Source organism: Coptis chinensis, chromosome 8 (assembly GCF_015680905.1).
Source record: "Coptis chinensis isolate HL-2020 chromosome 8, ASM1568090v1, whole genome shotgun sequence".
NCBI lineage: Eukaryota > Viridiplantae > Streptophyta > Magnoliopsida > Ranunculales > Ranunculaceae > Coptis > Coptis chinensis.
The window spans coordinates 11,187,634-11,259,722 of record NC_141463.1 but is presented as its reverse complement, the minus strand read 5'-3'; the positions used below and the strand labels follow the sequence as shown (position 1 = coordinate 11,259,722).

The window sequence follows — 72,089 nt, the reverse complement described above, 5'->3', positions numbered from 1 at the left end:
ACTCCCTCAGAGAGGAAGCGCTACCCAGGGATGCTTGAATATCATGCCAAAAATCCCCCCGTCTATGCTCAAAAAGAAAAGGAAGAACCGAACTTGACATATAGAATCAAGGGTTTAAAAACCCATTAAAGCTTATATTCGTTCCTACTCTAATGTGAGGAAGATGATGTGACATCATCACTCATTAAGATTGTTGGGCTTTAACATCTCAATTTCGTTTTGGGCTTTAACATCTCAATCACGTGCAGCACACGAGTAAGGGTAAATGTGTCAATTTTTAAAATATGGACGGATCACTGTCAATTTTGGCCCAATTGCTAATAAACGAAGAATTGGTGACCAACTGCAAATTATGCATTTATAATGTGGCCCAAAAACTAAATACCCCTAAAGATAAAGACAACTATAACTTAAACTGATAAGTAGAAAAGTATACTCCTAGAAAGGTATACTAAAAGCACCAAGCTAACAAAAAAGTCTTAACAACCAGGACGTCCAAGCACATTCCACTAAAGTTGGGATGGAACAGCATAAGGAGGAGCCAACTGATTCAGATGCAGCACTCACCTACGCAGTCCTGGAAATCTCAATAAATGGAATCTCCTCGTCAGGAGTGGGCTGGAAGGAAGAGAAACCAGTGCGCTCAAACACTCCACCATAAGCAGTTCTCAATTTCTCATACATGCATTGACCACCAGTGTTTTCTTATACACATAAGTATATTAAAAGAAAAAATGGCAGTATGAATTATATATACGAAAAGGGCAGATTTGTTGATAAACAGCACTCAAACTGACTTGCTAGTGATAATAGCTGAGAAGAGGCCAAAAGGATTACATAAACGAACAGCAGGGAATATACAGTAAGGAATTGAACATAAATTAATATCACGCATTGCGAAATAAAAGACATATTTAATAATGTCATTCAAAAATGTATAGATGATTACTTATTTAGTTATTTTAAATTTATCAAAATTGTTTCAAATAATATAAATGTCAAAAAGAAGAATAAATAAAAGAGCCACGTATAATACATTGTTAAACAAATATTCTCCCTTCAATAGAATAACAAGCAACCTGCAATTGACCATGTTGAATGCTTGTTGCCTGCATATGCTGGTATTGCACTTGCTATCTAATTAACCACTCCAAAAAAAATTGCCGTTCTGTACCCATGAACTTTCACCTTTTTATCGCTCGCTTTAGGCCATGATTTTTTTTTTTTTTTGAATGATTTAGGCGACGAACTTTATTGAAAGTTTCACTTTGGGCCACTGTTACCATTCTGTTACACAATGTGCCTATGTGGCTAATCAGATAGGCACCACGTCATCACCACGTCAACTTCCGTTAGTACACAGGCATCCATTTGTACACATAGGCATATCCTTTAACGGAACTACACCTTTGGCCCAAAGTGAAACTTTTAATAAAGTTCATGGCCTAAATCATTTGAAAAAAACAGTTCATGGCCTAAAGTGATAAAACAGTGAAAGTTCATGGTACAGAACGGTAATTTAAATCTAACCGCTCCAGTGTATGTACTTCATCCGCCTCCACATCACCACAAGTGGTAGAGGATGGATGCCATCGGGTAGTTACCATCAAGCTGGTAAGAAAGCGTTGTGGACCATTCAATAACGTTGTTGTTTGTAGTATGCTTTCTTAGGCAGTACCAAGCCTTTTCACCTGACGGATATTTAAGACTCATAGCATGTTCACAATCCACAACGGCCATTGACTCAAGACACGTGCATTTCTGCATGATATTTTTTAAACCCGACTTGTAGACAACACAACCACTGAGGTATAAAATCTTTAATTTGGGGAGATTATTGATTATTTCTAATGAGGTTTCCTCATCTAGTACAAAAGCCTTACTCTTTTTCGCATCCAATGTCATCTCCGTTGAGTGTATCCGCAGAAATTCCAGATTCTTGCAATTTATAGCAATCTCTCGAATAGTTTGGATGAAATTTCTAGGACATATAGACAATTGTCTCACCTCCCTCCAACACTGGATTGCCCTTGAAAATCCTTCCGTTGTGATCAGATCGTTGGTGCAAGGTAGATGGAGACACTGGAGCTTTGGTAACCTGTAATATACATAAAGCAATTGAGTCAAAACAATGAATAAACAGAAACCAAAATTAGAGCACAGTGCCACTATGTATGCTACCCACTGATAAACTCACAAAGACTCCACTAATGTATTGTTCCAAGGGGTCTAGTCCATGAACCAAAGTATAACTAAATACAAACCATGCATTTTTTTTTTTTTTTTTGACAAGTGATCTTTATTAAGAGGGTTGTGCATAGCACAAAAGATACAAAAGAAAACAAAAACGTAAAACAGTGAGTGAGGACCTCACTTGTTTACAAAAAATAAAACTACCCTCCCAAGACCCCAGCATCACTCTCCTGTTAAGACATGTGACCAGTCTAAAACAAGGTCTTTGAACCTATAATTCCTTCTTTGATATGTAGTGGACATCCAATGCCACAGTAACCCTTTAACCTCTAGCACAGTACTCCGAACTGCTAATTACCCCTGAATATATGATTGTTTCTTGTTTGCCACAACACCTAAATAGTAGCATACGGTAAAAAATGCCATATCTTGTCCCCAAAGCATCCGTATCTTTTCCTAGGCCATAGTGATAGAAAATCTTGTAACGACTCAACTTGAGCAAGAAGTGGAAAAGCTATTACCCTTGGTTGCGTCAACTCTGCCCACACCACTAAAGCAAAAGAGCAGTGTAGGAAAAGATGACCAATATCCTCATCAAAAGTGTCACACATTGTACATATTGGAGACACTATAATTCCCCTATGTCTAAGTAATCAGCAGTGAGAATGCAACTCAAAACGGCCTCCCAAAAGAAAATTTTCACCTTCAAGGGGTTGGTATTCTTGGTCTCTACCTTTAGCAGTTAGTGTACCATAGAAAGTGCTTACCGAGAATATACCGTCCTTCGTTGAGCGCCACGAACACCTATCTTCCTAGTCAGTTATCACCAATGTTTCCAAAAGCATGGCCAAGTCGGCATATTGCTGCACCTCCCAATCGTTGCTACCTCTCCTTAGAAACAAGTTCCACGCCATTTCATTGTTTACAAATTGTGCATGCTCACGGATCAAGATGCTTGGTAAATATGAGGAAAAAGTTCAGCCAAGGACTTATCGCCGACCCAATTATTCAACCAAAAGAGGCATTTGTTACCACTACCCATTTTGAACTGAATTCCTTTTATGAAAAAGTGGGCAAGACACTAAAGATACCTCTCCACAGGCAACATCCATAGGGTTGGTTTACACTATTAGGCCACCAGCAATGTTGAGCATATCCATACTTCGCGATAATCACTTCACGCCACAGGGAACCCTCTTCTGTTAAGTACCTCCATAACCAACGACCTTTAAGAGCTTGATTCATTGTTACCAAACTTCGGATCTCCAGACCACCTTTCTCCTTCAATGCACAAACCTCTTTCCAGTGGACAAGATGGTACTTCCTGTAATTTTCTATAGAACCCCATATGAAATCCCAAATCCATCGCTCAATCACTTCAGCCACGCTTTTTGGAATTGTGAATAAGGACATTGCACCTTTAGATAGCATTCTACTACGCCATCCTCCTAGACGTCTTTGTACATTCTCAATAACTGGTTCCCACACCCACCTATTCTTGTAATTAGCCCCTAGTGGTAGCCCCAAGTACCGACAGGGTAAAATCCCAATAGAGCAGCCCATTACTTGTGCCAACGAATTCATGTTATCCACCTTACCCACTTCGAATATCGAAGTCTTTGACATGTTGGTTTTCAGCCCAGAAACTGCTTCAAAAATGAGAAGGAAAGCTTTGACTACAAGCAATTGCGGCACTGAAGCTTCAATCAAGAACAAAGTATCATCGGCGAACTGAAGCACTGCTATCTCTGGACCATTAACTGCTGGTTTGAACCCTTTTATGTAGCCCAAAACCATTGCTTTCGTAACCATCTTGGTGAGAGCTTCCATTACTGTATTGAACAAGAATGGCGAGATTGGGTCACCTTGACGCAAACCCCTTTGATTTCTGAAAAATCCGGTTGGTGAGCCATCCACTAGAGCAGAGAAAGAAGTTGAAGTAATGCACCTACGAATCCAATTCCGGTATCTCTCGCTGAACCCTATCCTTTTAAGTAAGTAATCCAGAAAAGACCAGTTTACATGATCATAGGCTTTCGAAATATCAACCTTACATAGGATGCCATTCTCTTTGTTCTTCAGCCTAGTGTCAATGCATTCATTTGCAATCAGTGGCCCATCCAAGATTTGTCTACCACCTATGAAAGTGATTTGTTGGATTGAAATAATAGATGTTAGTACAACACACAGCCTAGTTGCAAGAACCTTGGAAATTACCTTATAGATACCTCCCACCAAGTTTATCGGTCTGAAATCCGTGAGTGAAAGGGTGCCCACCTTCTTAGGTATTAGTGTGATAAAAGTTGTGTTATTTCTTCTATCCAAAGTTGCATGATCCTGAAATTCTTTAACCACCGCCATGATATTGTCTTTCAGAAAATGCCAGCACTTCTTGAAAACACACATCTGAAAACCATAACCATCGGGCCCAGGTGCTTTATCACCCCTAGTTTAGAAATAACTGTCAACACTTCTTCTTCAGTGATTTCTGCTTCCAACCCCCTTGTTTGTTCCTCTAATAACACATTAAACTCCAGTGCATCTAAGTCCGGTCTCACTAATGGGTCTTCCGAGTAGAGAGCTTCATAGTATTCGGCTACGTGCTCTCTAATACAATCTTTGTCGCTGACCTTGCTGCCGTCGATCATTAAGCTATTGATATTGTTGATCTTGTTTCTTGCATTGGCGGTTTTATGGAAGAAACTTGTGTTATTTTCCCCCTCTTTAAAGTACTTCGTTCGAGATTTTTGCCGCCAAGAAATCTCTTCCTTTCTCATCAATACTTGTAGTTCACATCTAAGGTTCGCTCTATGAACCTCCTCATCTGATGACAAAGATGATACTTCCTCTTTATGATCCAACTCATCTATTTCCTTCGATTTGTTTTTTATAAGTTGATCCACTCTCCTAAAGCAATCCCTGTTCCACACCTTCAACTTGTTCTTTAATTCTTTAATCTTGCACCACCAAACAAAACTTGGAGAGCCTTCAAAAGAAAAAGACAGCCACCACTCCTCCATGAGAGTAATCAACGTAGGGTCTTTAAACCACATGAGCTCAAATCTGAAGGGAATAGGGCCTCTTTGTGAGTGAGAGCTGTCCAGAACTATCACCCTATGATCTGAAATAAACTTGGGTTGTGCAAACTCCTTTGCATTCGAAAACTGATTATCCCATTCAATGGATGCAAGAAAACGATCAATGCGACTAATGCGACTAAGACCTCTTCTATCAGACCATATGTAAAGTGCACTATTCAAAGGAAAATCAATTAAGCAGTTCCTTGTAACAAAATCATTGAACAATTGCATAGGCCTTGTGATTCTACATCCTCCAGCTCTTTCATGACTAAAACAGACAAGGTTAAAGTCCCCACCCAGACACCACGGCAATTGAGACCACGCCCTTACATCTTCGAGTTCTTCCATGAAATGATACCTGTTAGTGTCGTCATTAGGACCGTACACACTTGTCAAAAGCCAAGAAAAACCAGTCAACTTCATAGTACATTCCACAGAAAGAGAATATGCCCCGTGTAGTTCATCTACATGTAGAGAACTACAACACTTCCATTACATCTGAGTCCCAAGCAATAACAATGCCCCCTGATAAACCAATAGTAGGCACGTGAATATACTTCCACGGATGTCTCCACAGATTCCCAAGCACTATATTTGAATCCATTCCCAACTTTGTTTCCTGTACAAGGAGAGCTACAGGTTTACTTTCGTTCATAACCCTCCACACATTATTACAAGTTTCAACATTACCAAGACCCCTTACATTCCAAGAAATCAGTTTAATCAACATGATCAACGTCCACTTCCCTTATCTGAACCCCATTGCGTACGCTTGATTCCACACTCAACTGGTTCGCTTCCATAAAATTTTCCTTCGCTAACTCACCGAAAAGTTTTTCCAACCCCATTCTTCCTGTTCGAGAAGAAATACCCAAATTTCTAGCTATAGGGACAACCATAACCTTTATCCGGTCATTGATATCTTCCAAATTCTTGCAATTATATAATCTTCCCGCCAAAACTCCGACATCCATTGAGTGAGCCTGTGAAGTGTTGACCCTATCAACCTGATTTTGATCTTCTTGTTCTCTCCTTAGATCCGAAAATGGACGAAGCACCGGCTGGGATGTTTCTCCTACTTCGAGCACTGGAGTGGAAGGATGAGACTGCATAGGTGGTGACTCCCTCTTGTGTGCCGGTGGGGGAGCAAAAGAAAATTCGCTAAACTGTTGCTGAGAAATCTGATTTACAAACACCACTGGTGGGCCTGGGTCCGACACCCCTCTACTTGGCCTTTGACCCCCTTTCTTGGACTTCTTTCTGTTCTTGCTGGGCCTGCAAAGGCCTTTCCACCTCAAAAACCCATTGGACCAAGGAAAAGGTTCCCACTCAGCATATCTATTGACTACTCTACTGGGTGGATTATGCACCCTTCTTCGAGCCCCATTGGCCTAGCCACTCACAACCGCATTCGTAACTGGTCCCTCTGGCCCATCATTGATAGTTTGTGCTATGTCCAACACAAGAATCGAACTAGTACTCCCACTTTCTAAAATTTCTCTCTGTCCATCTACCATATGAGCGACATCTGTCAGAAGCATAGGGTCACGCTACCCATCTCTAGTGTTATATGGTGTGGGAATAACATTCCCATCACAAACAAATTCAAAATTTGAACTCAAGGAAATTCCCCCTCGTCTCTCTTGTGAGCCTGGTGAATCCACGTGATTGTCATGACGTACTGATGAATCCACGTGATTGCTAGAACATACAGGTGAGACCGCATGGTGGCTTGGACCCGATCAGGACTCCAGAGGTATTCTTTGGTCCACCTGTCCGCCCTCAATCCTGGAAACTGCCATCTCACCGATCCTATTCTGGTCATCCTCTCCGTACAGTTCTTCTTCCCCACTGGGAAATGGCCTTTCTTCACCGCCACTGAGCTCAATCACCACCCAAATAGGAAACACGTACCCCCTCTCCTCCATGTTAAGAATGCGAGGGACACTACCAAATTCCTTCACTTGAACTTTCACCCTTATACAAGAGCTACACCAGTTGAGAAATTCTTCGTCTATTTTCACCATCTGACCGCACTCCTTGGCCAATAATTCAGCTATTCCACAATTTCTCAAGTGTAGGGGAACTCCAAAGAATTTAATGTTCGCCTCCTTTGCTAGCAAGACAGCATTGGGGATTGATCCCACCTCAAGGTTCCATCTACTAAACTGAATTTCACGACCCCAGAACTCCAGTGGTGGCATCTTAGCTAATCTCTCCGCTCCCTGTTCAGTGTTAAAGAAAGCAATTGCTTCTCCCCCTTCCGCAGTTTTAAAATTTGCCGGTTTGCACACATCCATAAGATTCTGTTCTACCCATCTCCAGTCAGGGATGCCTCTTGACGATTTACACAACACAGTAGAGGACCACCAAGAGGCATTCAACACCATTCAGTTAGATCTTATCCTTATGGTAGGTCGTACAGTTTTCCAGGCTCGGTTTGCACCGCTAGTAACCTCCATTGCAGCTTGATCATTCTGTGTTTGTACTAAATAGGGTTTGAAACCCTTCCTTCAATATGTGGTCTGGCGTTTTGGTGCGGGTCGGTGGGTTCCAACAACTTTGTTAATGTCGCTCCCACTTCAGCCCAACCCTCTCTATCTACCCCGGCAGGAAAGCATAAGGTTTTAAGTCTACCTTGCCTGACTCTGGGAATCATCAACAACTTTATGAAGTCACCCCTTCTGTTAGTACACACTGACCCAATCATTTTTATATGACCATCCCAAAAAAGAAACTGGAGTTCCTTTGTTTGGTGATTCCAGAGAGCATTGACAGAGGAAACTGCCAAGCCATCTTGCTCCTTTTAGAGAAGTGGAACACTGAAACACCCCTTTGCCTCCACGCTCCGTCAAACTCACCTCAACACCATCGGAAGAGCTACCACCGCAAAACTCCGTCTTCTGCCACTTCCAGTTCTAGTCATTGCATCAGCTCTTTCTCTTTCTCTTTTTTATCAATGAACTCAAATTACATTCTTCAGTAAACCTGGTCTGTTGGTGCCCTAAGTACTAAATTCTACATATCAAAGATGTTGAAGACATTTTTGTCGAGTACACAGAGGTTTGTGCCACACTTTGAGGAGCCAAAGTAAAAAACATCAGTGCTTATAGGGAGTCATTTCATTTTGCTCCTACCAAAAATGGGTTTGAGTGGTTTGACAACTGTCAAGTCCACATCAGTTATATGTGAGTGGTAGATTATCATTGACCCCAGCTCCTCTACAACCGGTTGGCGGTTGAAAAATTAAACCTCTACAACCACCTTCATCCAATGTCAAAAGCGCAAAAGGTCGTTGACACGAGCAATATTAACAAGATGACCGGAGCAATTGGGTGTAGTGCCGGATCCTAACCCTCGGGTTATTTGGGGCTTCAACTTGGTGCACCTTATAGGTCTGCTATGTGAGGACCTGTCATTGGAAGTTGGAAGGGTGACAAGGTCGTTACCTTTCGAGAGGGCGAAAGTGATTTTTAATAAGAGTCCTTTATCTAGCTTTCCAGTGTGTTTTGTCTCTTTTCCATATGCATAAAAGAGTGGTCAAAAGGGTTGAAAGGATCATTCGCAATTTTTTGTGGGATGAACCAAGCAGAACCATTAGGTACCATCTAATTAACAGGACAATTGTATGTTTATCTAAGAGAAATGGGGGGCTGAGGTTGGGTTACAGAAGATCCAAGAGTTTAACTTGGCCTTAATGGGCAAGTGGCTCGAGGGATTTAGGGAGGAGCTTGATATGTTATGGAAGCAACTAGAAAAGTGGTCAAATCTGGATTCTGCGAGACCAACCTAGGCTGCTACAGACTACAGTGGTCTAAGTTTGGGACCTTATGGGTCTCCTAGCAGGGTTTCAGAGTGAGATCAGGTATGGACTAGGAGAGGGGACTAGAGTCATTTTGGGAGGATAAATGCGTAGAGGAGAGACCACTTTTCTAAGACTTCTTGAGACTGCCATATTAGTTTTCAAAAGTTGCCCTATTAGCAAATTCATGTGGTTAAAAAATGAAAATTTTGGTCAGGATATTGTAGGTTTGTCCACCCTCTGCTAAGTAGAGGCGGTTGTTGCTAAGTGAGACTCGATAGAAATGATTGCCTTTGGGTAATAGGCAAGGATGGGAGGTTTCTAGCCAAATCTTTTAATTTTTCCATGTGTCCTCATCTCCCCGTTAGTCCCCCAAGGTGACTCAAATTGCCTAGCACTTTAACTTGGTCAGTAAAAGTACATTGTCATGTCTATTTATCAGTTTATGTGCAACTTATAATATAATTTTGATCATAGATAACCTTATTAAGAGGATTAAAATAATCTTGATCAGTTTATGTCCAACTTATAATATACTTGGAGACTTTCTATCCGGATTTAGCATGAACTTGCATGAAAACCATTTAGCAGCTTGTTCAAGTATAGCCTCCTTGCTTTGAAATCAATAAACTTCTACCCTCTGGAAGCTTGATGTATTAAGTAGTCGGAAGTTTAATTTGGTATGAAAGCTTTGGTTATAATAGGTCTTGTGTTTGAGTCTATCTAGCAAATTGTTTTACTGAGAGTAAGTATTGGATATTTTTATGACTTCCATGTAAATGTTTCGCCCACCTATATTAGATAAAGTGTGTTTTTACTGATGTGGAGTGTTGAGATTGTTCCTCCGCTCATGCTTTTTGGTGTAATTGTAGATTTAACACAAGCAAAGAAAAATGTATTCTTAAAATGAAATAAAAGACTAGAGATAGCGAAGATACCTTTGGGCAACATAATAAAGATGATCGTCTGAAAGATAGAGATGTTCAGGGAAATCCAAACGGGTTATGTGTTCAAATTTGTCATCCAACCCATCAATAAGCATCTTCAGCAATTTCATCAATTGATAACCTTCATCATTACCTATATCTTTTAATCGTGCTAAGCTGAGACAATCTTTCCGTCTACAAAACAGCTTAAGACTAGACATTGATCGCCATGATCGACAAACAGAATAAGTGGTTTGAAACAAACACTTGCGCTCCAGTTTACTGAATATCATTAGCATGATGTCTTCGGGTAAGTCCTCCCATCCAACTTTTCTTTCTTTCTTCAAACTCTTCCTCATGCTCACCTTTTATTTGGCTTTCACACTACGGAGACAAACCGTATAACTTAAGAGGGGTGACTTCGGATCGGATAAAGTGCTGTCCAATTTTTTTCGGATTCCAAATCCCGATCCAATTATTTTTGGGGCAATTTTTTTATCCTAATTCGGAAAGTTTGGAAAATCGGAATTTTTTTTTGAAATTTCGAAAATTTACTGAAGTAAATCGGAAATTTAAATTATATGGATCCTCTTCAGGATAACTATTTTTTATCTAATACATTCGTTTCACTAGAAATTACCCGTCACTATTCCCCTTGAGGCGTTTAATTTCATTCAATTACTAAAGTAAAAACAATATACATGCATTTCAGACTAAATCTTGTGGTCCGTTCAAGTCAGGTATGTGACATGTAAAGAATTATAAATTCCTAATAATTCAGTTATTTGTTGCACTATTTCCTAATAATTTGGTTATCTAGATCATAAATAAATAGGATTTGTTTCCTACTGAAACTCTAAAATTCGACTTTGTTAAAACACATATCTCAACGCAATATATTTGATCTCAGTCACAAATTACCTTATCTCATATTAAATCTTAACCACCACTTAACAATAGAATACCTTAAGATCAATCTCTTATATTATGTTAGATTGATTTAGCAATTATTTTGAAATTAAATGTATTAAATCAGTAAACAACTTAGACCTTTTAGCATGTTCATTCAGCAAGTTTTTTCTTCATGTTAATGCATTAATTTAATAAATATGAAGATGGAAGAAATTGAGACATGTACTAGAATGACAATATTGATTTCTTGAAGTTGTGAGAGATAATGTTCTACTTCTCTAGGGTTTTTATTGGTTTGTAAACTATCTACAGTTTTAATTTAGTAACTATATGAAATAGACCATTATATGTTAAAAATTTGAAATTAATCGGAAATCGGATTGGATCGGATTTTGAAAACACATCCAATTCCGATCCAATTATTTTTCGGAAAAATAGGATATTGGAATTTTGGATATCGGAACACAAATATATTGCCAAATTCGAAAAAATAATGGATCGGAATTCGGAAAATTTGGTTTTTCGGGAAAAAAAATGGCATCCCTACAGAAGACTAGTGTTAAGTCAAGCATATGCAATCAAGGAACTAAATTTTCGGAAAATTTCATGAAAATTTCATGAAATTTTTTATTTTCGGTGGGCACTAAAACATTTCGGACCATACATTTTCTGTTTGCAAGTTTTTGAAGGTTTTTTGCGAAAATTTCATTTTTTTTTCGATTTCATTCATTTGATACATTGATATGCAGTTTTTCATGAAATTTAGAGAAAATTTCAAAATTGTAGCAAGTGCAATAATATTTTAAATATAATAGAGGATAGTTTTGTCAATTTAGCATTTAGTATTTACTACTTACTAAGCATTAAAGCCCTAATCTTTCTCAAACATTTACTTAGCCATCCAAATATTTGAGAGACTTGTCACTTCACCTTGGTAAGTTTGTATTCTCCCTCCGATCCCTCCATTTTGATTTCCTTTTGTCTTCTAAATATTTGATTATTGAAATATGTAATATATGTGTATTTGAGAGGATTGTTAATTTTGAGATTGGGAGTTGCTTATTTTGGTTATTTTTGGTGTATAGACATTTAAATTTGAAAGTATAGTTGGTGCCCATATTTTTTATTTTTGTTAATGTATTCACATATTTTCTCTTACTTTTAGCGAAAATTTCTCAAAAGTTTCTATATTTTCATTTTCTGTGGTCACCAAAATAGTGACCGAAAACAAAATTTAATTCCTTGCCTGCAATACATGACACCAACACCACTTTAATTACATAATCATCTGGATTTTGTAGGACCAAAGTAGAGTTTAAAGGAAAAAAAAAAAAAAAAAGAATAGTTGTTCTTGAAGACCTTATAGACAAACTTCAAACAAAAAGTTACACAACAAATAGGTTGAAGCTATTACCAGACTGACTATAGAACATGCCTACGGTTATTTGAAATGTAAGAGCATCTCTAAGTGGTGGTAGTATACTCTTCAAATTTGAAGAAGAAATTTGGAGAAACTGGTCGCAAATTTTGACCAACTCTAACTGGTCTCAAATATCATCCGCAAATGAGATTGTAGACCCTACCATGCACGCCATTGGTACTGGCGCGCGCTAGTACTATTGTCGTGCGACATTACCACTGTATCCCCCAAGTTGAAAAAAAAAACTCATGCGACATTCCTATTGTCGCACCAAATTGAAAAAGTAAAAAAAAAAATAACTCGCGTGACATTAGTAGTGGCGTGCGCCAGTACCACTGGCACGTGGTTCTGGTCAAAGTCAAAAAAAAAATTCGGTGACATTTGCAATGGCGCGCGACATTACCAATGTCGCTCTGCATCCGCATCCGCATCCAAATTGCCAAATTTACGAACAAGAATGTGAACGAACAGGTGATACGACCAAATATACTACCACCTAGAGTTAGAATTCTGGGAAATTCTGAATTTTTTCTTCAAATTTGAAGATTTTGACTGGTGATACTACCACCTAGAGATGCTCTAAGGATGTGACTCCTATTTGTTTTTTCTATACCATAAAAAGATCCTTTTGTTGTACCTATATATTACGATATATCGTTTTTCAAGCTAACCAGCACCAATATATTATGATATATGTCATGGTAAGAGAAACTCATTTTACCAGTTTAAAATTGCGATTTTTAACTGGTAAATTCAAAATTTTGTCAAAAGCCGAATATATATGAAATTCCGGATAAGAGACATAGTTTTGTTACGGGAAATTTGTATCTGGAAACCTTTAAATTAATGGAAACCATGTCATTATCACCATTGGCGAAGAACCAAAAAGAAAAGAAAGACAAGAAAGAAGAATAGAAGATAAGCATACATCAAATTACACTGAAAATAGCCAAGGATCCAAACATAAAAGAAGAAGACTCCGATCCTCACTTTGTTTGCTTCCATAGTGTTCTATTCTGAACAGTAAACAGAAACAAAACACTTAAAATTATCTCTGTTTTCCTTGAAAACTAGAGCCGCTTCTATTCTCTTTTTTTCTTTTTCCCCTTTTTCATACATTCCTCTTCCCTTAATACATGTACAAGAGATTTCCTTACTTACTAGCCTTACACTTGTCCAACTACTATGACATCTCAATCTATTAAAAAATACTATCTTACCCTTATATAACTAAAGTAATTACTGGCATGTCCTTATAATAGGACATGACAATGCCGTCTCCTTTAAGAATCCTTGTCCTCAAGGATTAAAGTGAGGATAGTGTGTGGTGATGTTCGACCAATATTCCCAGGTAGCATCATCTGGAGAGGTATGGGACCATTGGATGAGAACTTGAGCTACACTTTGGTTGTTCTTTGGGATGAGTTTGCGAGATAGGATGGCTATGGGCTCCATTTTGAATTGTCTTGTCTGGTCGACGAGAGAGAGCTGAGGAGATGGCACTACAATGGAACCTAGCTTCTTCTCGAGTTGAGATACATGGAAAACTGGATGGATTCTTGAGTCTGGTGGTAAGTGGAGTTTGTAAGCAACTTCGCCAACTCTTGCTGACACCTGAAAAGGACCATAAAACTTGGCTGAAAGCTTCAAATTCCTAGGAATCAAGATGGAAGTTCGCCTATAGGGTTGGAGCTTCAAATAGACCCAATCACCAACCAAAAATGATCCCTCAGTTCTTTTTTTGTCTGCAAAATGCTTCATATGTTCCTGAGCTTTAGTTAAACCATCTTTAATCATGTCCACCATGGTTTGCCTCTATTTGAGGCAGTCTTCTACAGCTGCCACATAAGTGGTGATTGTGCTGGGGATGGCTAGGTGAGGTGGAGTGTATCCATATAAAGCTGTGAAGGGTGACATCTTGAGGCTGGTGTGAAAGTTAGTGTTGAACCACCATTCAGCTAGAGAGAGCCACCTTACCCAATGTTGTGGTGTGTGTCCGGTCATGCATATCAAATATGCTTCCTAGCAGGCATTCATGCGTTCAGTTTGTCCATAAATTTGAGGGTGGTAAGCTGTGCTGAGATGTAGTTCAGTTCCCAATGCCTTGAACAAATTTTGCCAAAAAGAGCTGATGAAGACTTTGTCTCTGTCAGAAATAATGGTTTGGGGAAGGCCATGTAGTTTGTAAATATGATCCATGAAGACTATAGCCACTAAAGAAGCAATATAAGGATGATTGAGAGCCAAGAAAAAGCTATATTTGGTGAATCTGTCCACTACAACTAAAATAACATCTTTCCCTGTAGATTTTGGTAAACCTTCAATGAAGTCCATACGAATGTGTTGCCAAACATGCTCTGGAATTGGCAATGGCTGAAGCAGTCCTGCAGGAAAGTTATGTTCTCCCTCGCACCTCTGACAGACATCACAAGTAGTTACAAATTGAAGTACATCTTTCTTCATACCTGGCCAATAGAAGTAGGTCTTGGCTCTGAGATAAGTTCCTTGAATATGAGAATGACCACCTATAGTAAAAGAATGGATTGTTGCTAACAACTTGGACCGTAAGGCAGTGTTATTACTGTTTCGGCAGTAAACTGCTTCAACACAACGAAAGCAATGGTAAAGAACACACTAAGAAACAGAGGAATTTGATGTTGGGGGAGATGAAACTGAACCAAATAATGGCTGCCTACGTACCCAAGATCTATTCTCTAGGGATCAAGTTTCCACGTAGTTCCTTATGAAAAATAATGTGGTATTTATATAGGTAGAGTATAGAGTCCTTGTAGCTCAAGTAATCTTGTTGCTTGAGTAATTGTGATAGAATATAACTGTCAACTGATAATTATCTTTTTGATAAGAAATGAATCTGGACATAAATCAATGTATATTAGTGGCAAGCCATGTGGCTAAGGTTCAGCCTTAGACACATGAGTTAATGGGCCTGTACATTGATCCATGATATTGCGAATTGGAATTTAGCCCTGTCAATTAAACGAATAAAGTGGAGACTCCCACCATTGAACGTTTGCCACGTATGTGGGGGTCGAAACAATTACCAATATAAAGTTTACCCTTGTATCAGAGTACGCCTGCATCATAAGAGTAAAGTGGGAAACTTGTTGGTGCTATCATGATTTGAGAGATGAGTTGTTGGAGGGTCTCATCTTGAGCATAACTGAGGGACACTTTTGTCATCCATTGTGGTTGTACCATAGTCATAAGATGACATTATCCTTGTTCTTTCACTACTTTTGAAAGTGCATCAGCTGCGGTGTTTTCCTTCCCTTTTTGTACCTTATTTTATAATCAAAGCCCAATAGTTTGGTAAGCCACCTCTGTTGTGAGAGAGTTGTAATTCTTTGCTCCATAAAGAATTTGATACTCTGCTGGTCTGTGTGTACTATAAAGTGGTGCCCTTGTAGATAGGATCTCGATCTTGTTACTGCCATGCCAATTGCAAGGAGTTATTTTCCATAGGTAGAAAAACCTAGTGCTTTAAGACCTAATGCCTTATTGAAGAAAGCAATAGGACGACCTCCTTGCATTAAAACAGCCCCAATTCCTCGTGCACATGCATCAGTCTCCACTATGAAGGGTTGCTGGAAATCAGGGAGTGCTAGAACAGGTGTTGAAGTCATTGCTCTTTTCAGTTCATCAAATGCCTTTTCAGCTGCGGAGGACCATTTAAAACTATTCTTCAATTCTTTAGCATATTAGTGAGAGGTCAACTGATGTTGCCATATCCTTGGATATACCTTTTGTAGTAGTCTATTAAACCTAGGAAGCCTTTCAACCCTTTGATTGTTTTAGGTTTTGGCCAATTGATCATGGCATCGATCTTGGCTGGATCAGCTGCTACTCTTTCAGGTGTGATTAAGTGACCTAAATACTCTAATTGAGATTGTGCAAAAGTGCATTTAGAAGCCTTTGCATAGAGTGTATGTTGCCTCAATGTGTCTAAAACTTGTCTCAAATGGAGTAAATGCTCATCCAAACTGGTATTATATACTAGTATGTCATCAAAGAACACTAATACATGCTTCCTTAGAAAAGGATTGAAAATTTCATTCATTAGAGCTTGGAATGTAGCTGGAGCATTAGTTAGTCCAAAGGGCATCACCTTAAATTCTGAATGCTGTCTTGTAGATGTTTTCTGGATGTATCAAAATCTGGTGATAACCTAATCGAAGGTCTATTTTGGAAAAAATGCAAGCCACATGTAACTCATCTATAACTAGCATGGGAAACTTATCATTCAATGTCATATCATTGAGCTTCCTATAATCCACACAGAAACGCCATGTCCCATCCTTTTTCTTAACTAATAACACAAGTGAAGCAAATGGGCTATGACTGGGTTGAATCAATCCAAATTGTAGCATTTCTTTCATTAATGATTCTAGAACCACCTTTTGAATGTATGGATGCTTGGGCGGTCTTTGGTTGGTGGGTTCACCATCATTTTTGAGTGGGATATGGTGGTCTAATGTTCTGGAAGGAGGAATACCTGGAGGTTCTTGAAATACATCAGCAAATGCTTGGAGTAAAGGAACTACCTTAGCTGGAATTTCAGGCTTGATGGCAGTAGCTGTGATAATATTTGAACCACAAGAGCATGAGTGTTCTTTTTCAGAAATTTTGATAAGGCCTTTGCTGTAATCATCTTTAGAGAAGCAACCTTTGGGCCTCCTCGTAGTACTATCTTCTGGCTTCCCCTCTTAACAGTTAGTTGGAGCTTCTGAAGGTTAAGTATCACATCTCCACACTACTTCAGCCAGTCACCACCTAAGACCATGTCACACTCTCCCAATGGTAGCATTCTAATGTCATCTTCGAAAAAATGTCCTTGCATCTCCCATTTCAATTTATTGCATATAACTTTACTAATAGTCTTCTTACCTTTTTATTATCACTTATTCAATTAATAGATGAAATAACTAAAAATTCGGAGAAACTTTTGTCCGTTGGTCAAAATAAACAAATTTTGAAGGAAGAAACCCCTTCGATTTATAATTTTATAATTATAAATCTTTGAAAAAAAAATTTTTGAGCCCAGTCACGAGGTCTGAATAGTAGGTATGAATCATAGTTCAAGCATTTCTTGTTTCTTGTCTATTCCATATATTCCGTGCTCCAGATACAAAAATAAATATCCGACGAGGCAGAACCCATCTCTCTCAAGATGACAGACCTATTCTCTGTACTATCAATAGGATCAATTATAACAAGTCACACACTAAACAACTATAACTAACATGTGAGTTGTTGGTTCAATCTTGCATCCAGCCTGTCTAGCCACTTTTGAGTCCAGGAAATTGTGTGTGTTGTCATCGGTGTCTATTAACATAGTAATGGGTATCTTTTTTTATCAAACCTTGGATTCGTATGGTATTCTGCCCCACATTCCCTGTTAATGCATGGAGTGAAATCTCCATATCAGTTTCTACTTGCTGTAATATCTGTTCTTCCTCCCAGTCTTCTTCCATAGGTTCATGTTCCTCTTCTGTCCCAACCAACATATACAAGTGTTGAGTTGTACACTTGTGTCCAGGTTTGTAAGTTTCCTTACAGTCAAAGTCTCTTTTCTCTTCTGATTCTCATTTGTGCTGGCGTGAGTCATTTAATGGGTGGTAAGGTGGTGTTTGCACTATTAGAGTTACTTAGGGTGGTATTCGAGGTTTTGATGGTGTTTGTGAATTTTGGAATGGGATTGGAGGTTGTGGGTTGTTTAGTCTGGTAGGATGGAGTGGAAAAATATGATGTGGTGTTGGTGTAGTTTTTTTGTATAGGTTTTGTTGCTTTCACAACTTGGGCATCCAATGCCACTTCCTGCATCTTTGCGAGGTACAATGCATTACTCAAATTGGTAGGTTTAAACATTTGATCGAACGGAAGCTTTCAATTCACCTTTCAACCCACTAAGAAAACTAATAACAAAATATTCCTCGGTGAGTTGCTTGTTCTTATTTACCATGAGGGCTTGAAGTTCTTCAAACTGTTCAAAGTACTCATCGACACTACCTACTTGAACCAGTTTGTTAAAACTCCCTACATAGTTCTCTTGGCCCACTAATTCGAATCTATCACATATTACTTCGACTAACTGATTCAAATCTAATAACTCCTTCCCTTCTTGATAAGTGAGAAACCAAGAATCTACTCAGCCTTCGAAATACAATGAAGCTACACTAATTTTCTTAACATCATCCATTGGGTGGAGTTGAAAAAACTTACATTTTCTTGCCTAGACCCTAGGGTTAGTCCCATCAAAATGAGGAAAATCTAACCTTGGGTTCTTAAGAAGCTTACCATGGTCATTAATGTCGATTGGAAATCATTGACGGGAGTGGATTGTGGAGTGTTCCACTTCTGTGAATGTTTCCAATGGAATTTGTGAGCTTGAAGGCAAACCCACCTACTGTTGGCGTATTATTCCCTTTGTCATTAAATACCTTAAAGAGTTGTTCAAATTTGTTGTCCATTTTCTTTTCTGAAAGTTCAAATCTTGCATCCCACTTATTCTCTGAGACCTCTCTTGCTTGTATTTCCTTTATTAACCTGTCATTCAACTGGTTCATCAACCCTTGCATATCATTCACTTGTTGTTTGGTCTCTCTAGCCATTTTTCCTACTTCAGCCACCGCCATGCTTACTAGAAACGTAGGCTCTGAATACCAATTGTTCTATTTTGAACAGTAAACAGAAACAAAACACTTAAAATTATCTCTGTTTTCCTTGAAAACTAGAGAAGCTTCTATTCTATTTTTTATTTTCCCCCTTTTCATACATTCCTCTTCCCTTAATACATGAGATTTCCTTACTTACTAGCCTTACACTTGTCCAACTACTACAACATCTCAATCTATTAAAAATACTATCCTACCCTTATATAACTAAAGTAATTATTGGCATGTCCTTATAATAGGACATGATGACACATAGTTGCTTGGTGAACTTAGAAGGTTTTAACTTTTCAGCCTTATGTTTTGCTAGTGAGGTGGTAGAATCTTATGGTGGTGTACTAGAGTGACTAGACAACTAGGTTTGGACAATACACGTGGAAACCAAGAGGTGAAAGCATGTTTTCAATTTGGAAAGAAACTGAAGGACCTCAACTTAGTCAACTACGTTTTGTGAACTCCCTTTGGCACTGATATTTGTTTGGAATATCGATATATATAATATATATAAAAAATACCATTTTACAAAATCTCATCTTGCCAATACATGATCTATTATATCTACCGAAAAAATCAGAATTTGGACAATCCGATATATTAGCCTGACACGAAATTTTGTACTATGGTTGTACCTCTTTAAAACCACTATCAAGTAGTATTTGCATTTCAACATTCCCTGAGATTCTAAAAGAGACCCTTGCCTACAAGTCTACAACACATACTAGCTAACATGGAGACAGAGAGTGACAGATCATCTTGTTATATGCAAATCACCATAACCGATGCTGATAACATTGTAAATCAAGCTTTAATTATGACAACACATAAGATTCATTATTTTTATCAACTTTTTGGATTTTGATAAAAATGGTTATAAAGGTTAGCCCTCCAGGTGTAGGAGGGCTTCCGAAAACAACTACCACATTTTGGTATTGCTGCAGAAAGCTTAAAGAGCTTCAAAGTACAGTGCAATTGAAAAGATAAAAAAAAAAAAATTATAATTAATAAAACAATGTAAAATTTGTTGAAACTTTTATACAATGAAAGTTTTTTTGTTTATTACAGTGCAAAGATCAGAACTTGTAGACTGTGTAATGAAAATATCTCAATTACAACGAAAGAGAATAAACTTTTCGTAGTTACACACTTATATGTTGGTGTTGAAGCATTATGGTGCTAAAGAGTGTTGAAGCCCGTGCGAGGAACCAGACGGAAAGAAATAGGCTGGGAGCTAGGAGAGGAAGACCGTTAATTTCGGTTTCTCTCTCTCTATATATATATATATATATATATATATATATATAGAGAGAGAGAGAGAGAGAGAGAGAGAGAGAGAGAGAGAGAGAGAGAGAGAGAGAGAGAGAGAGAGAGAGAGAGAGAGAGAGAGAGAGAGGTGTTTAATTGGATCCTATTTATTTGTTTGCCAATAAATATTTGTTAGTGAAAAAATGTTTTTTGAAAAAATAAACACGTTTGGTCTCAATTTTTGTAGAAAGTAGTTTTTCACCCAAAAAATATTTATTGGTACAAAAAACATGTTTTATGATAAATAGCAAAAACTTGTTTTTCAAGTTAAAAAATAATTTTTTCTTCTCAATTTCTCATCGTGCGCCCAAAGGAAAATAGATTGTCCGGGTGCCATTAGTGAAAAATGCCGAGATATGTCAAGATATTTCGAGAACTAGTTTGATAAAAAATTTTAAGAAAAAAAATCTCAACCAAACATATTTATTCAAAATTTATTTTTAGAATAAATATTTTTTCAAAAAAATACTTTTTGAGAGAAATTGATTTTTTGAAAAAATGAGATCCAAAGTCCAAACACCCATTAATACTTTTGGGAGTACGTAGTTTCTTTTTTGGGTTTCTTTCTTCGGTAACTAACCAACAACAAGTCCCTCAAACAAAGACTTTTCTCAATCCGTATCCTGTATATGAGTTGTGCGCTAAAGGGCCATATATAGCACCCCAAACACTAAATCACCATTCCATACTAAAGGGTAGTATGTATTAAATTTGGCTAGTGTGATAAACTCAGCCAAATTTGTGACCTTGTCTAACAACTGCCAAAACTATGTTCCGAGAGACGGGTGGCGTAAATTCTAAATTCTATCTATTGTGTGTTAAAATTTCAATGACACCAGAAATTGTATTGTTTGTGCTTTAACTTTCAACTTAAGTATAGAAACTATTGGACGGACATCACACTTTCTGCCGTCCATATCAATTTGGCACTTCAAATTTAAAATCTCGATTAGAACTATTTTTTAGTTTTCACATGACAAATTTGACTTGGCTAGCTAAAACTGCCAAAAAGCTTATGTGGCACCCTTTTAGCAACCCCCCATTAAACTTTGCTATATATATATATATATATATATATAGAGAGAGAGAGAGAGAGAGAGAGAGAGAGAGAGAGAGAGAGAGAGAGAGAGAGAGAGAGAGAGGTGTTTAATTGGATCCTATTTATTTGTTTGCCAATAAATATTTGTTAGTGAAAAAATGTTTTTTGAAAAAATAAACACGTTTGGTCTCAATTTTTGTAGAAAGTAGTTTTTCACCCAAAAAATATTTATTGGTACAAAAAACATGTTTTATGATAAATAGCAAAAACTTGTTTTTCAAGTTAAAAATAATTTTTTCTTCTCAATTTCTCATCGTGCCCAAAAGGAAAATAGATTGTCCGGGTGCCATTAGTGAAAAATGCCGAGATATGTCAAGATATTTCGAGAACTAGTTTGATAAAAAATTTAAGAAAAAAAATCTCAACCAAACATATTTATTCAAAATTTATTTTTAGAATAAATATTTTTTCAAAAAAAAAAATACTTTTGAGAGAAATTGATTTTTTGAAAAATGAGATCCAAAGTCCAAACACCCATTAATACTTTTGGGAGTACGTAGTTTCTTTTTTGGGTTTCTTTCTTCGGTAACTAACCAACAACAAGTCCCTCAAACAAAGACTTTTCTCAATCCGTATCCTGTATATGAGTTGTGCGCTAAAGGGCCATATATAGCACCCCAAACACTAAATCACCATTCCATACTAAAGGGTAGTATGTATTAAATTTGGCTAGTGTGATAAACTCAGCCAAATTTGTGACCTTGTCTAACAACTGCCAAAACTATGTTCCGAGAGATGGGTGGCAGAAATTCTATTGTCTGTGTGTTAAATTTCGACGGACACCAGAAATTGTATTGTTTGTGCTTTAACTTTCAACTTAAGTATAGAAACTATTGGACGGACATCACACTTTCTGCCGTCCATATCAATTTGGCACTTCAAATTTAAAATCTCGATTAGAACTATTTTTTAGTTTTCACATGACAAATTTGACTTGGCTGGCTAAAACTGCCAAAAAGCTTATGTGGCACCCTTTTAGCAACCCCCCATTAAACTTTGCTATGATGTGTAAGAAACTAAATATGATAAGGACCTTAGATTGTTTAACTTTGATGAGATGCCTTATATCTCTTCTGGGCTTGTCCCATCTGCCATGCATGGACTCAAAAAGATTAAAAAATATATGTGGAGATGGGTGCAATATGGAATATTGAGATGGTGCTTTAGTTAATTTCTGGACTGATCACTGGGTGAAAGTGTTGGATAAACCATGGGTCCTTTCACCCAGTGATCTTGAGCTTAAGGTGGATGAATTTATCAATCATGATTGCTCTTGGGATTGTGTTAGACTCTCTTCTCTAGTTCCTAGCCTAGTTATTAACTCTATCGAGAGAGAGCAAGAGCTAGCTATAGACCATCATCTTTCTAATAAAATTGATGTGGGATCGAGTTTCTAATGGTTGTTTATCTGTAAAGTTTGCCTACACCTTATTTCTTTTGAGAATAATCATGGCCAATATAATGCTCCAACCAATACCACGACAAAGATTTCATGGTAATCGGGAAGCTCAAGATACCAACTAGAGTTAGTTAATTTGTACCTCTGGAATACTACAAATAACTTAGGGGGTGTTTGTTTTTTGCTACTTATAAGTACCTATATTTATATAGTGTTTGTCACTTACAAGTTTTTGTAAGTCAAGTTTTCCCACTTAGACTTTTAGCACTCATAAGTAACAAACATATACCAAATAAATGGTCTACCACTTATAAGTAGCTAAAAAACAAACACCTAAAAATACATGGTCAACCACTTACAACGAGAATAAATAGTAAACACTTACAAGTAATGAAAAACAAACACCCCCTTACTCTCTACTAGGAGTGCCTTATTGGTGTTTTTTTCATTTTGATGCTCGTGTATAGCAACCCCAATTTTTAAATAACGTAAATAATATTATTCAAATTGAAACTAATTATTTTGAAGTCTAGCATGTTACAAATTTTGTTTTTTCTATAGTGGAACATTGATATTCTTATTGTTGTTGATTTTATGATATATATTATTGGAATTTATTGTTAGAAATTTTGTGGGTATTTGAGAATCATTTTGGGAGTAAAAACATTGTTAAAATATACCCATTCATATAGGTATGGACTTAATTTGGGTGTTTTTAGACCCATTTGAGGCCCATAGGTTAACCAAAACAGACTTAAAATTTTGAAGTAAACAAACCTGCAAATTTCCTCTGTAAAAATCTTTTCATTAAAAAACAAAGCTATAGCCTCCATTAAAAATAAGAATATTTTTCATTGAAAGAAAGAAAAGAGGAATAAGAAAAAGGATTGGAGAAAATGAAGCATTGATATTCATTTACTAGCATTCAATCCAAAATGAGTAGACATATTTTTATCAAAAAAATATATAAATCGTTTTTATGTGATTTTTATCTTGTCTGCTTCATAAAAGTCCCATATTTAATTATGAACGTTTGCTATTTGTTTTGAAATTTTAATTGTCATTTGGAACGATGATATGCTTGCAGAATTCTGCACAAGTACAGACTTGTGACTTGAATTCGACTAATTAGATGATGTAACTAGTTTTCCGACAGAACTAAATAATTTTATTTCTCTAAATCATCTTTCATTTCCAATTAGCCTTGACTGATTCCAGTTTATATTCTATTTGATGTGAAATTTACAAGAAAGTATGTCAGAAAATTGAATAGTAGAGTTTAAGTTGTTGGGTCTATTCCATCACATAGTTTAGGGTATATACTAATCAAATTAGTGTTTAGGAATTTTTGTATTGAAATGGATTTTCTGTCTAATTTTCAGAATGGTATAATTGATTCAAAACTTTGATTATATGAATTCTCTAGAATTTTTAGAATGGACAAATGTCAAACTATCCTAACCAATTTCTCATGCATAGAACAATATATGTAACTTATTAGCGTAGGTTTTACTTGTACAAGAAAAATGTAATGATCATTCAATTGGTATCGTATTAATATTTCAAATAAATGTGTATTGATTGGATGAGTAATTATTTTATTTGTCTAAAGAGTTCTATTACATGTATTGGAATAAGGGTTGCATGCATAATTGTTTGATGAATATTGTATATATAGAGCGTATATTGGTAGCTAAAGATTTTAGTTTCTTCTTGTGATCTTGTAGACATAATAGTAGAATTAATATTATTTTGTATTACATGGAATGCATTGCGTGTCTTTTAGTTTAACTAATGCGTTATTCATGATTGAAACTTTTGATATCTATGATTTATATAATTTATAATGAGGTGAGTTGATCTAGTTATTGTATTTGAAATCTTTAGTAATGATTATATTTCTTGAGACGATGTTTATTTTATAATGAAAATATTATAATAAATGATAACTTTTGGGTGTTAAGAAGTGTTGTAAAAAGTGTTGTGAAAATTTAATGTGTCGCCCACATCTTTAGATCTCTCCATGTCTCTTTGATGAAAAGAAAAGAAATAAAATGTTTATGACTAAGAGCATCATCAACGCGTTGCTATTTTTTATTTTCAATGTGACAGTTGACAATGTTTATAGCAATTTTAATCACCAACGCGTTGTCAAATTATCGTTTCTATTATAAGAATTGTCAAAACTGGAGTCAAATTGGTTAAGAAAATAGAAATGGTGTGCACGGGAAAACTTGACCCGTCCCAAGAGTGGGACGGGACTACTTTAGCCGTCCAAATTTTTTTTGTTTTTTTTTATTAAAAAATTCAAACAGTTCGATTTTGTACCTTTGGGCTTTATTAACATTGGGCTTTTTCACTGTTGGGCCTGAACGATTTTAGAAGATTTACAAAAATTATACTGTTGGGCTTTTGTACCGTTGGGTTGGGCCTGAACGATTTGAGAAGATTTGCAAAAATTGTACCGTGTCGCTTTTGTACCGTTGGGCCTGAACATGTATTTGGGTGGTATTAGATTATGTTTTAGCGTACTAATTTATTTAAATTTTATGTTGTAATCTATTTTTATTGTTTACGTGTATGTTTTTCTTTAAATAAAATTGTATTTTGTTTTAATGAAAGTATATTTTCTTGAAAAAATGTGTTTGTTTATAAGTTGAAATTAAAAACAAATCAACTCAACTAGAAATGAAAAACATTACAACTTAATTTGAAATAAAAACACAAAACATCTTATAAAATTCTACGGACTTAAAAACACATGCAAAACAATTAAAGACAATACACTAGGGAATTAAACAAAATACAAATATTACATTGAAGGATTGCATTGATCGCACAAGCCACACCTAGGGCAGAAATCTACTGCTTTCTTGCAAAATGACATACAGTATGTCAACCTTTTTGAATGATAGATGTTGATATTTGAGGGACAATCATCAACATCACACTTTAGAAGTTTGTCTTCCAATGTTCCATCATCATTGATAGTTATGACCACTATCATCATGCCGCAGCATTCGGGTTTGGGCATTTGATGTTAATGTATGGACATGAAGTAGCGTAATGACCAACTTCCTTACACCACTGACAAATCTCAAGTGTAGAAATGTGGACAATATTTGATCCGCCCATATTGGTAGTTGAAGTTGAGAAAGATTAGAGAATGAAAATGACTTTGAATATATATGCAAAGGCCCAACGGATAGAAATATATCCGTTGGGAATAAATGCCAACGGATATAAATTGATCCCCCCTTGGGAATAATGCCAACGGATATAAATTGATTGGAAGAATAATAAATTGAGGCCCATGGGCTTATTAGTCACGTTCACATGGGCTTGATTGTTCACATGAGAATTTCTTTGTCTACATAATAAAAAGCATGTATAGATTCTAAGTAATAATTAACGTAATGTCTTGAATTTAAATTAACGTAATGTAATAATTAATTTAATGCATAAAAAAATTGGACATAGCCTCCTTTGTTTAATCAACATAATTCATATACCTAAACCTCGTTAAGATTCTCAAAACCTGTTCAAAACCCTAAAAATAACAACAACCAACAACCAACAACAAAAACAATGACATAACTAAATTATTACAAAATAGTGCAATATAACACTATGGAGCACTGCCCTGACTGCTCTGGCCACTCCCTCTCCGTTTTCGCCCTCTCTTATTAGGAGCACTGTTTTGTTGCATGATATCAGTAGCAATTCTCTGAAACATCAACACAATGCAATTAAAATATAAAATTGAATATATATTAAAAAAAATGAAAATGTAAAACATATAATAAAATTACCAAGGCTTCCAATTCGCTTGTCATCTCACCATCCCACGCCAAATAAGCTTTTGCTCTTTTTGCTTTCGCTCTTCGCCTAAATAGCCATAATACTTGTTGAGTGTGCTCAATTAAACTAGCTCGAAGCCCCCGGGTTGATTTGCCTTTCATCCGTTTCCTGATTGTGTCAATATTGTATATAAGTTAAATATACATAGTGTGTTTAAATTAACATAATGAAATATAAATATACCTCATTAAACTGTTGTAGATCGTACAAGCACCGGACGCTCCAAGTGAAATGTGGTCTCCATTCCCCGAGAACTAACAACGCTGTATGACCATGGGTCATATGGATCACTAGGTGGGGTGTATAACCATGATATACTCCGGATGTTCTTGTGGAACTTGCGTGTTAAGGAATTGGACGCCTCGCCCTAAAACTCGACTAGTTGGCGACATCCATGTTTGCACCTCTATACATGGACCCGCAGATAGGCTTCCCCTAGAAACTTTCCGCCAATAAGTCTCATAATCAAGACTGGAGTTCACATCAACATAATCTGTAAAACACGCCCACGCGACTCTCAACGCGATACCGCTCAATCAAATTCTCTCAAACATCCATGGCACGATATATCGTGGGTGGGGGAGCAGGAATATATGTATATCCAATGGTTTGCATAGTCACCCTATCTCCAAGGAACCAAGCACGTATATCAGGGGCTTGCAATATGAATCTTTTTAACGACATTAGAGTACTATGCTGACAGATATGCATATTCTCAAATTGAGAACCTTGCCACGGACTCCAAACAATAGATTTCATACTTTTCGTCTCTATTTGGATCCTAGCAGCTTGAAGATCATTATGGACCTCATCTTTTAATCTAGCATTACCAAAAACAGCCCATCCCTGAGGGCGAGGCCATAAGTCCTTAACCCAATCCTCTTTCAGTATAGGGTTTAAGCAAGCCAAATACTCATACCACCAATACTGAAATAATCAAATGAAAGTGTATCTAATTAATTTAAATTATATAATATTTAACTAACAAAATAAAAACTTATATCTTAAAAGTTAAATCCTATTGAATTACCTGTAGTATCCAAGTAATTCCGTTGCATTGCTTCCCCATTTGATTTGTTTGTATAAACAAATCAAGCCCTGTATATAAATGTGCCATGAAAGCACCTCCCCAATCAAAATCTTCCAAGCTATCAAGGTCTACCAAAGATGCTAACCAACCAGCCCGAACCCCAGATTTTCCTGTTGTAAAACCAACTTGGCCCAAAAAATATAACAAAAATATCCTGATAAACTCATCCTCCTCCGCAGAGTTTGGGTCCAAATATAGGGCGTCAACTTCATGTTCTAAACAATATTCAATACTCAATCGGTGCATGAATTTTTCTCTGATGTACAGGTTCAAAATGTATCTGACATCCATATTCTCTGAAACAAGTCTACCTTCAACATCAAACAACGAAGGCGGCGAAGAGTCTTCAACCTTTCAAAATCATCTTCGATACTTGAATCAAACAAAACTGGCTTCTTCTCGCCCACACTTAAACCCGTTAGCATTGTAAAGTCAAGTGGTGTGATACCAATCTCACCACATGGAAGGTGAAAAGTGTGCGTGGTGTGCCACCATCGTTCCGCCAATGCAAATATCAGTGGACGATCGGTTCAATGCTTTCGTATTACCGATATCAATGGACCAAAAGGTGTTCCCAAAATTCGAGCTCTTCGTGCTCCATTTCCTCCCCTCTTTCCACTAGATGACTCCGGAAGTCTTTAATACTTCGGCATTATGCGATCTCCATCTCGTCGAACTCATTTTCTATCGTTGAGGCATTTAATCAAACAGTTAGTATATCGTTAAATTTTAAAACACGATTTTAAATCAAAATCAATTGAACAACGTTCATAAACTCATACTTACTCCGTCGGTGTTATATAAACACGAAACATGCATGTCCGGATCGGAGCCAATGTCGGATGATCAACAATACTCAATCTCGTGGAAAATTGAAATCATTTTCCGATGCGAAGTTCACTCTCATTTTCCGGAGGATTTGAACTCCCCGAGCCACGCCAAAATAGTCTTCTTCGTCCCAAATTTCGGCGACGTTGATCCATTGCAAAAACGTAAAAACAAATTTGGTTGAAAATCGAATTTTTATTGGGTGATTGAAGGTTTGGATTTTGAGATGTTGGTGAAGTTCTTGCGGGCAAATGTTACCGGAACATTGTTCGCGTTTTCAAATAAAATGGGCTAATAGAGTGCACGGACAACTACTCCCATTTCAAAAAAAAATTTTGGAGTGGGGCGGGACAACTTGACCCGCTTCAAATTTTTAACAAAATTTAACCAACCCGCATTGTTTCAACCCTTCGTTTTAGAAATTTTTGATTCCTAAAAATGATGATGTGTCACAACGAAATTTAAAAACGCGTTGATGATGCTCTAATGATGTCATGTGAAAAGCCGCCTTAAAGAGGAACTAAGACATTCGCCTTGCAGGTTGGCTGTATTCCTTGGGTGTACGAGAATGTAGGTTTGGATTCATTGAATGTGGCGGGAATAACCCAAGGTATTTATTAAATGTGCCATGAATAACCTGTTAGTGTTATGATGGGTATTCCTTGAATGTGGCGAGAATAACCCAAGATATTCATTGAATGTGCCATGAATGACCTGTTAGTGTTATGATGGGTATTCCATGAATATGGTGGGAATGACCCAAGGTATTCATTGAATGTGCCATGAATGACCTGTTAGTGTTATGATGGGTGATAAGCATCCAAAATTGTAATATAAAACCCCGTAGAGACATAGCATTTTGGTTAATTATGTGTTTAGTAATCATGAAATAATCATATTTTTGTGCTTTTGCAGGTTTGAGCAATCAACGTAAAAATGAGAATAAAACCAGTATTTAAGCACGGAATAGTGTGTCTACGTGAAGCATTCCGATTTAGCCCATGCAAAGCTCAATGAAGCCTGACTAAAACCCAGGGACTCAAACATGATGGTTCCAGGTTAGAACAGGATCAACGTGCCAGAAAATATTAAACTTCTGGAGCCCATATCTTCTTAACCTGGACTTCAAATCCGGCAAGCGAACCATCAGAACGATCAGTGCGACAAGCTCTATCTCCAGCCAGATTTTGCATAAATCGACTTGCGAACCCGCCACTGGACAGAGCATGTGGGTCCACTATGCGGGCCTATAATATTTGGTTCTCTATCAAGTCACGCTCTCATAATTTGCTTCCTTATTAATTATGGAAGACTTTTGTGCCAAAATGCACAAAAGTCTTGATAGGTGGCATACAAATTAGTTGGTGCAAAAAGTCTTGGTTTGGTTTGAAATCAGACTTAATTATGATACAAAAAAAAATCAAACATGAATTAAATGGGACAGTTGGTATTCACGTGAAGGAAAGGAAAAAAAGAGCACTCTCATTTGCATAAATAGAGAGAGTCTTCAAGGCACAAACAATTTTTGCATCCGGAAGTTGGTTTAGTTTTTTATTTGCTCCACAGTTAGAAAAGTTATAATTTCTAGTTTTAAGTTTAATTTGTAATAAATCTTGTATTAATTTTCACATAACTTTATAATAAAAATACTTTCTTGTATAATTAGGATTTTCTTTGTTATTGTCTTTTCTTTCCAATCAATTTAATTTGCTGTAATTTATAGAATCTAAGGATCATGAGCTAAAACCCTCCCTAGTGGAGGGTTAATGACGCTCATGTCAAGATCAAACTCCGGTTTAGGAGTCCTGGATCATGGCTTAGGACTTAGGTTATATTTAGCATCCTGTCACAAAATGACAGTGATTGTCCAAGATTGGAGCCTGGACCTTGAGATGAGCTCGCGTGCATGACCTAGGTGACACTTGGGCTAGTCGCGCGTGCGAGTCTCTGGTGAATCCAGGTTCTAAAATTTGAGCGGCTGATGTAGAATAGAAAAGGAGTGGGTTGAAAAAATATTTCAGAGATGAATATTAGTTTAATTCCTTATGCTAACAAGATGGGCTTAGAGATGGGTTCGTGTTGTTAGGGATCGACGTCTCAACGTGTTTTGGGTTTGTCTATGAAACCAAAATAGGTTAGAGACAACATGATTTAGGCTTCTTAGTTATGGGAATGATTTAACATGAGTCAAACCAACTCTCCACCTTTTTTTTCTCTCAATTCATTTTGTGTTAAGAAAATCGGTTTTTTTTTAAGTTTTAGTAATTTAAATTCCAAACACCGTAGAGTAGTTTGATTAATCAACCACAAATCTTTCTCATAAATTCCCTAGGCAGCAATTCTAGTGAAGTAAGTACATACCAACAAGTGTTCTAGACTTTAGGTGTGGAACGATTCCCTTACTCGAAGTGTATTCCAATGTACACGTGAGTTAGGTAATTTATTGATTCGTGTCTTAGCATGTATATAATTTAAACTTGTGTACACACGAAAGAAATGAACATAAATGGGTATTCCTGGAATGTGGCGGGAATGACCCAAGGTATTAATTGAATGTGCCATGAATGACCTGTTATTGTTATGTAGGTCTGGATTCCTTGAATGTATAAGAATGACCTGTTATTTTTGTGATGCTCAAAAGAGGCTTTGTTTATGCATATGGAAAGCCCAGAGATGGTTGTCACTCACAAATTACGAGTTTACAAGATGGAAATATGTTTCCTGGAGGTGATATCCCCGCTTGGGACATATGTCTAGTAGTAGTACTCGGTGTGAGAGTGGCACACGGGTATGTGTGATTTAGCAAATGTGTGAAGTGCAAATCGTGGAGTAGGAACTAAAGGTTCGATAGTGTCAATTAATAAATAAGCCAATGAAATAATTAATAAGCAAAGTAAATTATTGATTTGATGTATGAGTGAGTTATTGCATATGAGTATTTATGTATTATGATGTACATGATTTCTTACAAGAAATGTATACGTGGTTTATGTGAGTAGATACTCACAAGGGATAAATGTACTCTCTAGTTGTGATATATTTCCTCGTTCTCATAAGTAAATAAGTGGTTTTTAAGTAAAATATTTGCTTTATGTATGAGCTAGTTGTTGGATATGATTGGTTGTATATTATGATATGATGCATATAATTTCTTACTGAAGGAATGTACGTGAATGTGGTTAGCGTGATATGATGGATATGGTGGTGTGACATGAGTGTTAATATTGGCCATATATTATGCCAGATTATGTATACCAATGATAGCTGCAGTGAGAGTGAAATAAATGTATACTTTAAATGATTTCGTTTAGAAAATCTAACTTTGTTTTGCAGGAGGGTAGAATTATTAACTTTTTATGCAGAGACGTTGTCCTACCCTAACACATAAGTGGTTATAGGTAAGATTTTAATTAAATTAATTTACTAGATATTAGGATTGAAATCTTACTTGGGAAGAAACTACACACCATTTTGGAAAATGGAACTATTTTGTCTTCCAAGTTGAAATGGTTGGTAATATTTTATTTATTTATTAGAAAATTGAATGTAGTACTTTATATTTTATTTTAGTCTTACTCATACCAGTAAATTTAATTTGCTGACCCATGTTTGTTTTCTTTTGCAACGTGGGAACATAGATGGTAGAATGCAGTGGATGAAGACGCTTGATTTGGATTTGCTCTTGAAGCCTAACTGGTTTAAGTTTTCTAAAGTGTAAAGTTTTGATTTGAAACAGATGCAATAGAGTTGGTTAGTAATTCTTGAATTCGTGAATGAAGAGTTGTTATTTTAATCTAGTATGATCTTAGATTTTTAATGTCGTGTTTGACAAGAGGTTATTAGGGGTTCGTTTCATCATGGGTTTTTAGATTATTGAATAGGGTAACGATTGAGGTAATTATATCTTGGATAATTCCCTATTTTAAATTTTTTGGAAATTTGGGGTGTGACATCGTGCTTTTAGATGCACTTCTAAAGTTGCCAATGGTAAGTCATACAAACTATGTATGTGGGCAAAAGAGTTTGGCTCAATGGAGTTTTGTAATCATTATTCTTCATTCATAGAGCAATTTTAGTTGAAGTTCAGTTTAATGAAAAAAATGAAAAGAAAAGGAAAAAGGGTTCTCCAATATCATTAAAAAGGTGTAGTGTTTCTTTCCTTAATTATAACTCAACATACCATATGGATGATTACTTGGGTAGCATGAAACCACCAAATATGTTATATATACCTAGGGGTGCCATTTTTTATTCGAAAAATCCAAATTTTTATTTTAGAAATCTAATCCACTATCTATATCTATCTAGAACACGCTCACAAAAATTCAGCTCATTCAAAGAAGTCTAACCTTAGAACATGCTTACAAAACTTTTGGATCGTCGATGAAAAGTTCAAAAATGAACACTAATTTTTACATGGTTAGACATATCCAAATATTATAATTTTTTGTAAGAATGATATTAATGGTGGGGAGACAAAATTATAATTTTTTGTGAGAATGATATTAATGGTGAGGAGACATCCTCCATTTGTTTAATTCTCCTCTCTTTTAGACAAAATTATAAGCATCTCCCTCAAGTCCGAAAAATCGATTGAAATTTCAAAAATCGAAATATGTTTTTACAATGTATCAATATCAAATTCTTACGTCTCTCATAACCCAAACACCTTATCAATAACAAAACCCACGAAAAAAAAAATCTTAGATTTCTAAATGTTTTGATTGGTTAAGAGAAGGTCTGATTTCCTCTCTCCCTCTCTCTATTTCGAGCAAACTTCTTTTGTCACTAAGGTATGCTTTTTATAGAACATACTATTTAATCTTCCTATTTCAGTTTTTAGTTTATTTGATTAATTTCATCTTCTTTTCATGGGGTTTTTTTAGAAGTGGTATTTATCAACTTATTGCTACAAAGGGGAGTTGAACAACATATTACGACAGATAACCTTTCTCAGTCATGGTAGTCCTTAGTTTATTGTTTTACTCTTATATGGCTTTTTTTAATCATGTTCTCATGGATGTGACATGCTTCTGCTTTTTTAATGATTGCTCTTTAATATGTCTTCCTTCAATCATGGCAGTCCTTCATGATGACCACATGGAACACTATTTTCCATTGAATGCAATGTGCGTAACCTATTGGTATTTTTTTTACTAAATTTAAATATGTTATGGGACTTTTGCACATAAAGTATTTCTTGAATGCAAGCTCAAATAAGTTTATACCTATCTGCCCTCCATGAAAATTTAAATAAGAGGGAATCTAAATTTTAGAGTAGGCTGAACATCTTATGATATTCTGTGTCCTTGACATGCCTCATTGATCGTATGCTTATGCAACAAATTGGTTCAATGAATCAATACCTTCGCTTGGTTGGTTTAAAAAAAAAAAATTGGATGTAAATTCTTAATTGATTTCAATATGATTAGTTTGAGTGTGGTCCATTTGTGATTATATATTACTTGATCTGCTTAAAGAGCTAGATATGATTCATCTTTCAACGTCAAACTTTGTTCTTTGAGAAAATCAAACTTTGATAATCATAGAGTTTGGGTGAACAGACAATGGATTTCCAATTGAAGATGAGACCTCTGTGGAATTCATACTTAACCTGGTATGCCTCTTTTCCTTATATCAATCTATTTACTACAATGTTGATTCTTTACAGTTTATGGTGGTAGATTAATATGGGTTAGTTATTTACTAATTGCAGGTTTACAAAAATTGATCCAGAAAGAATATAAATATAATTGTCAGTAAATTCCCTAGGGGTTTTTTGGGTTCTTTTGTCAATTATAGTTGATTGTTTCAGTAGGTTATTTATCTATTGATTGTCTTTCATTTCACTGTGAGAACTAATTGGTACTCTAACCTACAAATCAACTGTGTGTTTATGTGCAATGAAACACATTGATTTGAATCCTGACGATCGTAAGTTTGCTCAATCTATCAAGTAATTGTAGCAAGCTTTTTGGCTAATCACTTACATCGTTTTATTGTATGAGTACCCAGCCTTACGTTAGACAAAAGATTATATGTGGACAATTATACATATAACTATGTAAGCTGTTTTGTGCACACTTTCCAATTCTGAAATCAATCAATCCTTTACTTACTTCATAATTTGGCTAAAAATGCAATCAATAGCGATGATATGTGATGGTGAGAAGAGCAAGCAGGTGATTGTCTTATTATTATTATTTTTTATGTAGTTGTAGTTCAATTTTAAATGGATAAAAGTTGGATGTATCCGACTCTAAGAAGATGCAGTCGTAAGTATATACTTGGTTGTGAGAAATTTATCGAGTTTGCTTGGAATAATCGAATTAAGGAACTTAGTGGTGAGATTTACTGCCCATGTGTAGGATGCCTTAATCTATTGTTATTGCCCAAACATATAGTGGAACATCATATAAAGAATCGTGGTATACTACGGAGTTATGTCCGTTGGACAAAGCATGGGGAGAGTGTGGAGGTGAATACCGAGTCTAATCAGGGTGATGATATGCATAAAATGTTGCAAGATGCATTAGGATTTCAGAACATGGTTGGTATAGACAATGACATACCACCTTGTTCGAATACAAATGAGTCTAGTTCCAGTGACACTCGAACGGATGAGCCAAATGAAGAAGCATATAAGTTTTACAAGTTGTTGAAGGAAACAGATACACCCTTGTACCCTAGCTGTACTAAGAGTTCAAAATTGTCTTTTCTAGTACAATTGCTTCATGTAAAGTGTCTTAACGGCTGGACTAATCATTCATTCGATATGTTGCTTGAGGTATTAAATGATTCACATCCAAATGACATCAATATGCTAAAGAATCATTATGAATCAAAAAAACAACAACGGTGAAAGTTGGCTTGGGACATTGCTGAATTTAGAGAAGAAATCAAAGGATAACCTGAAGGTAAGACAAGATTTGGTGTTAATGGGTATGCAAAAGTCACTTCATCCGATAGCTAAAGAGGGTAACAAATACTATATCCCCCCTGCACCCTTTACCTTGTCCTTGATTGAGAAGAGGAAGCTTTGTCAATTCTTGAAAGGTATTAAAGTTCTCGATAATTTTTCATCAAATATATCGCGCCGTGTTCAGGTGAAATAATGCAAAATACCTGGCCTAAAAAGCCATGATTGGCATGTTCTAGTGCAACAACTACTTCCAGTTGCAATACGTGCAATCTTACCTAAGGAAGTTACATTAGTTCTTGTGGAGCTCTCTAATTTCTACAAGCAGTTGTGTTCAAAAGTATTATGGGTTGTAGAGTTGGAACGTCTTGAGTACCAAATTGCTGTCACACTATGCAAAATGGAAATGATATTTCCTCCATCATTTTTTGATGTTATGGTGCACTTGCCTATTCATTTAGCTGGTCAAGCTAAGCTCGCTGGACCAGTGTACTATAGATGGATGTACTCAATCGAAAGGTCAATAAGTAAAGATAATAGTAATGGTTACTTTTGTTTGTATTTTGTTAAAATTTGAACTTAAATTTTGTCATCTTTTATATTTATTCAGGTACTTGTACACCTTGAAGAAGTATGTTCGTAAACCAGAGGGATCCATTGCCGAAGGGTATCTTGTTGATGAATGCTTGACTTTCTGCTCAAGATACTTAGATGATGGGATGGAGACTAAGTTCAACCGGACGGGGAGGAATGGAGAGTTCCGAGTTGTTGGATTGGATGGACAGTTTTCTATTTTTTCAGGATACAGTCGTGCTTTAGGGAAGGGAACGTTTAGGACTCTAACAGACGATGAGTGGGAACAAGTTTGTTTGTATGTGCTAATCAATTGTGAGGAAGTGGTACCATTTGTTGAGTAAGTCTACTTTATTAAAATTATGCCTTAGTTAAAAGAAATATTATTTAGGGTTAGTTAGACTTACCCCCCCCCCCCCCATTACTAGTTGCAATTAGTGTTACCCCCATTTTCAAAAATATTAGTGATACCCCCCATTTGTAAGATCCAAAGGTCAACATTCTTATTTATAAGCCTATGTCATAAATGCAATAATGTTTTGTACAGGAAGCACAAAACAAGTGATTAGGGATGAGCTCGGGCGGCGGGCAAGTGCTAGGAATTTGGACCGTATTCATAATGAACGGTTTGGTAAATGGTTTGAAAACCACATAAGTGTTAATTGTATCCCGTTAGATTATGTATATCAGTTTATGTACTCTATTTATTTTTTCCAAAGTAATTTTGTAGATAACATCTCAATTATTCTCTATTCTTGCAATTTGGATCCTACTAATTGTTTTCTAGTTTTTTCAATGGTATGGTGGATATGATTTCACAGTTTAGTACCATTCCTCAAGAAGGATTCTACTTGTTTTATTTATATTTACGTTTGTTTTTTCTTATTTAAAGATATTTGTTCTACTTGGAATTTAGCTGCAGGTTCCTAGAGCATTGGTAATTAGTCTGTCCAACACAAAGAACAAGGAAAAAATAGGAAGATGTTAGTAAACCCCCCTCCCCCGCCCTTTTATTAGGATTTAGAGGATTATAGCCTCATTTCGCCAGCTGTTCTAGCTCAATCCATCTCTCCTAGTCTTGCACCACCTGTCACAAGTAGTGGAAAGCCACAAGTAGCAGGTAGTGGCAATTGTTTATTTACTCAGTTGAAGAAGCCATTTCTAAGTTAATGGAGGAAGGGGCAGAAGCAACTACTGGGACCCTTGTGCCCCAGACTACACTGCCTACTTTCCCAAACCCCCACCCACCTCCCCAAGTAGATGATTTAACAAGAATATGTGTTCCCATTGGAAAGAATGCTTCACACTTCCCTTTTTGGGACTACAACAAACATCTCAGCGTGTTCCTTAACTAGATGACTTGATCACATTTTAGTTTAACAATGGCGTCATTGTGGGAGATTACTTTTCTGAAAGTGGAATAGTCTTGTTGACATATGGACTTCGGTTTCAATATCTTCCCTCTTCTTCCTTGTTTTTCTTCCTCTCTCCTATTTCAAATTTCTAGTATTTTCTTCTCGCCCCACTTACGTGACTCTGCATCGCAGTATACAATAAGCTAATTTTACCTTCTTCTTTTTTCAAGTATGTAGTACATTGAGTCGGAATCAGATATTTTAAATATGTATATATATAGGGGTTAATAAAATGTCCTATGCATATAGCCATTTGATCTTGAAGCAAGAACTAACTGAGAAATGAAGCAATTTTCTACCTAATGAGGGAGTTAACCACCAAGAAGAGGTAAGAGGCCTAATATTTCACAGTAATTAGAAGGCAGTTTTCTACCTAATGAGTGAGTGCTTCTAGTGAGTTTTGTGCTTGGTATGACACAACTGAAGCAAGACAATATGTGGATATTAGTTTCCATGTAGTTCCAAGTAACTTTAGTGTCAGGTAGTTTTCAGAAGATTTTTTTGTTCTCCTGCCATATTCCTGCTAATGCCTGGCTAGTACACCTCCTTATGTTCCTCAACAATACTCATGTACAACAATTTCTATTCTACTTTAGATGAGTGTTCTGAGGTCTGAGCCTCAAACCTTGTAATAAAAGTCAAATATTCTGCCATGTTGTTTGTTGCAAAAGAAGCCATTTTTTTTTATTGGAGCTACTTGCTACTGATTGCTTATGTTTACTGAAGTTCAACATTCTTTTAATTCAAAGTCAAATTTGCATAGGTATTAATTAGATTTGCATAGGTATTAAGAGGCAAGCATAGGAGAAAGATGAGCAAAGGCGACATGAAATAGATGAGATGAAGAGGCAGTTGGATGCACAAGATGCGCACATGGAAGCACGACTTATGCAAAAGGTGGCTAATTTTGCCCAGATGGTATCACGTAGGTATGTAAACATGCTTAGTTTCTTGTCTATGGACAATCATTTTTCTTTATAATCTAAGCCGGTCTCTTAGAGTCTGTAGTTATTTTCACCTTGTTAAAAAACCTTCTTGGATGCATATTGTTAAGCCATTGAGTCAAAAATATTTGTTTAAGTAGTTAGCTTAGATTTCATGGTAACTTGGTTAGTTCTGGAAGTGGTTTTGAGCTTAAGATCAAGTACTTGCAACTTTTATTCCAAATAGTGTTTAAGTAGTTACTTAGAATTCAAGTCAGGAACCCGATATACACTGTTTTCAATAAACTTTCCTTTTTGTACCCTAAGAATGTAGTTCAGTAGATTGACCAAATTGTTGATATCAAATAGAGGTCAGAGTGGCAGACCACTTGACAATTGTGATGCCAACTAGATAAAATTCCCGATGTGAATACTAATAAAACTACATACTCAAACTTTTTTTTTTCTAAAGGATAATTTGTATAAATAGCAAAAGAATGGGTTACAAGTTGTTACAGTACAAGTGAAGTAGCTTATGAGAATGGAGGAACTACTGTGCGAATATCCTCGGTACATTTCACGTCATGAATCTATAGTAGTTAAGATGCTCAATACTCCTTATATATTAACTTTTTTGCTTGCCACATGTGCTGATTTCCCTTTGTTAAGAAAAATACCATGATCCTAGAATCAGTTTGCACCCTGATCTTTTTGATGTCGTGCCTTAGTGCCTTGCTGAGTCCCTGCTCCACTGCTTGCATCTCAATAAGCTCTATAGATTTCTTGCTGGCCTTTCCATGACTTGTTGCAACCACTTCTTCTTCCTCATTGTGAATGACTACTGCCCATCCACCCAACATCCCTTGAAGAATACCATCTGTGTTGAGATTACTTACACCCACTTCTGCCTTGTTCTAACTACATAATTTTTTATGCTTCCTCTTGAACTGATCATCAACATTCTAAGTATCTATGAACTATTATGCTTCTGCTCCTCTCTCCATCTGGTAACCACCTCCAGCCACGATAACTCTCCTTGCCAATTAGTTGCCATCCTTCTGTTAATTCCTAACTTTTGTAGTAACATAAAAGCTTTGTTAAAGTCCCTCATAGTCCATCAGCAGAGGCTTATCATTTAACTAGTTGAGGGTGAATAAAGAGACTTGATTTAGTCCCTTCTTCCTTGTTGCTCGACCTGATCTTATCATTCCTTTCATGCGGTGATTTTTTACTACCTGCTGATCCTTCTTCTGTTATTTCTGAACTAGATTGCAAGTGCGTGAACCTGTTGTCTCCTTTTTGCAGTACTTGTATTCTCCTGTAGGTTACTGTCTGTTTTTCATTGGAGCATTTCTGAACTTTATTAGCCATCTCTTCCTTGCTCTTTGTACTGCTCTCTGGGTCATTTGTTGTCCCTTTTTCTTCCTTGCGTTCTGGTGACATATTCCTTACATTCCTAGCACATTGGTCAGGTGAGAAATTGGATTTTCTCTAGGTGGAAGAGACTGTAATCCATTGCACTTTGTTTTTTATTTGATCCCAAGTTGCTTTGCATTGCCAGTTTGGAAAGCTTGTGCGGCTGCCCTTGAATCTGTTTGAACCCATAGCTTGGTCCAACCCATTTGTACCGCCTGCATGATACTCTCCATAATTGCCTGACTTTTAGTCACATAGCATGTAGTGATCCCCAAGCCCCCAATCAGAGTGCCTTTGATTTCACCACTCGAGTCTCTGAAAATTGCTCCCTACCCAGCCGGTCCTGGGTTTTCCTCTGATGGCACTATTAGTATTTACTTTCATTATATTCTCGGGGAGTAACTAGAAGCATTCTCTTGATCTTTTTTCTATATAAATCACCTTTTTGTTTTTCATTTATCGAAGTCGCATGCAAAAAGAAACGAGGGCACCCATATACCACAGTATAAGCCATGAGTATTTCTGCTGGGTCAATGCCGCTCAAAGCTATTGCCATTTTGTAGACAAATCCCTACTAAGGATGTTTTGAAGGTGTTGTAACTTGAATTTAGAAAGAATTGTAGACTCTATGAAAGGTAGTCAATCAACAGTTGAACTTATTTAAAGTTTTCTTAAGAAGATGTTAAAAAGAATGAAGTTTTTAATGCAATGTTAAAAACTGGTAGTTTTTAGTTCCCTGCAATATAGTTTTAATTTGATTTACTGTGATTATGTGTGTAGTATCTTGTTTTCAACTACTTAAAGTAGAATAACTGATGGTGGGTTCAAGGCCGATTATTGGGTATTGTCAACTATGTCATAATCTATGTGTTTGCTACATTATACTATTATCCATCGGTATTATTCAATTTATGATAATGGAATTGCATCTACTCTATTTTGTCTAGAATCTAGAATTCTAGATATGCTACAAGTAGTGATCGGTCTTGACTTGTTCTTTTTTCCTTTGGGCATGTGAGAAAAAAAGGGCGGGGAGTGGTTATCATCCTTGGTCTTTCGGGTCTTAGGTATGAAATAGCTAGAGAACTTATAGTGAACATTTTGGTTAATAGAGTTGACACTAATGAGGCATATGTTAAGCTTGGTAGATGACTAGGCACTGTTGGAGGGATAAGCCTTTAATTATTGTCTTCGGTTTATGTCTTTCTTGTTATTTCTAAACAGAGAAAATAAAAAGAAGTTAGTGGTGGTCTAGGACATAATTCCATAATGCAGTTGACATACTATTTTATGAACAGTCAGTCACCTATTCTTATTGGAGTGATGTTTAGAACTTGAAAAAGAAAATCTTAGAGATACTTGATATAAGGAGCCATAGTTGATATAAGGAGCCATACTTGATGTAAGGAGCCATAGCCATAGAGACATCTTCTTCTCATTTGTCTAGGAACCATGACATTACTAGTAACCATGTTGTGTTTTCTTCTATTATCAAGTCTGTTGAGTCAGATTTTCTGATTTTTTGATACTTTTGTTAACGGCCATGCATGATTGTTTAACTTGCAATCTTAAAGAAAAATCTTGGTGAGGTCATTAGTATGGCTGAGTTTATTAGGGAAAAGAATGACTCTCTTGCAGATAAAATTAATATTTTAGATAGTGAGCATTCTAGTGTTCTGGAGAAGTATAACTCTATCTTGGTGTTCGAAGACAAGACTACGTTTTCACTACGACTTAGCATTTAATTGCTTTGGTGTAAGAGCTTTGGTCAGCTTGGCTCGATACAAGTTTACGAGTTGAGAGACTGTCCTAACACCATTTATTCTCATTGTCTTTTTTTTTTTTTTTTTTATCGATGAGCAGAATTTGTTATCAGAATCTAAACTAAATTTGTTGTACAGATCGATGAGCGGAATCTGAACAAACTTTACATCTAGTTTACTGTTCCTATGTTGCTCTCTTTCATCTTCATAAGTCCCACTAAACCCTAACCACCTGCTAGGTTTTAAATTGCAAGTATTGTTTTAACTTTTAATCCAAGGTGTGTTATGAACTTTTAAAAGTCATTTCATGATACCCAGATGACATGAGTTCTTGCAAATTCTAAACTTGTGTTAATTGTTATTTGTTTACACAGAAAATAAATGCACATTGATGGCTTCTTGTACATGTATGATCGATTCCGAACTTCATGGTTTTTGCGATTTTGGTGCTGATAGGTGGAATATGGTACCACCACGCATGCGTACTGCTAGATTTTGAACTTCCATCACAAGGATTTTTGTGTAGATATTTTGATACTTTAGTTTGTGTGATACCCAAATACTCCAAAGATGGATTGTTGTTTATTTTATTTTGGTAGTGATTGGAATTGGTTTATGTAGCTTCCATGTGAAATGAAATTTTAGTATAGATTCTCATTCATAGCTCTATGTGGGTTTAGTACACAAATTATTATTATTATTATTATTATTATAACACTTTTTGCCGCGGCCATTTGCTGTAAAAAAAAAATCAAAAGTAATGTCTTGCCGCAGCCATTTGCTGCAAAAATAAAACCAAAATTAATGTCTTGCCACGGGCATTTGCTGCAAAAAAGAACCAAAAGTAATGTTTGGAGAAACATTTATTGCACAAAGTCTATATTATAGTATACAACATTTAATTTGATTAGAAATGAAAGGTATCGATTATTTGGGTTATCTTTACTAACTTATCTTTGCTCATTTACAAGTGATATTACAAAATAAATGGCGTAGTAGAAATTCTACTAACTAAAATTTTGTTTTAGTTGTAACGTGCATGTATCTGTGGTAGTGATAACCTTTTGCCATACTACTATTAAAGTGTGTATTCCCATGCATGCATAAGTATGTAATTAAACAATTTTTTATTAGTACGACATAGTTTCATCTTATAAGAATGCATTCCTAGTCTTTTTGGTGAGTTTGGTTTTTTGTATTCAAAGTTGGTTGTTTCAGTTTCTATAATCTATGATGACGTTTAATTTGGCTGGATAAAACAGTAGGAAGCACCGGTGCTTTCTGTGCACGAGCTGTAGCAACAGTGATATATAATATTTTATATCATAATCTACTACTTATTATATTTAGCTATTTCTTGACCAATTTCGTTTGTGCGATCGCCCCCGGCTTTTAAATTTTGACATGCACTGAAGAATATGTGGATCACATTAGCAATTTTTATACAGATTTTGACTTAATGATATTATATGTATTCAAATATTAGAAGTTTTGTCTTTTTGTGTTTGCTAGGATGTTATGTGTAGGATTGCTAAACCATGGTAGTGGTAAGTGGTGCTTCAGAAATGTTGACGCTTGATAACAATGACATTGTTATCTCATGTGCAATTTCTATATCCTTTTATGATAATTCTTCGGACCTTGCTCGATCTCAATTTAATTTAGGTTATTAGAATTCTTTTCCTTTTCCTTGCTCATGAAAGTAATTTAATTTTAGTTCAAGTCAGCTGATTGAATTCGATTTCTTTCCTTGCTCCTTACAAATGTTTTAATCACATCGTTGTGTCCCACAATAGTTTAAGATAATCTTACGAAACAATGTTACTTAAGCTTGGTGAGTACATTTTTTAAGGAATGTAAACTGAAATTGGGCATGTATGTGGTGTAGGGCTTCTTCGATAAGTCACTTTTTTAGACTGGAATTTGATGGCAGTAGTGGATAGAACTTAAGAGTGTCTTTGAAATTGGTTTGGAAGTTTGTATCCGTAAAGAATTTGGTTTTACATTTTCTAATAGGAAATTTTCTAAGGTGCGAGTGTACCTAGGTGTTGTCTTCTCAGGTATTAGCCTAGGCAACCATAAGCAAACCTTAGGCTGTAAGGTGATAGGGGTGAGCCTAGAGGCCATAGTTAGCAATTCGGTGAATTATTCATTCACGAATAATTCGTGAATTATTCGTTTAATTCGGAAAACATTTAAAAAGGTCGTATTTTTCAATGATACAGAATAATTCGTTAATTCGGTCAGAAATCATTAATTCGCGAATTATTTGTATTTTCACTATAACTCTAGTGAGTATGCAGTCAAATTTTTTCGTATTTTTTTTAATTTTTAGTTTCGTATTATACTCGAATTATTTACGAACCCGAACATTTGCCGTTTCCATTTTTTTTAATCCGAATTGAAAAAACGAATTTTTATTGAAGCTCGAATTTTATTCGAATATTTTCCGTATCAAATTTTTGCCTCATTATGAATTGCTAACTATGCTAGAGGCTAAGTGGTCCTAGAATTGTTTTGGCTAGCTATGTAACCCATTTCTTAGTTATATATCTAAATGAGATACTTATCAAGTTTTGGCTTTGCACTAATATTTTTTGTTGATTTTCTTTCAAATTTGTAATTGATCTTTGAAAGCATAGCGGCTATCCATAATATTTAAGTTCTATATTATTATTCTTCGGTATAACAAGGTAATGATGTTTTCGATTTAAGAGTACTCAAAACGATGTAGATACATCAATTTTTTAAAAGTAAGTTTTACTCAATGTATTCTGAAAGACTTAATTTGTACGTGTTTAGCGTTCTTTAGACGTGTGAATGAGGCGACTATGGCATAGCTATACCTTCAACTTCACACTCTATATCACATTAATTTGTTTCAGATAAACTAACTGCCACATTATTTTAAGTTACATCCATAATAAATTTAAATATGAAAATACAATTAGTGTGTACATGTAATAGTACACTAAAATTCTTAACAAGTCTATTACTCCTCTCCCTTGATGTGTGTGCAACCGAAGTCCCTCCCCCTACCGTCTTCTTATAAGAAAATAATAGTATGATCTCCAAAGTTTAAGAAAGTAAGGATATACTCAAGTAATATCATTGCTTTAATAAATAGCATATCAGAACATTATTGAGATTATATACTGCGGTGATTTTCAATATTGTGTCCCCTGCATGTTCATCTAGCTTAGCATATCTATAACATTGAAGTCATTCCTCGAGAACTAAATCCTTGGTTCGCTTTATTTATTTTTTAAACGCATGAGAGACTGATGGCAAACCTGCGGGTTCTTTTGTCAGTGATTCTGCGCAGTACGAATTTGTGGAGAAACTGTATGTTAGCACAGCTCAAGACCTTTCCTTCGTTAAATTATTATGAGATACAAATTATTAGAGTAAAACCATATAGCCTTTTCCTTCGAACTATTATATATATATATATATATATATATATATATATATATATATATATATATATATATATATATATATATATATTCTGGAATGAATGGCAAATGTTATGCTTCTTGTAAGGATAATTGTATAGGTATAGTTATTGGTTAACTTAGAAAAATTTCTTTTAATGCTTATGCTGATTGCTCTGTCAAAACTCATCGTATTGTCATATTTGAAGTAATTTTTTATCGAATGATTCCAACAATGAGGACTAATTTTAATTGCGAGGGCTTCACTTTCCTTTTTCTATTCCTTTGAAAATCAAAATTCTCAATTGAGTGTTGAACATGCATGAGTGTATTGTTGCTACAAACCAACTCAAATTAGTGATTTAATTTGTGATATAATATGGTGTTCTAGAAAACGACTTAGGTGGTTCCTAGCCGACTCGCCTAGGCCTAAGACGGTTCAAAAAATGGTGGGTCTATGGGGACAATGAGTCGGGCAAGACAGACTAATTGGCTTTTAGGCAAACTAATCTTTCTCCCTATCTCTCTTCTTATTGCAATGGATTGCAACCGTTTTGTTTTTCATGTAATTGATTGCAACCCTTTTTCTTTTCGCATTGATCCTCTCCAACGTTGTATGCTGCTGAGAACGCTACATGATTGTTATCTTTTCAAAACAGGTTGTTAAAAAAAATGATTTCTTCATGAACATGTTGGTTTCCCTTTGAGTGATGCTTCTTGGGACAAGGTATATAATTTCTAACATAATCATATTATTTTTGGAAATTATCAGTTATTAGTTTTGCTCAATTTTTTGTTATGTTTTATTTGAGAATAAACTTACATGAACTGATATGGAAGTTAATTGCGATGGGAGCTTATAACTTAGTGTTGGCCCTTTGGCGCTTTTTTTGTGTGATATTGAGGTTTGTATACTATGTTTGCAGGATCAATTGGGAATGTTATACATTGGATTGGGCAATAGGTAGGTCTATTATATGGGAGCCGAAGTCAGTCGGTACTTATCCCAAACACTAGAAGGGTGCAACAAAAATTACCTAAAAAGGTAAAATTTCAGCGTGATTATATATATTCATCATATCCATAATTTTATTTTGTATAATTATATGAGTTATGAAAGGATTGGGGTTTTAATCATGATTGATAGTGATTTATGAATGAGTCATTAAGGTTTTGTTTTCTAGGATTTGAACTCTCTTTTGTTACAATTAGGGGTAGTTGCACTTTTCACAATCTTTAACAAACATTGTTTTTTGTAATTATTAATATTTTTCTACTTTATTCAATTTTGTGGCATCATAGTTACTATGAAGAGAAGTGATAGGTGGATTGTGTATGGTGAACAAAGGACTGTAGTTATTATATTCCCCCAAAGGTGCTAGCTCTACTTTCTTCACTACCATATTTCTTTAATTCATAAATTTGTATCTACTAAATTATTCATGTTAGAATCTAATGGATGGGAAATTATATACAAATGGGTGTGTACCCTCTATGATAATATTGGATTGAAGTTCAAATGATCAGCATAACTTCCGATTGATCTTCTCAGGCTAATTGGGTGTAGCATGCCAAACATCAAAAGCTTTTGGTTCACCTCTACATGTCCAATGGTAGCATTGTTTCCCGTATTAAAGGTAAAGAGCCATACAAAATTATGTCTCTATTGTAGATAATATCCTGAAGTTTTGCTTATAGGAACCCTTAGTGTTATTCCTCTTATAGGAGAGCTAGACTTTGTAACCTTCAGCAATTACTTCGTCATTGGTTAGTGTTTTTTTTTTCTTTCAAAAAATGGGTTGGTAGGTGATGAGTGGTCTACTGAATATGCCATTTGCTAGACTTTCTTTCTTGATGTAATCAATCAAATAGGAAGAACATATTTTGATTTTTTATATATGACATCCTTTCATATGTAACTGATTATTACTTTAGTCTCAAAATAATAAAGGGATCTTGAAATGATGTACCCACATTGCAATTAACAGATTGCATAAAATCAGTGTCATATATTGTGGAGTTCAGTTCAAGGTGTAGTGCAGTGCATATTTAATGTAAAATTGTATGGCAAGTCTAGTACCAGAAGGAGTTAAAAGCATATATGGAGGCATTATCCAGTGATGAGAACTTGAGATTTTCGTTTGTTCATTGCAATGTGGGTAGGACTGGAAGGGTATGACTTGGTTAAGCATGGATATGTGTATCACACCTCATTCAGAAAATCAATGGCTTTAAAGCTTTTAATATGGGTAACTGTTAGGTAGCTATCCACCCCTTCCCCCCCCTCCTTTTATGTTTATATATAGTGTTGCAGTTTGACATACAAACAAATACATGCTATAAATTGGAACCTCGATAAATTGACACACTTGGGACCAGACAAGAGCTATCAGTTAAGTGGGGTTATCGAGAAACTGATATTAGCTTATGAAAACATAAACTTTTAAAAAATTGAGTGTTATCTTTGCATTGTACGTGTCTAAGAAAAAGGAAGTCGTGCCATAGATAGATATTCATGTATTGCTTCTACGTTCTGCAAAGAAAATTATTACACATACAAACATGAGATTTATGAGTCCTTGATAATTATCATGTGTTTGGTTTCTCTACTTATTTTGATGACTTATCATGATGGTTGTTTTGAAGTGAATTTCAAAACATGCGTAGTTAATTTTTGCAGAGTTGGTAGAGAAGGGTAATTTAAGCACCTTGCCACTAATTTGGTCATTGGAAAAGAATACCTTAGATTTTGATCTACTTACGAACAACAAAGACAGGGTTGATATAAAAAAATGGTTGTGGGCTGTCCTTCCCAATTACCAAAAAAGGTATATGCTGAATTACTAATGCTTCCCTACTGTAAATGTTTGGTGCAAAGTAGTAGATGCATGCTTACAACATTTTTGTCTGTTGAATATAAAGAGGGTGGAACCAAATGGAGATGTTGTGATTTGTTGAGGCATGCACACAAGATCGTTAGCCATAGTTTAAAACAATCTAATGCTATTAATTACGATCCAGAGACCATACATTTGTCATGGGTTATGGAACTTTGAGACTGCAGTGGCTGGAACTCAATGGCTATATGCCTTTATTATACAATGGGAGATAATGGTTAGATCATAAGTGAGGGCCACATCAACAAATTTTTACACAATATAAAAGCGAGGACAATATCTTCAATTATTACGTATAAATTCCTAATGCTCTATTCTTGAAGCTTTGGCAAGTTTTTCTTGTCATTTGTTATCGGCCATATAGCCCATAACCATTTTTTGTTATCATTGATATTGGTTGAGTTCTCAAATTCACTTAGTGTTAAAGCAAAGAAGGTTGGAATGGAAGTTGATCATGAGGTACAGATGGAACAACCCACGATCTCTTTATAAATGATCCATTGCCTCTTTCTTTTCTGCTTTATATACTGATGTAGCTCTGGATTGATTTTCATTTTACAATTTTGTCTCTACGTGGAACAGCCGATGATATTCAATTTCAAGGGAGGACACATGTACGATCTTTCACTCACCTCCATTAGAGTTGTTGACATAGAAACAGTTAGTGCTAATTTTTTTTTCCTCCCACCTATTCTATTCATTTTCTTATATTTATATTCTATTAGACCAATCAATTAATACAAATTTTGGTTTCTTTCAATATACTTGAAGTGGGCATCAGTATAGTTAATGAACATATCACTTCCATTCATGTCGGGGACTTTAAAAGAAACAATATTCCATATATTTGCACTGCATAAGTTACTAAGTGTGTGTTTTTTGTGACCAGCACAACCAATTTCCCAACACAATGTACAAAGTGAACTATTCTTTAAAATTTTTAGTGGACAAGAAGGTTCCAAGTTTTGCCTCTTAATAAGAAACTTCCATAAAAAACATAGTAATAGATGTAGAATATAGTCTTTAGTAATGTATTTCTTCTTAGATTCAGGTATTATTTGTAATTTGTAGTTTGGATGGATTGTTGAAATTTTAGGATTTTATATTGTGAATTATTGAATCAGTATTTTGAGAAATAAAGTATTAGAGTTATTGTAAGTTTTCGAATTTGGTGATGATAATTAAAGATTGAAGTTTATTAGTCTAAAGATCGAGTAACACTATTTGTAAGAGAGTTTGGTTTATGTATTGGAACTTGCTATAGTTGAGCTCCTTATTTGGATGCAGTAAAGTACCACCAAATATGTGGGAACAATTATTCATCTCTCACTGTTGGTTTAAGAGGTATACAATTTTTTTTAATCAAATAAGAGGTATACAGCTGAAAAGTTAATATTAATTATATATATTTTTTAGGGGTAAAGGGGCTATGATTCACTATTTAGCATGTTTGGAGACCTTAGATCATGAGAAGAAGATGTTAATATGCAAGTACCATACGATTCTAATGCAAGAATTTGGCAACAAGGAGATACCCATCATGAAAAACAAATGGCTAAAAGATATGGGATCACCTAACTATGTGTAAAGGTTATGTTTTGTTTAACCTTACTGGAGTAGGCAATTTGGGGGAGATGGGTTGATTGATTGGGTTTGTCCGAGTTCGTTTGGATGAACTGCCTATGTATCAAGTTCTCTCTGCTGGGGGGAGACTTGAATCAGGTCAGACGTAGTTCCTCCTCTTCTTTATATAGGCAAAGGTGAATGCGCCTCCTCCTTTCTCGCATCAGGTCAAGTTCTGGACTTGATGACATTTAATGAGCCATGAAGGCATCCTGTAATGGAGTAATAGCGTGCGCAGCTGAAGCTTCGGTCTTGATGATGCCAACTGCAACACACGTTACTAGTCATTGGGATGTTGGCTAGATTTAGTGTTCTGGAGGCTTGACGTTCTGGAGAAGAGCGTTCGGGGTGCTGATGAGGTCGCTTGACTTGTATGAATAGATCATCAATGACCTAGACGTGTGGGCTAGGTGCGATCATCCTGGTGTGCTTGACGCGTACTTAATATTTATTGTAAGTGTGTATTACTCCCTCACACAGCCCCATCTCAGCAAGTCGTTAAGTACCGGATAGCGATCTGGTGAGAGAATTAAGATGGCATGTGGTACGGATGATTTGAAAGGTTGCAACTAAACCACCTCGTTTTGTAGGGAGACGTGGCACATTAGGGTTTAATAAAATGATTGCGCTGCTTTGGAAAACGAACCGGTGGATTGTGATTTACGCCTGGAGAACTGAAGCGTTTCTCATTTGCACCATTTGAAATCGAAAGGCACAAGTTAGTTTTTGCCATTTTCTCTTTGCATTTTTCATTTCTTTGCTGGTTATTTTTGTTGGGTTCGCTAGGCTTTAGCTGTAATTGTTTGTTGTTGGTAAGTTATGTAAGAAGAGGAAGTATGTCTGATTTAGATGATACTCAATTTGAGGAGATTTGAGATGTTTCATTGAGTGAGGAGGTAGAGGATGTTGGTTCTAATTCTGTGGTTGCGGTGGCGAGCAGTTCTGGTGATAGGGTTGCATCATCCTCTAGTGGTTTGCCTCCTATAGTAGTAGATAAGTAAGCTCTGAGAAGCTTTGGTGATTTGAGACATGCGTACGATATTCGTGTGAGCGACCTGGAAATTCACGAACTGGGAGAGGACGCTGACGGTTTTGTAATGCGTTCATTCCCCGGGATTATGGGGTAGTTATCTGTGAGGGGCAACTGAGAGCGGGGTTGAGGTTATCGTTGTCTAGGCTGACGTGTAATTTTTTGAATTTCTATGAGAAAGCACCGTGCCAACTTGTTGGAAACACATGGCATTTGCTTAAAGTTTTTGACCTTTTAAATGAAAGTGGTGAGTACCATATTGAGGTCGCTAATGTTGCTGAGCACTTTATTGTGAAGCGATCTAGAGCTAACAACTTTAGCTTACAGACTTTGACTGGGAAGTCAAGCGTTCTTGATGGGGTTAGTAATGAACCCTGGGAAAAAAGGCTATTGTTGATGGTTGGGAATTATTGTGCTTCTGGGTTTAGTGTCCAGACCAGGGTTTGTAACTTTTTTGGTACGTACTAGGTTCTTTGTTGTATCATGCCTCTGTGTTTTATATTGAGAATTATGTGATTTAATGAACTGACCTTTGAACTGTTTATGTTGCAGAGGTCGCTATTACCAGAAGGAAAGAACGTGGTATGATAGAGAGGTTTGCTTGTCTTACACGTGCTGAAAAGTAGAAAAAGCTACCTGAAGTAGCAAGATACTTTGTGGAAAGGGGAGGATGAGGGATTAGAGCGAAGAGGAAGCAAAAAAAGAAAAGATCAAGAGGCCAGGACGTAACCAGATCATCGAGTGACTTTAGCATAGAGCGTGAAGACAATGGTATCATCAGTATGGAGGCAAGGAACAGGAGTCGGTCTGTGCAGGTGCGACCTGGTGGTGGTAGTGGGTCGGTGAAGCGACCTGAAGTGGGTAGGTCTGGGGCAATCCCAAGGGGGAGAGGATAGGATAACTCCCCTTTCGATCTGGAGAACATCTCCTTTACTCCTTGTGAATGGAAGAGTTCATTGAAGAGGAAAGCTAATGAGCCTGACACGAGAGCTGCGAAGGTCGCCAAAGTGGCTGAGCACGTTCTTGGTAGCAGTTCTGGGGTTGCTAGTTGTGACCACAGTGGTGAGAAGACAGCTCGTGTCTCCAAATCTAGCGCCTAGGTCGATTTCAGCATTCTAGGTCTTGGGGTCGCTGAAATTGGGTCGACCACCGGTGTAGGGGGCGCTTTTGGTGGTAAGGGGAAAGAGAAGGCTACAGGGAAGGAGGTTGGAAAGGATCGTCCTAGTGTAGGTAAGGATGATCTGGAGTGCAACCTTGTCTATGTGAGTGAGAGGACTGGGCGGAAGACGACTGTGAAGAGGTCAGATTGTAGCTATAAATCCGCACCTATAGCGTCCTGCTTGCTAGAAGGGATGATGCTGGACGGAGACAGGAAGGACTTAGACTCAAAGGATCTGACAGAGAATCTAAGAGCTATGAACCTGGCTCACTGTTTGGTAAGTGCCAAATTTTTACAACTTGATTGCTTCTATTCGTCTGTATACATTGTATTTGGTTGTGTGATATTTTGTAAATGGGTGCAGGTTATAATGGGCTACCAGAAGCTGAAGACGGCGGCCTAGATTGTGGAGATGGAGAAAGGCGAGCTCAAAAGGTTGAAAGATAAGCTAGCAAACGTTAGGGATGTGTAGCAAGCGGAGCAGAAAGAGTTGAACGATTTGAAAGCTCAACTTGTTTTGGTGACTTTGGAGTGAACGGTCGCTATGAACGAGTTGAGCGACCTAAAGGGGAAACTGGCCACGGTCAACAAATTTGCTATGAAGGCGAAGGAGGCATACGATTCGATGTGCATCGACTTGGAAGAGCTGGACCAGAAGCATGAGCAGCTCAAGGAGGAGCATGCTAGCATGGTTGTAGGTGGGAGGGAGGTCTCCTAGACCTTAGATGCCGATGCCGCTCTTGCCATGGTGCCTGTTACTGCTGCTTCTATTGCTGACCCTCCTGTTGGTGACGAGTTGGGAATGAACCCTATAGTCCCACCTACTGCGATCTCATCTGATCCTGTCTCCTCTACAAAACTGGACTCGCTTCAGGTTGACACATTTGAGCATGTTGTTTAAGAAAGTTGTATGAGTAACAGTCGTTTGATTGGCCTTGAGCCTGATACATTAGAACTGGTTTCCTAGGCTTGCCTGGGCAGTTCACCTTATTGTTTTTGTTGTGGAGCTAGATATATTAAGAGCTGATAACCTAGGGCGACCTAGGCAGTTCGCCTTTATTATATGCTTTAAGTTTGGTACTTGGATGAACTGGTTTCCCGAAATGTTCTAGGCCGTTCGGTATGATTTTACTATCGTGCTAACCAAGCTGGTTTTCTGGGCTATCTAGGCAGCTCGGTTAGTATAGTGATAAGAGCCCAAAACTGTAGTTTTAACCCTTTTAACAATATCGCTTTTGACCAATTATGTGATTAATAAATAAGAGTTAGTACTGTTATCGTGTTCTTATGTATTTAAGGTATTGGAGTCAAATATGTGCAGAAATGCGCCCCTTTTGCGAGATAAAGGAGCAAGGGTTGGTTGCTAAGAAGTTCTATGATGAAAGGCCAAGATTCAAGGAGAAAAAGCCTTTTTAAAGCCCGGCCAAAGCTGAAAAGTCAAAGTCAACTCGGACAGAAACAATGCACAAAAGTCAGCAGAACTTCCAAATTGGGCCTACCTTATGTCAAAACGACCGGCTTGGAAAGAGCTTTCCAATGGTCTACCTCTTAACCTGATCAGAGGAGGTGAAGTGGACAAAAAGGCTATTGAAGTCAAATCTAGCTGAAAAGCCCTTTGTGGACTAAAATACTGAGGTTTTGGGCTCGATTTTTCCGACCCAAAACAGGCTCCTCAGCCCATGCACGATTTTGTGGATCTGGTCTCCTCCATATGAAGAGAAAAGGCTTAGCTCTTAAGGAAATTATAGATCTAGATCAAAGAGGATAGTTTTTAATTTAGTTTTTTACTTAGCAATTATCCAATAACTTAGTTTAGATCTAGTTTTTTTTTACTTAGCAAGGATCCAATAAGTTAGTTTAGATCTAGTTTTTTTTTCATGATATAGAATTAGTTTTAGAAAAGAAGGAATATTATTTTTTGAATCAGATTTAGTTTTATAATAAATTATTAGTTTTTCATTTCAATTTAGTTTATTGATTCAATTCTTATTTAGTTTTAGTTGTCTTAAATTCATAATTAGTTTGTCTTAATTTGATAATTAGTTAATCATCATCTTAGTTCTAAATTAGTTTTAAATCTTGTCTTAATTCATTTTGAATCTTAGAATATTGTTAAATTAGATTTATAAAGTTTAATAATTTATTCAATAATGAGTTGTGCCAGTTGTTCTCATTTTAGAAATAATAGTATAATAACTCAAGGCTAAAACCTCCATTAGAGGGGTTTGAAGAAGCCTTGATGAAAACTTGATTGTTGTTAATGTAGAATAGTTCGTAATATTCTATTTCATTCTAGAAAATAATTAGTTCACCATGAGAATGGGTTTGATTGCTTCACATGCTAGTTGTTAGTTGCTAGAGATTACCATGAACAATTAGGGATTAGAAACACCCAATTGTTATGCGAAAGCATTACAATTCGGATTACAACATTTCTTCGTTAACTTATTAAGTCGAATCAAGGTGGAATCAAATTCCCCTAATTTATTATCATATTGTCAATTTAGTATTTCCGTAGTTTCATTTATTGCATCTTGATTAGTTGATTCACCATCGTAGTATAATTTTTATCGTTACTCTCATTGACTTTGCGATAGAACTGATAATCTTAGTTAACGTGAATTCTAAAGAACTAGGAGTGGAACGAATTCTCATTACTCCAACTATAATGCAATAGCATTGAGAGTGTAGAGAACTTTGATAATATAAGCATGAAAATAGTTCTAGTTTTACTTACGTTGAGTTTCATCGCTTGTGCGTAGGTAAAACTATCGTTTTATATTTTATCAAATGGCGCCGCTGCCATCTTAGTTCCGTTTAGAATTGTTTTCATTAGTATTGTTAGTCTTTCCAAAGTCCCATTAAACCCACCCACCCTTGTTTTGTTCTAACAGTGATTGTTTGGTTCATAAACTAAAAAAAATTCCTGGAAAAAGCCTGAGCGCGACCTGCGCCCATACAAGGCAAAGTTCGAGCGCCACCTGCGCTGAAACGCCTATAACTCGAGCTAGGAAGGAGCGTGACCTGTGCCCATCCAAGGCAAAGTTCGAGCACCCCCTGCACTGAAACGCCTGGAACTCGAGTTCCACCTGAGCGCGACTTGCGCCCGATCTAGGCTATTTCTGAGCGCGACCCGCGCCCTCTTCTGAACAGCCCGAATTTCACTGGTTAGTACAAACTTCCATTTCTTCAAGTTATTCAGTGTTTCTAACTTGTTAAATACACTGAGCTTGCGTATACAAGACGCTATTCATAAGCGAAGCAAGGAGGCATTCAGGTACTTCTTTCTTCCACTCCTTGAATCTTCTGTCAGAGGAGTTCTTATACTAGCATATCAGGATTGTTTTGAGTGTTGTCATGTTTCTTTAAGTTTGGACTTAGCCTTGCATGAGATTAATGTCAGGTCGAAGAAAAACACCTAACGTAATCAAACGTCCACGTCAACAAACACGCCTATCTAGTATACCTCTCACTACACCTCTAGCTAGTATACCACCCACTACACCTGATATAATGGCTGAAGAAAGAGAGTCTCCTCTCTCTGACTTTTACAAAGCCTTGAACGATAGCCCAAAATCTCGCATCGTTCTTGTAAACCCATTGGGGGATTTCCGAATCCCTCCAAATATATTTAATTTGTTACTCGTTTTTCATGGGTTAGACAATGAAAAACCTTATCAGCATATGCGTAGGATTGAACAAGTCCTTACCACATTCCATCATCCTACGGTAGGTGCGGAATAAATTAAACTGAGGGTGTTTCCTTTCACTCTAGCCGACAAGGCGGCGTCTTGGTTAACTGCCCAAGCGCCAAATTCTGTGGACTCATGGGCCAAACTTGTTCAACTATATATGGAATCTTTTTACCCACCACTGAAGACAGATGAAATGCTTTCTAAGATTCATTTTTTTTGACAGAATCCTCATGAATCCTTTTCAGAGGCTTGGAATCGTTTCACTGACCTTCTTATAGAGTGTCCACACCATAACCTCGCCAAAGACACGTTAGTTCGTGCCTTTTTAGAAGGACTTTTACACCACCATAAAGAAGTCCTTGATATAATGAATGGGGGTAGTTTCCTCAGTAAAGGAGCCTCAGAGGCTTATAAATTTTTAGAAGATCAAATAAAGCGTAATAATAATTGGGGGTAGTGACGATATCCCCCGCTCCGCTAGTTCTTCTTCAACAGTTAAGGCTACCAGTATGTTTGAGGTTAAATCTGATCCTGAGCTTAAAAGTCCAATTGAATCCCTCACTAAAAAGGTAGAAGATATTTCTGTCCAACAAAAGCCTACCCCTATCATGAATGTCAACTCTATTCCATGTAATTTCTGTTTGAGTCCGGCGCATCCCGACTCCTATTGTCCTTTAGTATATGAACATCCATCCGTACAACCGGACAATGTTTGTTCCATTAATAGCGAACCTAACGCCCCTTGGAGACAAAATCCTAACTTCAGTTGGTGAAATAATCAACAAGTTAGACCTCCAGGGTATAATAATCAAAATGTCAGGCCAGCAAACAATTACAACCAAGTTCCACCACGGGAAGGACAAGGATAAGGGAATTATAATAATTATAACAATAATAATTATAATGCTAATAGAGGTATCGTTCCGGTTAATCATAACTATCACAACCCACCTGTTAATAATCAACGTGACATAGTTCCTGTCACACAACCTGTAGCAAACACTCCTCTACAACTGGATCGTTTTGACACCTTTATGCAAACCTAACAACAGATTTTACAAGCCATCCAACTTTTCTTACAACAGTTAGCCCAAGAGAAAGTACAACCAAAAGGTGTGTTTCCAGGTCAAGCGATACCTAATCCTAAAACAACAAACACAGCCTTTGAGGTAAACAGTAATACTAGTAATGAAAATAGAAATGTAGGTGAGCTAAATGCCATCACCACTCTCCGTTCTGGCAAAGTGGTTGATAATGCAGTAACACCTGATATTTTACTAGATACCGAAGTAGTAACTAATGATCCTACCCCAGTAGAGGTACCAGTTAAACCACAACCTAAGAAACAAAAAGCCAAGGTTAAACATCCTGTTGATCCATATGCTAAATATAGAGAGAAACCACTGTTTCCCCAAAGATTAGCCATGTTAACCAAGGATACGAACTTCGATGAGATTAGGGAAGTTTTCAAAAATCTAACGATAAACCTATCCTTTCTTGAAGCGATTAAAAAGCTACCACACCATGCTAAGTTTCTCAAAGAGTTATGCACTACTAGGCGTAAAACCAGTATACCAAGAGACACCTTTTTAACTGAACAGTTCCCAACTCTATCTAAAAATAATGGAATCGTTAAGTACAAGGACCCTGGTCGTCCTACTGTACAATGCACCTTAGGAAATTCCCACACGACGACCACATTATTAGACCTGGGGGCAAGTGTTAACTTACTCCTTTATTATTTATATAAACAAATAGGTCTACAGGAGATGCAACCTACTAAAATGATGTTACAATTAGCGAATCGGTCTATTAAGTATCCTAAGGGTGTGGTTGAAAACGTGCTTGTTAAGGTTTAGGATTTCTACTATCCTGCTAATTTTGTTATCCTCGATACTGAAGTCGCTAACGACTCTATTCCTATTATTTTAGGGGGCCCCTTCTTGGCTACTGCCAACGCGCTCATAAACTGCCGCGATGGTTCGATGTCCTTGTCCTTTGGCCATCTTTCTGTTGAGGTAAATGTTTTTAAAACGATTCAACAGTACCCAGATATGACTGTTGATGGAGAGGTTAGCATGATCGAGAGCTTCGCTCAAGATTATTTTGATAACACGTTTCCTGATTATCAAATACCCAAAATTCCTTCCTTTGGTAGTTCTCACTCCGACGTTTTCGTCCCTACACTAGTCGATACCCATCTTATGGACAAAGACGAAAATCACAATTTTGACTCCCTTGATGAGATTGATGACTTTCTCAGAGATGCAGGGGTATACCATAATCATGTGGATGCGACCACTCTAGATGAGGAATTCGACGAGTTTCTTAGAGTCTGTGACGATCCACCCTCTCAAGAACTACCTAGCGTACCACCCACCTCGAGTCCCCGCCCTCCACATTTTCAAAGGAACCTTGAGTTTGCATTTGACCCTCTTGTTTCTTCTGTGCTTCATGATTTTCTAAACTCTCCTGTTAAGAAAATACTACCTAAAGAGCCACCTGACACTTTCATTTTCAGTTGTGTGATTATACCAACCCATTCCACTACTGAATTTTATGATAAACCTACGTTATCATTTCTTCCATTCCTCACTTCTAAAATTCATCCATATCCACCATATCTTCCACAACCATCCATTTTTTCATACTCATTCACATGGCCACCCTTTCGTTGGTGGAAAAAGAGGACTTCGCATGCTAGGTTAGGTTCTAGATCCATCAGTATTCACTCTCATTCTGTTAGGCCACATTTTGGGAAATCATGGTGCTTGATTGTGTTTGTGTGTGTTTCCTGTGATCATTATTTATGGAACGATCCACAACTATTTCGGTTGTTGATAATATGGTAAACTGCATGTTCATTATATACATATATTTTAGATGAAGTCTGGAGTATCTGACTATAACAACTCATTCTATTCTTCGGTGTACTCCATTCCACTCTCATATATTGGTAAGTGCACCATTAAGGTAACCGGGCCCTCCCTATGAAGTGTGTGGCTATAAGTACCGGATCTTAAGTCCACGTTTAACGTAATTCATGCTTTCCACTCTTGCATGCTTTCTCGGGTTTTTGAGTCATGTTTCTCTATGGAGTGATTTACATTTTTATTGCTTTATTGTTTTCCTTTATATTAAATCTAATTCATAAAAAGTAAAAAAGTTTAAAACTATAAAAATAGTAATCTAGCAAGTCTCGGGAATTTGACTTTAAAAGACCCACGTTTTAAAATAAATTTTCAAAAACCTATTTTCAAAAATTTGTTTGGGGGTGGGGTGTTTGGTTTTTCCATTCTTCATCACTCAACTTCCTATTCTTATCCCTTCCTCATCTCGTAGTTAGATTTCTTATTGTTTGTTGTTTTAATATCGTTTTTATTGTTTTTAGTAGATTGGATATTGAGTTGTTAAATTTAGTAGTTAAATTTGAATTCTGCAGTTAATTGTTATTTGAATTTCTATTTGAATTTAATTTGGTTTTTAAATGAATCCCACCTTCCCGAATTGTTTGGGGGTTGTATTATTGTTTTTTGCATTGTTTTTATCTTATCCACCATTTTTTCTAAGGCATTGTGCCGATCTTTCTACGAAAAAAATTTCGAGCGAAAATTTTCGTCAGCTTCATTATTTTTTCTAAGGCATTGTGCCGATCTTTTTACGAAAAATTTTCCGAGCGAAAATTTTTGTCAGCGTCATTATTTTTTCTATGGCATTGTGCCGATCTTTCTCCGAAAAAATTGCCGAGCGAAATTTTTTGACAGCTTCATTATTTTTTCTAAGGCATTAAGCCGAACTTTCTGAGCGAAACTTTCCGAGGCTCGTACAACTGTCGTTTCTCCATGCGGCAAAAATTCGCAATAGTTAACTTTCTAAGCGAAAACTTTATTCATCTTCTTTATTATTATTTATTATTATTTTTTTCTTTCTACGGCATTTTGATCTTTCCGTTCGAAACTTTTCATCAATATCTTTTGCTCGTAATTCTGCCGTTTCAACCTGCGACGAAAATACCAATCTTTTTGTTAGTCTTTCAGACTTAACCAAAATTTGAAACTAACTGGAAAAAAAAATACTGACATACCTGTTTCATGCTGTCGAAGTTTTTTGCCACCGCTTTGTCATATTCTCCAAACTTTTCTCCGTCTTCTTCGGCAGCCCAAAATAACTCAATAATTGCGCAATTTCTTTGCTTAACGGAATTGCATTCCCGCAACTTAATTGTGAGTAAGCCATTACTACTTCATCTTCTTCGACTTTCGTTTCAAATTCATACACTTCGTCCATCTCTAATCTCTCGAGTACTAGTATTTTCCGTAGTTCTTTAAGTGACCATCGTCGTGGCGTCGTGTGTTCGTTGTATTTGTCACCTTCTTTCCACCTCACCATATCTACGATCGTCATCCAGTTTTTTCTTCTCGATTATCTTTCTCCCGTTTAATATGGTCGTTTCTACCTACAAAAAAAAAAAAAAACGGGTAAGATAGTTCAAAAACCGGGTTCACTGGGCCAAATTAAAGAAGCGTAGGTATGGTGCCCCTCCTTTACTAGCAGTGCACGGTATCGTGTTTTGTTGGAATCAGTTCGAATAAAGGCGCCATCATCGCCTTCACCACAGCCGCTCATGAAGGACTTCGCTCCGAACACCAACAGTTTTCCTTTTTGTCCTATCCACATGTTTCATGCTAATAAATTCCTAAGGACACCATTCAACAGTTCAAGACCATGCATAAAATCAAATTACACAACGCAAAAAAACAAAGACAGCAGCATACCGCGCCAAGGTTGCTTACCACCAACGTCGGAACCCAAGGTGAGGTCTCGTGCAAAAAGGACAGATATTCGTAGGCTTTTTCTCACATTCATTCAAGCTCAAAGTTGAGCACTTCTGGTACGGACGTGGTGCTGTGTTTACGAACCCTCGTGAACAAAGATGAGAACGAGAGCGACGTACCTGTTAATCGACGCGAAGTAGGATCACAGAATTTGACGCAGCTGTGCTGGAGTCTTGGCCACGTTATGTTTGATGAGAATCACTGTTTTTCATGAATTGGGATATGCGGGAGCTGCACCAATACTTATATAAGGTTTTCGAGTAAGTTTTCCATGGCTGGTGGAATTCTTCTCCAACTCCAACTTCATCTCTACTCTCAATTCTTATCTACTCCATATTCTTATCTCATCCGAACACTTTGAGTCCGATTAATGTTTAACTTCATTTTATTACTATTATTACTATATTTGCCCCTACGTATAATTTCATCGGTCTAATCCTAGTATCGCTATTCCGGTGGCATGCGTCGTCGAACTCAACTTTCGTATATTGTCACGTAATGCGTTCGGTACAGTTTTCGGCAATCAATTTCTTTCGAAATTTTTTCTGTGCATTTTTCAGCCATTTTTTTTTTAACTACAATGCGCTCCGTATACGTTAATTTGACATTATTTCGTTTCCGATAATTCACGAATTTTTTCCGATTGTCCATTTTCCTATCGTTTACGTTCACACGACACTTTGTTATACAATCCGCTTACTCTTTTCTTATTCCAAGTTTTTCTTGATTTTTCTTCTCTTCTTTACCATGTGAACTTTGTTCGCATGACAAAGAGGGGGCGGTGTTTCGACCCCCACCTACGTGGCAAACGTCCATTAGTAGGGGTCTCTATTTTATTCATTTAATCAACAGGGCTAAAGCCCAATTTGCAATACCATGGATCAATGTACAGGCCTATTAACTCATATGTCTAAGGCTGAACCTTAGCCATATGGCTTGCCACTAATGTACATTGATTTATGTCTAGATTCATTTCTTATCAAAGAGATAATTATCAGTTGAGAGTTATAGTCTATCACAATTACTCAAGCTACAAGATTACTTGAGCTACAAGAACTCTCTACTCTACCTATATAAATACCAAACTATTTTTCATAAGGAACTACGTGGAAACTTGATCCCTAGATAATAGATCTTGGGTACATAGGCAGCCATTATCTTGGTTTAGTTTCATCTCCCCTAATATCAAATTCCTCTGTTTCTTAGTGTGTTCTTTACCATTGCTTTCGTTGTGTTGAAGCAGTTTACTGCCGAAACAACGGGTACGGCTGAGACACGGCAGTGTTTCTCCAGAGACACAACATTTTCAGTTAAAATATGGAGTGTCCGAGAAGGGTACGACTTTCATTTTGAAATACCCGCGCAACACAGGTCCCCTGGCCTTAAATAAATTAGTATTATGTGTTTATTTGTTCATAGGATACAAAAAGTGTAAATCCACAGCACATTCTTTCATATTTATTTGAATGAAAGTGCTTTGAATCAAGTCTTTCATATTTTATATGTTCACTATCCCAAGTAGTGGATACATGGGGCATTTTCTTTTCATTATTTCTTATGAATATTATCCTTAACCTACAACAGCTTTTAAGTATGAATGGGAGAGGTCACACACAGAAAACGTTCTTGGTAGATCCCTGGGAAGAGCTGCAGCTACTGGAGAAGGGGTACCTTTTGCGACAGAGGCACTTCAGAAGGCAAGACTATCTAAACTTTTATGAGTGCTAAGTTTTGTAGCTGTTTCTTGGTTCGGATCATACAAAATACACCTTTTCCATATTTCACAATAAGCTCACCATTCTTTGAAACATGCAAATGCCTCGGAGGACCACTCAAAATGAGAAGACTTTGTGGGAAAATTGATTTCGTAACAGTATCTTTCATAGAAAACATTTTTGCCCACGAGTTTGTATCACCATAAGTCTTCATAACCCAAACTTCAAAACCACAATTTTGGCAAGCACCCCTACAGTCAACAAAGCTTTTTTACCCACTTCATCAGGTCTAGAAAACCGTCGAAATGCTTTTTCCTCAACATCAAAAGCATTAACTTGGTATGGTGATTGATCTTCAACACTTGAGACCCAATGAATAGCTCCATTTAGAAAAATCCCATTGCCGCTAGAAACTGTAAGGGTTACATAGAAACTTTAGTCTTTCTAGCTTACTAAATGAAAATTTGAATTAAGGCTTGCTTCATCTTAATTTTAGTAAGCAAAGCATTAGTTGAGTTCCAATTTTAATCTGCATTTAACATGTCGTGGTGTCTGACCGCTCAAGTCTTATGAATTATGCAACACAGAAAATATTGGGCGTTTGATTTGTTAAGTAGCTGCACTAAGCCAAATGAACACATGCGGCTTAACTGATTTTAGTTGTTGCTTGGTTTATTTGGTTGTTTATGATGATAGATATAACTAATCAGGTTAGTATCTGCAAGCAGAGGTGATGCATGGTAGTTTCGAGGGAGACGTGCTAGAGTTTTTTTATTAAAGGAGACAGGGTTGTATATACGAATGTGTTAAAAATGATCGACAGCGTAACGTTCAATAACTAATTAAATATCCATTTCTTTTTCTTCAAGTTATTTAGATTTATTTGAAGTTATCGTAGCGTATCTCATGTGTGAATAATTGGTGATATGGTTGTTTTCGAAATTTTCTATTGAAATTACAATTTCATAATTTTGTTAGTTTCTGAATTTGTATTATTATATGCTGATTTGTTGAATTCCTTTTTTTTCTCTTTATTTTCATGTGCCTTCTTTTTGTGATTAGTTTTAATGTTAGTATTCCTTGGTCAGTATGCATTTGTATGCCTAGATCAGTATGCATATATGCTATGAAGATAGATACGAGAAACAGTGAGGATATTCATTATATGCTTGGTGCTTTGAAGACTCTCCTACTCTGAAAGTAGACAAAGCTAATAATAACAGTTGTTGTTGAAGGATGTGGTGGACCGGTTTCTGTTGGGAAAAATCGACAAAGGAAGTTCAAATTTTTCTAGGGAACGGTATTGCAATGCGTCCATTGATTCTTTGGAGTTATTGCTTTGGTGGAAATGCCGTACTATGTCTATATATCTAACTCAATACAGAAATAATTTTTTTTTTCCAAAGTCCCTCGACCTCATGCTTGGGACTCCCAAATCCCAGTGGTAATGGTGTGTTATGAATTGTGACAAAGAATTCTCACTTTGTAAACTTATTTTTGAAACACTGTTGGTTTTGTAATCAACTGTATGGAGACATTTTTGCTTGTAATCCATTGAAAATAGTTGCTTCTTGACAAAGGAGATCCATAAATTTACTAGCTTTGGGCTTCTTAAGTTCACTTATGTGTCTTCTGCAGGCATTTTTTTAGCTGACACCTCTTTTTATGTGATTGCATTCAGATATGTCCTGGATGGAGTCCCAAGGATGAGAGAGAGACCAATTGGCGACTTGGTTGTGGGTTTGAAGCAGCTTGGTGCAAATGTTGATTGTTTTCTGGGCACTAATTGTCCTCATGTTCGTGTAAATGGAAATGGAGGCCTTCCTTGGGAAAGGTGAACTTTTCCTAATTAATTTGGTTTGTTTGGAAGTCAACCGCAGGATTTATCATCTCTTAGAACATAGTGGGCTGTCGATTTGTAGTTATCTCCTTTAGTGTATGTAATTATTATGTGCCTGTCAAAAGAATGAAAAGAAAAATAAATGAAAAAATAAAACTATTTCTTAGGTTTCATTATGATCAGGTGAAACACATTGAACCTAATTTAATGGCTCAATTTGTTCAACTGGATTGTTCCTTTAGTTTATTTAGGTATTGGTGACTGATGTTCTTGATTTGGGTTTCATACCAGCATCTAAAGTTGCTCAGTTGCTTTATAAGCTTGACAAGGTTTGCACATTCAAGAATGTACCTCACATGATGCCATTTCAGCTTGCATCTCTAGAAGCGGGGGAAATACAACATTCATTGTAACACAGTACTATAAAATTGTGAGCATTAGCAAAACAGGAACGATTAGTATTCACATTATGTGTATTTTAATTATGGTCAAAGTAGCAGGCCCTATAAAGTTATGCAGCTGTAGTCAAGGATCTCACCTTTCTCATGTATTGCTTATTTCATAGAGGTTTTTATTTATTATTTTTTTAGACTCGAAATTAAAAGAACCCAAATTAAATATCACAAATCAAATTAACATGCCCTGGCCTTAAATTAACTTTGATGAATCGATTTTATAACAGTTATGCACTTTATTTAAATAGATTTAATAGCATATCATGCAATATGGTGAGTGTGTACATTGCTTAGTTAGATACCTCTAAAGCACGGACACACTTACAAAAGGGCTCTAAAGCACGGTCGCACCTACAAAAGGGTTGTGTCTGCGTCGGGTGCAGCATGGACGCGCGTCAGATGTGGTCAATATAGTCAAGATGCGGTCTAAAACTAAACCGGACACGGGTCAAGATGCAGTGAGGACGCGGATTTTGATTCAAAAAAAATATAAAATAAATCAAAATAATGTTAAAAAACTCAATTTTTCTAGTTTTTATTTTATTAAAAATTATGATATGTTTTTAAAGTTTGATTAGGAAATATTAAACTTGGGGACGCTCGATCTCACTTGATGAATTACTATATAGGAGCAAATTTTGATGAATTACTATATAGGAGCAAATTTTGTGCTCATTGACTGCAATCTTAATGATAATGATGGCGTTTTCCGAGCGATACATACATATTCCAGTAACATGTGTGCAGTGTGCTGTTATTGTAGGCTACAATGTGTTTTCTAACGGGTCATGGTGGAAAAGTGGCTCTAAGACAGTTGCTAGGAGAGGGGTTGTTAGTAATACCAGGTTACCATCAATTAATAAAGTTCAAGTTGTTGCTGCCAAGAAAAATCGTTGGGTCACCAAAATAGATTAATGCACACGTGAAGAACATGATCAAGATCACCTCAAAGAAAAGGAATAGAAGCTTGACAATTTCTCATTTTTTGAGCTTCCACAACATTTTTAATTAAAGTTACCTAGCTGCTACCCAGCTAACTAGCTAGCTTCACTGACTGGATGGTGGAGTTCAAGGTAGTAGCGATCATTCATCCAAAAGTTGGCTAGGTTAACATGTTAAAATTTTAACTAGGTGACGCAGGTTATATCACGAGTATCGCATATCTAAGGCTACATTCAGTCTAAAACGGAAGGCTTATATACTAATTATTAAGTGTAAATATGCATTCCTTATCTAGCTCTTGGTTTGGAGAATGGTAAATGTTTCATAATCAATATCATGTAATTTGTCATAGATACATTCTAATATTGTTTTAAACATACCATATTATATCTTAAACTTCCACAATTGTTATTAGGGACTCTATATGGTAAGGGTATCCTAAAATACATACTATACGACAGATCATGAATTGCTTTGGTAGCTTCAAATGCTTCTTAGGCTTGGCTATAAGAAGATGTGTGCAACTATATTGAACTTACCTAAAAAAAGAATAATTAACATGAATTCGGAAACTAGATGTAAATGCATTGAAATTAACCTCAACGAATAACTAATGGGAAATCGGAAATTGAATGCAAATGCATTGAACTAATCCAAAAGAAAAATAATTAACGGGAAATCAGTAATATTTTCATTTATATTTGGATAGGAATTGATGCAACTGCATTGAAAATCTTAAAGAATAATTAACGGGAAATTGAAAATTAGATGCAACTATATTGAATTAACATCAAATAACAATTAACTGGAAATTGAAAACTGGATGCAAATGCATTGAACTAAACTCAAAAAATAATTAACAGGAGATCGGAAACTAGACGCAAATACATTGAACTAACCTCAGAGAAAATAATTAATGAGAAATCGAAAACTAGATGCAACTTTATTGAACTAATCTCAAAGAAGAAAAATTAAAGGAAAATATGAAACTGAATGCAATTGCATGAACTAACCTCAAAGAATAATTAATGGGAAATCGAAAACTGGATACAATTGCATTGAAACTAATCTCAAAGAATAATTAACGGGAAATAAAAAACTGACAGCAAATGCATTGAACTCACGTCAAACAACAATAATTAATGAAAGATCGGTCCGATCCTTTTTCATTTGTTTTCGGATAAGAATTGATGCAGCATTCAACTAACCTCAAAAAATAATTAATGGAAAATCGAAAACTGAATGCAAATACATTGAACTAACCTCAAAAAATAATTAACGGAAAATTGGAAACTGGATGCAAATACACTGAACTAATATCAAAGAATAATAATTAATGGCAAATCAGAAACTAAATACAATTGTCATTGAACTAACCTAAAAGAAGAAGAATTAATGGAAAATCAGAAATTGGATCCAACTGCATTGAACTAACCTCAAAAAACAATTAATGGGACTCAGAAACTGGATGAAACTGCATTGATCTATCCTAAAAGAATAATTAACAGGAAATCGAAAATTTGATGCAAACGCATTGAAATTAACCTCAAATAATAGTTAACGAGAAATTCCAAACTATATGCAAATACATTGAACTAACCTCATAGAAAAATAATTAATGGGAAATTGGTAATTTTTAATTTATTTTCCGATAGAAATTGATGCAACTGCACTGAACTAACCTCAAAGAATAATTAATGGCAATTTGAAAACTGGATATAAATTCATTGGACTAACCTCTAAGAATAATTAGAGGGAAATCATAAATTGGATGCAAATGTGTTGAGCTAACCTCAAAGAATATTAACAGAAAATCCGAAACTAGATGCAAATGCATTGAACTAACCTCAAAGAATAACTAACGGAAAATCTGAAACTGGATGGAAATGCATTGAACTAACCTCAAAGAATAATTAACATAAAACCGAAAACTAGGTGCAAATGCATTTAACTAACCTCATAGAATAATTGACGAGAAATCATAAACTGGATGCAATAACATTTAACTAATCTTAAAGCATAGTTGTATTATATGTGGTGGGAATTTCACGACAATATAAATCAAATAATTAAATAAAATCTTCAAATTAACTTAACGGGTTTTTGGCTCCTGAATATCCAATTGACTAATTAATTCTTTTGTATTTGGTGTTTATCATATTTCTTTTTGTATGATTAGGAATGTATTGCTATTCAAGTAGCTTCAATATGATCCATGTCTTATTGGGCATTCTCACAAAACTTCAATAAAAATTTTATTATTAAACAACAAAATGATGTTGAAGGGCCAATTTTATTAGGGGTGGGCTCTTTCTTTTTATGGAGAGAGGAGTTTTCACGTTGTAAAAAATTAGGACGAATGATGTATAGTTGCAAATATATTTAAAAATATTTTCATATAACGGTACCCGTTTGTAGTACTAGCTAACACGTTAATAGTACTTGATCTTAGTATGAGTGAGATTACAATTTTAGTAATACATATTTTTCTTCCCACTAAATTTGGTAGTTGTATAATTTGCTAATTGGAATGCTATTGCAAAATGCAGTGTCACTAAATATTTATAGTTTTATTTTGTTGGTGATTAAAAGTTTTTTTTTTAGTTTATGTGATGGTTTTAGGGATCATATCATACTATTGAAATGACTCCTCACATGTCATTTCAATGTATTTTTATAAGTTTTCGATGATCCCAAATAGTTAAAATCATACATAACTATAATATTATCATTTGATAACTAATAGAAACATTTGTGAATTTGATTTTTATTGCTATTTATTGCAGATACACTACAGGAGAATCTACGTACACAGTTGACTATTATAAAAAAATATAAAGATGGAATTTCAAACGGGATCGTTACCAAAAGTCCAACATAGATAGTCTTACTTAGAGAACAAATAATCCAAACTCACTCACTCTCTTTATAAAAAGTCTGAAAGTACTGATAGAAAGACGATTATGACAATAAACAGGATTAATGCACTATAAATATGCAAAAACTGTAAATACACGCTATCGTGTGTAGCAGTTCAACTCAATCTTGAAAGATGAAATGGTACACGTTCGTAGGACGGGTTCGAAAACTAGTACAATTACATATACCTAAAGAGGGCATGGATTTTGGTTTGCGCTGGTCATCATTAATATTTTGGATCGTAATTAGAATATCAACAAATCCCATAGATTAGTTGATCGGAGTTCATTAATTATCAGACCCAGACTAGTTTGGTTTAACACAAACAAGGTACTTACATTATCACCTAATAAAAAAAAAAGTACTTACAATCTTATCTTTTGCAGGATAAACATTTTTTTTTAAAAATAGATTTCAATAGATACAAAAGTCAATCAATTAATCAAATGTGATAAAAAAAAATTCTCTCAAAATCTGGATTCATTCAACTCAAATATATATTTGTACCTAAACAAGTTCCATGAGGGGGACAATGTATGTTAAGTTGGACAATGTCAAAAAATTGGATCGATCTAAAAATCGAGTTGCATGAGGGGGAATCTTCATGAAGCATGATGAGAGCCAATTATTTAAATCATCAAAAGCAATCATAGAAACAACACAACAAGACACAGATACATGGACGGAGCTGTGTATCTAATTCAAAAAAGAGTCAAATAATGACACCCACCGGGCTACATGGGACTATTTCGGTGTTCAACCCTACAACACCAGGTTGTTGAGGTGGTGGACCGTGGACCTTTTGATAATTTGCTTACCTCTATAATTTCATTATCCCACGTGTCATTCAAAGTGTTGTGTAATGAACAATAGATTGCCACATTGCCAACCTCTGTCTTTTATCTCTACATTTGATAACATTTCACAAGCATGAATTACTTCGTCCCAAATTAAATGAAAGCTACACAGACAAGAATTCTTAAATTTGCAAAACATTTGATGGACTGAAATCAGAAATTTAAACTAATTAATATATACAATTTACACAAATGATACTTTTCAATACTTAGGTACTTTGGAGTAGTATTTAGAAATCGAAGTTTCAAGTCTTCCAATAAAATATGTCTACAGTTCTACACATCCATCATATGTTTTTGATAGGTACTTTTACTACTTAGGACATCTCTAATGGGGGGTGTAAAATTACATCTCCACCTAGGCTCCACGTAGGTGCCATTAGGATTTTACACCTCTAATTGTATATTATTATATAGCTTATAAATATCTATACTCTATACTCTCCAATGGAGAAGTGTAAAAAAAATAGATTTTAAACTCGGACGTCACTTTAAAGTGACGTCCCTCTTTAATTTAAACTGGGACGTCACTTAAAGTAACGTTCGAGTTAAAAAATTACTTTAAAATTAGAAAGGGACGTTACTCCAAGTGACATCCGAAAATTATTTCACTCAAACGTCAGTTCGAGTGTCGCCCGGGCTTTTTATTAACTAATAGCGAGAGGGGAAATTCATCACCCTCTCTATTAGCTAATACACTATTACCTACGGTATAGCACCCCCATTGGAGAGAACTTTTTTATATTTTGGGTGTAAAATTTCCACTCTATACGGTTTACACCCCCCATTGGAGATGCCCTTAGTAATAAAATATACAATATTACAGTAGTGGTATCAGTATTCAATAACACACCTCGATCTCCTAATTTCTAGTGTTGTTTAGCTGCTTTTGTAGAGCATGGCAAAAAATACTGCCTTTAAATTGTTATATAAACTTAGAGGTTCGATACTGATTACTGTAGTAAATACCCAAAGATTTTACCAACTACAATAGAACCGTAATAATTTAATACGTGATAAATTAATTATGACACTTAAATAATAAAATTTGCTGGTCCTGATTTGGGCCAGCGGACTAAATTAATAATTTCGCTAAATTTATAAGATAATAAATTTCAAAACAATCTATAGAGTTTAGTGGAGCCTATTTATTATATAAACTGATAAAAAAAATATATAGAAATGAAACAAAATATTATGTCTTTTTAAAATATGGGCCCAGTGTTACTTGTCTTGTGGTGAAATTTAAGTCAAGCTGGATCTTAAATGACAAGGATCATGATCACTTTGATACATAGCTATTTCCTAAAACATTAAAACATAAGAGAACAAGTTCTTAAAGTACAATGAAATATATATATATATATATATATATATATATGAATCTTTAACACCGTAGAAAATATTTCTATAATCAACTTTGAAAATTCATAAATATTTGGATAAATTAATAATATTTTTTTTTTGTGGAAATATAACCATTAATTAAAATCCCACTTAATTAATAGATTTTGTCTAGTCTCAAAGGTATTAAATTATCGAGGTTCTACTATAACAATTTTTGCCTTGACACGGTTTTGTATATAATAGGCGTACAAAAAATAATAGTTCAATATACCGAAGGAAATCCATATTTCATATTGTTGCCTTGATGTGGAAGTACCCAATGTTCATGATTTCAAACGGAATCTCATAATTCCGTCTGATATTTTGGTTTTTGAAAAAAAAAATGAAAAGGGATCAAAACTTCAATATAGAGTTGAAAGTTACTAATTTTGAAATATGTTCGGAATAATTGGAATCAGGCAGGATTCGGGTTTTTCAATAATTCGGAATTCAGAGGATTTTCGAAATCTCAAACTATGGGAGTACCAACACCTAGAATTTGTATTACATTACATTCTTGATTCTGGCTTAAGTAGATTCAAGCATATTACAAAATATCCCGATATATCACGATATTTGGGGATATCTATCCATATTTCAGAAAAAGATATATAAATATCACGATATGTTTAGAGATATATACGACTATAAATATCAGTGATATTTCGATAATATTTGCGATATTTGTAATATTTGGAGATATTTTGCGATATTTGGAGATATTTGGTGATATTTTGTATATATAACAATTTTATTTAATATTTATCATTATATTTCAAATAAATATAAATAATGTATCATGATATATCAAAAAATATCTACAATATCTATGATATTTGTCGATATTTTGGATATATTCACAATATTTGAATGTAAAATAATGTCAAATATCCCCAAAGAAAGAGATATATCCACGATACATATCCAAAAATTGAGTATCGATAAATACCCATATCATTATGTTTTGTACTATGGATTCAAGTACAAATACAATATATGGAGAGCTGAAATGCTAAATGCAACTCTTGTGACGTACGTCTATGATATGATTGGTTGTCGGTGCATGTAACAATGTAGGTGTATATAGGCTGAACCTAAAGATCTTATATTATCCATCGAAATCGATGAGCCGTTCATTGCCTCTATGATTGGTTAAAGTTGGTCTTTTTAAACTTTTGCCTTTAAGACTTTATTGTTGTGAGAGGTGGGTGAGATCACCATGTAAAGAGCGGCAAAGTGAAACACTCCTTCTGGTACGTTTATTCCCGTTTGTTTTATTCTACACTACACCAAAAGCTCATGTTGGAATTCACAATCGCGATGTACAATACCAAAAGCTCATGTAAAGAGGTGGTCACGTGGATGAAATTTTGAAGATTTGAAATATTGCAAAAAAAAATTGAAATTCGTGGCAAACAGCCAAACACTAGACACTACATTTCTACAATACCAAAATATAAAGTGATTTTTTCGCTCCCAACGATATTTCCTCCTAGGACTCTATAAAAATAATAATTGGGCATACTTTACATGTGTAGGAAATTTAGAGAGAATGATGTTGTAACTGAGTTCGAATGGTCGAACTGCCTACGTATCCAGTTCGTTGACGAATTGGAATGTCAGTTCGTAGTTCGTATTAAAATTTGGTGATCGAATGATCGATGGTGAATTGAGAAGATGGAGAGTGGA

General features: G+C 36.0%; 2 protein-coding genes and 2 long non-coding RNA genes across 7 annotated transcripts; 2 read left to right on the top strand and 2 right to left on the bottom strand.

Annotated features, from left to right (window-relative positions):
• Window positions 1-894: 894 nt before the first annotated feature.
• Window positions 895-10,474, bottom strand: LOC147479936 (uncharacterized). Its single transcript, XR_015204840.1, has 2 exons — window positions 10,014-10,474; window positions 895-2,098 (listed from the first exon to the last, which is right to left on the bottom strand). It is a non-coding gene; the product is annotated as an uncharacterized LOC147479936 (long non-coding RNA).
• A 3,158-nt stretch (window positions 10,475-13,632) lies between these two features.
• On the bottom strand, window positions 13,633-14,139 carry LOC147479935 (uncharacterized). The gene has a single exon (XM_086578525.1). The coding sequence runs from the start codon at window positions 14,137-14,139 to the stop codon at window positions 13,633-13,635; it is 507 nt and encodes a 168-aa protein (XP_086434651.1).
• Window positions 14,140-30,018: 15,879 nt separating this feature from the next.
• LOC147479934 (uncharacterized) lies at window positions 30,019-32,394 on the top strand. The gene is made up of 2 exons (XR_015205176.1): window positions 30,019-31,999; window positions 32,240-32,394. It is a non-coding gene; the product is annotated as an uncharacterized LOC147479934 (long non-coding RNA).
• Window positions 32,395-33,270: 876 nt separating this feature from the next.
• LOC147479933 (uncharacterized) lies at window positions 33,271-37,132 on the top strand. 4 transcript variants are annotated; one of them, XM_086577835.1, is made up of 6 exons: window positions 33,271-33,394; window positions 33,488-33,563; window positions 33,685-33,730; window positions 34,166-34,218; window positions 36,131-36,433; window positions 36,641-37,132. In XM_086577835.1, exons 4-6 carry the CDS (start codon window positions 34,169-34,171, stop codon window positions 36,660-36,662), a joined length of 375 nt encoding a protein of 124 aa, XP_086433961.1. In that variant the 5' UTR covers window positions 33,271-33,394; window positions 33,488-33,563; window positions 33,685-33,730; window positions 34,166-34,168; the 3' UTR covers window positions 36,663-37,132. The 4 variants fall into 4 exon arrangements, with proteins under 4 accessions (XP_086433961.1, XP_086433962.1, XP_086433960.1 ...); XM_086577836.1 differs by having other exon boundaries at window positions 33,685-33,745; XM_086577834.1 differs by lacking the exon at window positions 33,685-33,730.
• Window positions 37,133-72,089: the final 34,957 nt, after the last annotated feature.

Coding starts and splice junctions, on each gene's coding strand:
- LOC147479933 (XM_086577834.1), top strand. Junction 34,219..36,130: donor TGGAATTCATACTTAACCTG/GTATGCCTCTTT, acceptor ATATTTATTCAG/GTACTTGTACACCTTGAAGA. Junction 36,434..36,640: donor GAAGTGGTACCATTTGTTGA/GTAAGTCTACTT, acceptor TGTTTTGTACAG/GAAGCACAAAACAAGTGATT.
- LOC147479935 (XM_086578525.1), bottom strand. CDS start 14,139: ATGGTGGACATGATTAAAGATGGTTTAACTAAAGCTCAGGAACATATG.